This window comes from Dreissena polymorpha, chromosome 16 (genome assembly GCF_020536995.1).
Source record: "Dreissena polymorpha isolate Duluth1 chromosome 16, UMN_Dpol_1.0, whole genome shotgun sequence".
Lineage (NCBI taxonomy): Eukaryota > Metazoa > Mollusca > Bivalvia > Myida > Dreissenidae > Dreissena > Dreissena polymorpha.
In genome coordinates this window covers 25218096-25290184 of record NC_068370.1, presented here as the reverse complement: position 1 = coordinate 25290184, position 72089 = coordinate 25218096, and the positions used below count along the sequence as shown (strand labels likewise).

Sequence of the window (72089 nt, the reverse complement as noted above, 5' to 3'; positions counted from 1 at the left end):
CAATATCTTGCAAACTCATTGCCGGTATCTCTCTTGCACCATGATCCAAGTGTTTTTCCACTGTTGTCCAACTTCTCCATCCATGAAGGGTTAAACTTTGTTTTCCCACTAGGCATTTTAGCACTTATAGTGCATCTATGATAATTAAGTTTCAAGCAAAGCTACCCTGTTAAAGAAGTATAAGTAGATGCTGTTCATTTTGGTGTATCATCCAATAAGTGGTTAGAGGTCTTCTGTGTATCAATATAAAAATGGTAATATATTGTGCAATAAAAATGGTAATATAGTGTGCATGTTATATCCTTAAGCAGAAGACCAAATTTATTTAGTGATACACCAACATGTTGTACAAGATTAATACTAGTATATAAAGCAGTGTCAATGCTCTGCTACAGCTACATTGTGAAACCTTTAAATTGACAATAGGGTGCAGTTATAATAACTTAAGTTACATTCAAACTCACTGGTCATTGCACAGCAGATTATGCAACTGGAGATAGGACCTTATCACCTGACATCTTTTATGACATCATTGATTGGGCAATGAAACAGTTGCACTACACTGTTTATTCCAGTTTCAAATAATGGTTTTTTCATTACGGTATTGATTACTTCGCCGGAGTGTAATAATGCCGTTAAATAATTTTAATACTACGCTGTAACACCTTGAAGTTACCTCACTAACTATGGCATCATTAGACAAGAACTGTGTTTGTCAGAAACACAATGCCCACTATTGCGCCGCTTTGAAATAAAATTTCAATATATCATTTGGCAGGTTTAGAAAATATCTCCCTTTTAAAGCTTATTACCTCCCTTGGATTGTACTTTTTTACTTTTGACCTTGAAGGATGACCTTCACCTTTCACCACTCAAAATGTTTAGCTCCATGATATACACATGCATGCCAAATATAAAGTTGCTATCTTCAATATTGCACAAGTTATGGCCCATATTAAAGTTTGCTGACAGACACACAGACAGACAGACAGACAAACGGACTGACAGTACAACTGCTATATGCCACCCTACCGGGAGCATAAAAATGTATCGGGACATTTAGGCTCTGTGCATTTATTTTTAATTACTAAACATGATGTGCCTATGATATCAATAGAACATCATATCTGTTGTCATGTAATACAGAATTTATTACATTATATTTTTAAATGATGAAAACTCAGCAAAGCATCAGTTTTATCTTTTTCCAATAACTTGTGTAATAAATTCCATATTTCATAACCCCTCATACAATACATGGTATCTCTATATCTCTACATTCCAAACAGCAATATCATGTAAATATGCATAAGGTTTGGTCAAATTGTTGTCAATAGAGACAAAATAAAACTAGAATAAACAATGGGTGCCCTCAGCTCTTGCATCACTGGGAACTGTGTAAGGTATGTGAAGTCTGCAGTGTACAAATGCTAAGGAAGTAAACAAGGCACTATTGTTACTTAAAAAAAATTGTCAATATTTTCAAAAGTTACATAAGAAATAAATATTTATGCTTCCTGAAGAGGTGCTAGAAGACAGTCAGCATGGGTTAATTGTCAGGTCTCATCTAGATGAATGCACATTACCAGGGATACAGTCATGCCATTGATTCATTCATCCTGCAAGTTTACTAAATAAACTCTTAAAAAAAATAATTCTTAATTGAAAATGAAAAAGTAGGAATAGTAGGAAGATTTGGTAAAAAAATAGGAAAAAGTAGGATCCTGATGAAAAAGTAGGAAATAGTAGGAAAAAGTAGGAAAAAGTATGACCGCTTGACAGCCTGCATTTGCCTACGAGTACATTTCGTAAATTGTACTCTACTTACTCTCTTAAACAAATAAATTAATTAAAAAAAATAACCACAGAAAACCCGTAGTACATCAATTGAAGGTTTGGTACGTTAGGTGTCGTTGGTTTTCTGACACTCTTTGGATGCAGCAATTTGCCGTAAGGTTAAGTTTCTTGCAAATGAAGATTCTCTGAGATAAAAATCAAGGATGTTATAATTTATACATTTAAACAAAACTTAAGAAAGATTAATGCTACTATGAATATGAATTCATTAAATATAATTAAACAAAATCGTTTCTCTTTTTATATATTATTTAAATTCTAATTGAGCATATTAATGTGAGCACTGGTTTACTTTTTAAAACACTTAAACACAAACTCTTTAGTTAAATATGGTTTAAATTGAAACACAATCAAAAGCAAGTATTCACATAAATAATAGACAAATGGCTGACTTAACAAAAGTTTTTTCTATAAATTCATTATGAAAAAACAACTGTTTATTACATTTACATCATTAAAAATGCTGTTTACAAGGATCATTATATTTCATACATCATCTGAATCATATAAACAGGTCTTGGGTTTAAGTCTCCACCCCAACCCCTTCCCCCACCAAAAAAAACCACACACCAACACCACCAACAGCAAAACGCTTTGCCTTTGACAAGTAATGTAAACCTTGAACTTATTGCCAGAAGTTGTAGGTTTACTGTAATGTCTACGTCCTTTATGTAAAAGGTATTTAACAATAAATCAGTTTTATGTCATAAATAATGTTCTATTGTTCTTAACAGAAAAGACGAAAAATACGTAGTTAGAATGTCAGATCAAAAACAATACCTTTCGGTATAAAACTGGAAACGGCACACAGTGGAATGTTTTGTGATAACAGATTGTTGCAGTAGATATATCAATGATTGTTTTTAAAGGATATATTTTTTTTATAAAACTTGCAACTTCCTATCTTTATTTTGCATAACAAACATGTGATCATATTCATTTCAAGGACGAAAGTAATAACTATAAAATAAGTTGACGTGCTGAAGAAAGACCGATTTTTTTTTCTTTTACACTATTGCGGCGCGGCGAGAACAAGTCTAATTATGAAGTAGTAGATGGTCAGCTCTGTAGAAACATTGCTTATCGCCGATGTCCATGAACTTATAATTGGATTTCTTTCTTATGCTGCAGGCGAAAAAATACATCAACATGCTTGACGTCATTGTTAAAAGGTCAAACTTGCTGAAAGACATCTTTACCACGCACTGGCGGATTAATTTCTAAAGGCTACAACGCGGTCATTTAATGCACTACATGTTCTTTGAAATGAGATTCGTTGCTCCTTATATCAGCACGACCTGTTTTAAAATGAGTTTGAATTTAAGGACATTAGTTTATATTTAATTAAATGCCCATCCGAGCACTAAAACCAGCACCATCTATTTGCTATTAATCAACCACGATATAGGTTAACGTATTCATAATATGAAACAAATTAAACGCTGAAGATAGTTTACAAGTGTAGAGATCTTCCTACGCAAATGATAATATCTGATGCAAACACTTCATTTACGTTTTGTTCATTAATTACTTGACTTCTTCTTAAAACGATAATGATGGAAATTGGATAGCTTGAAATAATGTTTCAGTCCCCAGTAAACAAAACTGATTATTATAACTTCCTTGACGACGACTTTTAAGTACTTTGTTGAGGATGCACATTAAATGTGAGATATTGACCATAATTACAATTGTAAGATATCGTGTCTATAACCTCGTTATGTTTTAAGGATTTGCCACTTGGCTATTAAATCATTGAATGTTGAAGAAAAATTTCACAATTTGTTATTTTTTCTTATGATAAAAATCATTTAGTGATTCTAAAATTTAATTTCAGCGCTGATAATATTTAATTGATGGCATAAGGGCTTACTTTTAATTGGTTCTTTCCTGGGAATGGTTGAACATTAATACTTTAACGCAAAAAAACAACAATGATATTCTTCAATTGATGGCATTATGGCTTCTTTTTAATCGGTTCTTTCCTGGGAGTGGTTTAACATTAATACATTAATACGCAAAAAACAACAATGTTCATTATTGCTTCTTAGAAATGTGCACGGAATAATGAATGATCATAGGTTTATTGTCGGTTAAACGGTTAATGGGAAACTAGTCAAGTTATAAAATACATTAATTACCATGACTAAATAATGTTTTTGCAGATACGAGTTGGCTTAAAAGAGTTTAAATTACCCAGCAATAATAACTGCTTAATGGCGCCCTGTAACATTTTTAACCAAAGGCTTTCTTGTATGATTTATTGATTACGCTCAATCCAAACAGCAGGACTTGTTGTCATCACATTAATAACAGTTCACGTTCGATTGTTTGACTTGTTGCTTCTCTTTTAATCTAACAATAAAACGAGGTCTTGAAATTTTGTAATTTATATAAGCCATGCTCTGTGAAAAGGGGGTTAAATGCATGTGCGTAAGGTGTCGTCCCAGATAAGCATTTGCACTGCACACAGGCAAATCAGGGACGACACATTCCGCCTTAACTTTATTTTTGCTAAGAAGAAACTATCTGTAAACTAAAAATACAACAAAAGCGGAAAGTGTTGATGATGGTGTAGTGTTTTTATATGAGTCCCGCTAAATGAAATAAAATCGATGATATTTATTAAAATTTATTTCTTCATAGCGCGCTTTCGATGGCATTCGTGTACTTCTCTCGGCTTCCATTAAAAACGTTAATTTGTTTGTTGAGAGAAACTGTAATATATAAATGAAAGCCACAGACATGCGTGGGAGTTGCATGAATTTCTATAGAGACATTGACGTGAATCCGCTGACTTTAAAGAAACCTTTCCTCTAAGATATGTATCTAGTGAAATATTAGAAGAAACGTCGAATTTAAATGATTCATTCGCATTCTACACGGCCGTTTATTACGAGCGCCACCGCGTGTTTGCGATGCATTAAAATAAATGAACCAATGCTACTTCCGAGGTGGCGCTTAAAGCCTGATGTTTTGAAAATTCATGGATAATTCTAAAGGGTTCGTAAGTTTATTTTTTTCAGCAGATTTGGCATTATTAAAACATTGAGCAGTATAGTGCAATTCAGCAAAGATTAGTTCATCCACATGTACAGAAACACACAAGTACAACCCATTTGCAAACGTGAGAACCTTTATGAGTTGTGTCATGGTGGCATTTGTGAAAGCATATCGATGTTTTTAGCTGTGTGACGAGCACATGCCCATCTAACGAAAAATCCAACGACATCAAATCATTGCTTTGAACATACACAAGTTTTTGCACGCACACAAACAATGGCCATTAGCCGGTTTAATAGAAAATTTTGTATTTTTTCCAAAAGAACTGGAGCCAATTCCAAGGAGGTGCCGTTAATGACAGAAGGTGGCGCAAATGCACAATTTTAGCTGTTTTAATTTTTATTACCGACCGAACGTTTTTTTGTATGTGGTATTCCATGTTTAATGTTCGATCTTTTTTCTTTTTTTCGATGATAGTGAAATATAATCGATCCAGTTTTAAGTTAACATAATTATGAAGTAACATGACCGTGTTGCAAAAAGATTTTCGATGATTTCGGTCATCGAATATGGTATAAAACTGGAAAGTAACACGGGTCAAATAAAAAATTGACTATCGAAGAAAGATATATGGAGACTGGAGAAGTGGAGACAATCGATTTAGTTAAGCCTAATTAAGAAGCATGCACCATTGCCTTTTAATTAATTAAGATCTTGGATTCAAGGACATATCGCATGTTTTAACAGAAGTAACATCGTTTGATTATTTCGTGAATTATCTTAATGTATAAACACATTTGTTGTAGAAGAATTATTTTGATAATGTTGAAGATTGTGTTATGGGATTATTTTAGTATTGCATATTTTGGGTTATTATCGTACAATATGTTTTTTCAGATTGTTGACATTTTACTTGAGTTGATTGCTTATATATTTACATCTTTTGTTTTATAGAATGTGTATATTTTCTATACAGATAAGGGTTTACGTATATATGTTGAAAAGTAAAAAAAATAGTATTATCTATTAGATCCGCAAGAGGCACATATGTTTGTGCATGTAGCAACTAGTACATGTTGAGCGCAATCGTTTGCTGGCATTAGCGTATCAATCTGGTAGACAGTTGGTCGCTACACAAGCACAAAACATCAATTTGCTTTCAAACACTCCACCATGGCTCAACTAATGAAGGTCCTCACGTGTCCAAAGAGGACCAAATGATTGTATGTTTTTTTTACATTTGTGGATAAATTTATCTTCGTTTATATGCACTAAATTGCCCGATTTTTTAAAATAATGCGAAATATGTTGAAACACATATAAAGTCTATTCACGCAGCAGAATTATCCTTGAACTTTTAAAACATCCGGTCCCTATCACCACCTCGGAAGAAGCATTGGCTCATTTTTTAGTAGATCGCCAAAAAGAGGTGGCGCCCTTGATTAACGGCCATGATTTTAAATAATCATTGCGTAGATTTTGTGTTAATATCACTCAACATGCACAATGCAATATAGCCATTATGAAAATATACGCGTGCTGATTGATAGAAGCTGATGATACATTTGTCAACAAGTGTGTCATCGGAAGAAATATTAAAACTGTTTTTATTACTGGTAATCGATTCACTTTATGTATATACATGTAAATTAATTATTCAATTGGGCAATGTTCTGTGAATAAGCGGTTTAATGCATGTGCGTAATGTGTCTAATCAGGCTTATCAAGGACGAAACTTTCCACCTAAACTTGATTTTCGCTAAGAAGAGACTTTTTTTAAACGAAATATATCATAAAAGCGGAAATTGCCGTCCATGATATGCCTGTGCGGATCGTTAAGGCTAATCAGCGACGGCACTCTGCGCATATGCATAAAACCCAATTTTAATAAAGCCCTTTATCAAAAGTGGCTTACACCAATTATTAGCGTTTTGTGTTTCTTTATTAAAACATGTTACAACATGCGTGCCGTGTGGCAGTCTATACATAAGCACATAGATAAAGCACATTAGTTTGCTCCATTCATTTGGTTTAAAATAATATGTTGTGCATAAAACAACGAATTGAATTGGAGCAGCGGCTGGCGGGGCTGAAAAGTATTTTTCAAGAAAATTACATCAATATTATTTTTGTTATTATCAATTGATATAAATTCCCGAGGATGGAAACATAAACAGCGTTGGTGAAATGTTCATCAAAATATTTTAAATAAACAAGAAAAGACGTTGTAGTTAGTGTAGTTGAAATTATGTTATAGCACATATTGCGTCTGTTATTAAGCGATATAACTGGGAACATTGTAGAAAAGATAACGAAGGGCTCTTACACAGAGCAACGCTTTGTAATCTGAGATATAAATCTGCAAGTGGGAAATTGGTCAATGTGCGTTGTTGACATTGTAACGAATGACGACAGACGTGTTACTGATGATTCGCTTTGAGCCTTGTCCATCTACTGAATTTCTAGTGATGTGTCACAATATAAATGTACAGTTTTGCGACTTTTGCTTCTGATACAACATTGGTTTATCTTCGTAATGGTTTTGTATATCAACCAGCAATATATATGTATTAAAGGGACCTTTTCACGTTTTGGTAAATTAACAAACTTGAAAAAAATTGTTTCAGATTCGCAAACTTTCCTTGAAGTTATGATATTTTGAGGAAACAGTAATGTTGAACATTTACCATGCTCTAAAATATCCATTATGCGCATCTTTTTACGATTTAAAAACCAGGAAATTATAAAGCGTTGCAACGCGAAACGATTGAATAATTTGGAGAATTCTATTGTTGTCGTTGTATTTTTTGATACTATGAGGATTGCTTATATGAATTAAAAAATACATCGCTAATGGTATGAGAGCGGATGGCCTAGTGGATAAAGCGGTGGACTTTTGCTCCATGGCTCCAGGGGTCACTGGTTAGAGCCCCGTTGATGGTTACTTTTCTCTTTCTTTGATTGAATTCTTGTTTTTTACTGGAAATTTTTAGACCCAATGTTTTCATTTATCAATATAAAGCATTTAATGACAAACTTCAATACATGCCAAAATCTGTGAAAAGGCCCCTTTAAATAATTGATCATTCATTCCGTAAATCACCGAATCTGACTGGCAGAGCTCTTAGCCTTAAAGATCTGTTCCGTTAGTTTTCAAACATACTGGCTTTCTCATGAGAGATAATACTTTCATGTATTCCGTACGCACAGATTCACACCCTATTGAGTTGGTTGTATTGGTGTTTATGCGTTTATTATTGTTTTTGTAAATATCGAACGTGGGTCTTCGACATGCATGTACAGTCATCATAAATACGTTCATGCTGGTGATGAGCCTCTGTTACAAATTGGCCTGTTAAAATAAATTGAATGTTTTGGACACGAATTAAATGAACCTCATTTTTTCCGAACCAGTTTTAGACAATACATACCTCTTCTTTGTAACGTTTTTTGTTAGGATATGGCGATTAATGTCACTGTTTTAAAAAGTGAAGAGATTTCTTAGGGTTATTTATCTATATTTTAAATAAAAAAATACTTATATTGGTGGTTTGAAAACAAACACATTCAAACAGTATACTCAATTTTATTTTCAGATAATACATGTTATAATGTCAGGTTACAAACTGTTTTATTTAGAACTGTCTGACGTTTGAGAGTTCTCATATCTCGGTGATATAGCCAAGGTACATGTTTTCTAATAAAGCGGATGTAGTTTAATATCCATTCAGTAATGTAAACCTTTCAAAATACCTAAAATGGCGTTTTTTAAACCAAAACAAAAATGAGGTAATCAATAAGAATATATCTGAGTGTGGCCTTGTTTTAATGATCTAATGCTGAACAAAATGGTTCTTTGTAAGGTAAATTCATTACACGACTGTTTGTTGGCTCCGCACGGTGTGATACATCGTAATAATATAATTGAGGACGAGGAAGTACATCGAGTCCAATATATATTGAATGACCCTGTATAGAACGGGGTCAGTAAGAATATCAACATTTACAATGGAACGCTTTTATGAAAATAATTTCCAAATGGTATTTTGCATTGTTCGCATCATGAACCTTTGAAAGTGTGAATACATATTGGTTACATCCAACATGACATGTATTTGTATATTGCTATCAATTCACATAATTGTAATAATAAGTACAGTTTGTTGTTTTTGACTAATTTGATACAAAACTACTTTGCTAAAAAACTAAATTAATTGTAAAATATTACCTTCGACTTACGCATTAACTACGCAATCAGTGATTTTCTTTATTTGATACGGAAAATCATTCCAAAGATAGACTTAGTAAGAAAATAAAGCCTTAAACAATCCGTTTGATTAATAACAAATTAAAACATTTTTTAAATTCAAAATTGAGTGTTCATGATTCAGTGTTTTAAATATTCAAATATAGTCGCTAAAAATTGTTCACATATAGATTGACAGATGTGTTGCGATGTCTTATTTATACACATCCGTGATGGTCGGAATGTTGTCGATGTAGGAATAATCAGTGTAATCATGTTCATTAAGGGCAAACACTGTTTTGTTCCATTTACTTATATGCATATTAAAGCAAAGCGTATATTCAATACACAAAAATGAACAGGAAAAAAGAATAATTTAATTTCAATTTTCTTATTTAATGACTCAAAACCGTTAATTTCCTTGCGTCATCACGAGTGTAGTCTACTTCAGAACAAGTTGTGTTGACGAGTATTCATTCGAGCTATCTTATGTACGCTGATAACATTAACTATGCATATGATATTTAATGTTCAAAGGATAACACTTTAACCTGTTCATGTGGTCAATGTTTAAGAATAGAATTACTATGAGTGTCAAATTTGCTCCAATGCATAGGAATATACAGGGCAAGCATGGAAAATATTCTTTGACCCAACCAGTTTTCGTTTGTTGGCGCGCAAAAAGTGGTTATCAAATAATAATAATATGTATAATATACTATTATATTTCATTGAATGATAACAATCACAAATCATAATATGACATACAGTGTTTAATATTCTATATGATGATTATGTTACTTGTCAAAATGCAAAAATCATGTATTCAAAATTTGGACATTTACTCACAATTTCATAGTCATAGTAGTAGAGAAATTTTCATACAGCACATTTTTGACAACATAGATGAATGTCATGTAAAGTATAATCACACATTTGATTCACAAAATTCAATAGATCTGTCTTTCCGATCACTTATATACATATGAAGGAAAAATATAACAAAACATGACCGCTAATTGACCTCATTCAAATACATTCCATCGCATCACTTTTTCCCAGAAAATGTCAGAGGTACACGATCATTTTATACTCGTAACAAACCACAAGGAGTTTTTTCTGAGGCGATGTAAGGCACAACAACTGCGGATATTATCGGTTATCGTTCAAAAGTTCAATAGGCCAAAGTGATTACTATTCATATGTTATATCGTACATGTACTCTTATTCATTTATGTTGTTTATCATATTATATTTCTTTCTTTTAAGGAATTTTTGTATGACAAAAAGGTAAACTGTGTAAGTTTGAATCATATAATCCAATACAGAAAAAAAACATATATAAATAGAATGACTAATCTAGGAACAAAATAAAATTAAAGTGATATAATGGGCATTTTTTTCACTGCAAAAAAAAACACAAAAATAAACAACGATTGCAATAGACACCTGTATGCCCATAATATCACTTTAATCGATCTTTTTTAATTGCATTGCCTTTTGAAATTACTTTTCTATGAAAAGTTTATTTCGTTTTTGTTAGAGTAGGCTAAATTGAAATATGATTAAATTATAATTGCACTTTAAGCAGCTCTATCGATATATCACTAACTCAGGCGAACATGTTTTTATAGTTGATGACGAATTAAAGTGTTCAACTCTATGAAATGAATAATGAAAACAATATTATATCACATTTGTTTTATTCGTAAGGGCCCTCGCCGGACTTCCCGTAAAGATCCATGCTTTTTTATGAAAGGACTCTAGTCAGTCGAATTGACACTTACCCATTGAACTTCCCGTAGTTAAGTTAAAGGAACAAGACATGTTCTTGCTAAAGTCTTTTGTCAAGAAGGAAATATAATTCATTAATTTTGCATTGTATAACTCTGAAGACATCGTTAAGTGGTATAGATGTTTTCGATAGATCCCTTTACCACTTAGAAACGTATTTTGACGCATTTGTAGTAACTTAGAAAGTTAAATTTAATTAAATACTTTTCTAACTATATTCAAGTTTTAAAGGCTTCATTTCCAACAATAAAATATTGAGAAGAAGCAAAAAGCATACAACCTTAACAGACTGCGAGTTACTCGCAGGCTGTTCTGGTTGTATGCTGTTTGCAAATAGCCATTTTTATTTTGCTTCTGAGAGTGAAAGAATTAATGGGATATATACGAGTTTAATGTCTATTGTTATTGCACGTTAGTTGAACAATTTAATTGAAAGGTTCGAATATAAACGGAAAAGATCACATAAAATATAAGTTTACAACATTGTTTCTTTTCAGGGTTTCTACGTTATCAGATACCAATTGTGGGTTTAAGTGATGTGGAAGGCTGTATGATTTTCGTCATTCAATACAGGAATGTATTGCCTTTCTCGGAAGTGACGAACGTTTTCTTGAAGGTTATGACAGTTAATGAAAACCACAGACAGTAAAAAAAACCACGTCAAAACATAATTTTTATAAATAACTACTGTTAGCAGACAAGCGTGGTCGTTAATCCCTTCACTTAATAAAATAACATTTTTTTATTAAACCGTGTGAAAAAGCCAATTTATAATAAAATGCAAAACGAAGCCATCTGATAAATAATGGACTAATAACTTACCACGTCATTCGGTCTAAAAGAATAATGTACCGCTTTCTAAACATGTGTATTTGTAGGACGATTGAACTTTATCGATACGTGAAAAAGAATGGAAAAGCGTGTAATTGTGTGGTTGCGAAGCGCGCAACACCTAACACCTAACGCAACACCTAACAATCCTTTTATCTTATATATGTCCTTAGTATCGGGGGCTACCGCCTCCAAACTCCCGCTTTGTCGAAAGTTGTAAACAACTGCACACCGGTAAAGTTCAATCTAGCCGTATTTGTTTAAGTGCCATTCATCGATCATTTCAATTAAATTTTATCCATTCCTAATGTAAACTTCCTACCATTGAACAGATCAAATTACCATATAACAGTTTAATGCCAACTTAATTGCAACCCATTCCTTTTTGTAAATGCGATTATAACAGATTTTAACGCATTCGTTTTTACAGTAAATCTAGAATAAGCGTTAGGTTTTGACGTTCTAAACATACGTGTATTGGTTAGCATTTTCCGTTCGAAGCTAATGCTTTTAGATTTATTCCTTTTTTGTTTGCGTTTGTAAGTTTCTGTTTATCACATGTGTAATGATTGAGTCATTTTGGTATATTTTCCATAACATTTATATCTTGCAGATTCATGGTGTTGATGTTTTAAGACGCGCGGACAATAACACATATGTATTTGTACTTAATTGCGGATTTAAGTTATAATAGTATCTCAAGTTTAATTTCGTCCAACCAAATAAATATCACCAAAATACATGAAATCAGGAGCTAAGGTTCTTATTAACGTGATATATTGCATAATCAATTGGGGCATTTACTAATTAAGTAATTAAAAAAAAGAAATCACTAACGCTCTAATTGCTGTTAATTAAACCAACGAATGTATATGTAATAGATTGGTATGAGATGCTTTTTGGTTTAAAATAGAATAAATATTAGAAAAAAACACACAACCTTTATTTCATTGTTAAGCATGTTCGTCTTTCTATTCATATTTGTAAATGTTAATGCAATCAATAGCAATAATATCAGAGGGTTTAAACTTATAATTATATTTTATATCATATAATGTTATTAACAATAATGCCATTCAGTATATTAATATAATAGTAAACTCGCCATTTGTACATGATAACATGTTATGTCACATTCCCTGCTATACGACAAGATGCTGATGGCGTATTTTCATTCTATGATGTGAAGATGAACTTTAACACTCGTTGTAATTTAATGCGTCCTTAACTTTGAACGATATCAATGGACATTTCACTTCTTCATATTGAGATGGCTTATGTGTAAATACGTAATATAAATCACGCACTAACGGCGCTATTCTGTCCAATTATGTGGAGGCTTTAATTTTCTATGACATCGCTTCTACAAGAGAAAAACATCATAGTGAAAGGTCGTTGTATTTAAATAAATATGTTTGGAATGTCAAGCATCTTTATAACTCTTTTCTTACAATTTTGTTTTATCTTGATGCAACTTTCGTTGTGTGTTATTCCATTTCGTGAGCAATGAAAAACAAAGTAAATGTGACAACAACAAAAATACAATCATGTCACTTGATGAAAACCATTGATTTTAAGAGGAAATATAAATGATATTTTCAAAGTATAAGAAATAACGTATATATATATCTGTCTTATATAAATGTTGTGGTAAAATACCTAAAGACAAGGGACAAAATTGCCACAAAACCAGGCTTTCAATAATACAAAAAAGTCTGAAAAAAGGGAGACAAGTTCAACTCAAAATGTGCATTGCTACTGATTGTTCATCACAGTTGCCCCCCTTATTTCAAAATCAATCTATTTTTGTCGTGTCGACCTTGACCTTGGAGATATGTATGTAATTCTTTCGCACGACACACCGTCCAATGATGGTGAACAAATGTGTCAAATGATTTTAAAATCGTACAATGAATGACATAGTTATGGCCCGGACAAGCTCATTTATGGCCATTTTTGACCTTTGAACTCAAAGTGTGACCTTGACCTTGGAGATATCGACGTAATTCTTTCGCGCGACACACCGTCCAATTATGGTGAACAAATGTACCAAATGATTTATAAAATCTGACAATGAACGACATAGTTATGGCCCTGACAAGCTTGTTCCGCCCGCCCGCCAGCCAGCCCGCTAGCCCGCCCGCCAGCCCGCCTTCATTCGCCAATCAAAAAACCAGTTTTTTCCTTCGGAAAACCTGGTTAAAAACGAGCATATTGTCGTAGGATTCAAAGTGATTTTCAAGATTCGTGTCCTTAAATATTCATGTCGACACATTTTTTATCTGCCACATTATGATAATTGTTTTCTTTGCGACAGATAGCGCGTGGTATTAACCCCGATCCCTTATATGGTCACACTTGCTTACCCTAGAGCATGTTATTATAAAGTACACCTTTTTTTTTTGAGTCCAAACGGATTGTACGTTTTGTATGCTTTCAAATTGTACCATAACACATACATAAACGTAGACAAAGTCCAATTCTGATTTCTTTACGTTTTATATCTGCTTATTAACACAACACAACGTTTTCAAAATGTTTGTCGAATACAAGATACATGCGAAGCCCGCAACGGGCCCAGCCCGCAAAAGTAAGCAATAATGCACCTTCAATGTTCCACTGCTCTAGTAAGACTGTTTTTTAATATAGGTATAAACAACGAAAGCTTTGATAATTGTATGCAATTCTGATTGGCCGTGTAAAATCACTTGAATCTGCAACATAAATAACGAATGCAACGGACACATAACGAATACATACGGAATAGACCGAATATTGACACATAAGGAAAGCAAATATTCGTTCCCGATGCTTATTGACAGTTTATAACCCGAGGCTATGGAAACGTTGATCCAGGCGGCCGCCTATCAAAGACTGCATGAAATCTGGTACAAATTTCATATCATATCATATCATATTAATCTAACAATGCTCTAAATGTGCGTTTAATGTGCGTTATGTTACATAACCTTCCCCCTTAATTCGATTTTTTTAATATTTTATGATTTTAAAAATTCTTTAAACTTTTTACTATTAAATTACTAATTAAATGAAAACATCATTAATATAAACACACAAATGATGGAAAATATGCGGATAACAATAAGACTTTTTTTACAAGCGTCTCTGCTGAAATAAATAACATTCGCAATTGTTATACAATGTAAATGTCAATCGAAATGTTTTGGAGCACATCATATGTTGATCTTTGGTCATCTGTACATCTGATGTCATCCATGTTGTCTTGAAGTTGTAGCTCGCGGCGAATACGATGTTTCATTAAAGTCACTGCCGCCGTCATGAAGATTAGCCGATTGTAGACTCGTCCGTGGGGATGGGCATGCGTTTGTTGATTAAGATCTGCTTAACGATGTTTATATTGCATCGTCGATTTTCTTTCCTGTTTCAATCATCGTTGTTGTTGTTTGCGTTGTTGTTTGTACGTTTGGTGTTGATTCCAGCGTCTTAATTTCTTTCTGGGCATTTAGATCATCTATTGGTCATAATGCTCACAAGGCATCAACTATAGTAGTTTATCCCTTTGGTGGCTTAGTGTTTCAAAGTATGGTTGACTTCGGATGCGTTATCTACGTACGTCATAAAGATGAGCGACATGCACCCACTCTATAGTGTTTAACATCATAAGTATTTTGTCCAGTGTTGCGTCACTTGTTGTCCTTCGAAATCTTCTGTCGTCGGGTCTTCTTTTAGCAATAGAAACATGTGTTCACTTTGAGAGTAAAACACAGTGGTGTCCAATGCTATCCACATTGTATGGTCTTCAATTCGTTGTGAAAGGCGTTGTTTCGCAATGTCGCTATTCGTTGGCGTGGTTTTGAAAACTCGATATTTCCTTTGGGTTGTTGTGATACAAGCATCAGTTGTTCAAAATCATTGCAAACATTATAAATATCCCCTTTCGTTATTATTTAATATCGTCATGACAACTTACTAGAACTTCTCAGTAAATACACTTTATATTACATCAGAACACCTAATGCTGACGTGTACAATATTGTGTAAAACACATGCCCAAATGTAGCAAAGTAATTTGATATACGATAGACAAATACGGGTGGTGGTCTGTTATTTACATGAAATCATACAACAGCAGAGTTATGTCTTATTAAGACATTGAAGCAATGAGTAATTAATTTGGTGTGTTATTCTGGTCTATGTTGACGTTATTTAAAATCACCATCTGTATTGGTCATATGATATCAATCTGAAGCATGTAGCCGATAATTAATTAATTAGATATAATTAGAAGGTACACTGCCCTATCTATCTGCTCTTTGGGTATTTCGTGTTCAATTAATTCTTTATTGTGGGTTCTCGGTGTATAGACATTTTACGCACGTGCAACCAGTAAATTTTTGACAGGTATACACTACTGTACTGCCCTAAGGAATTGCAGTATGCCAAAAGTACCTGTACATCTTGATTTCATAAACCTCATCTTTATCACTATAGTTTTGCCGTTGGCTTTATTGACAGGTTGGACCTGGGCACTTGTAAAATTGCGCAAATATGACAAGGCAGACCTATATATATATATATATACATTAATAAAATAAGAACCGTTATCGGAAAAGCCTAAAAGAAGGTCTTGTTCTCTAAATGAACTATTCATCTTAATCTTATACAATAGTATCTTCCACCATGCGTAAATGGTAGGCTCCAATAAACCTCTATGTACCCTATAGAGTTTATTCTATAACAGAAATTTAATGCGCACATATCGTTAGATTTTTAACTGCGCTACATGCGACAGAAACACATTAAATTCTGACTTAACATTACTCAAGACCTTCAATATTACCGACCTTACATACCTTTGCAATAAACACAATCAGGTATATACATATTTACTTTTTTTGTCTGCCCTATTCATATTCGCGATTAACATTACTGTCCTTATCTATGTGTTTAATTTCCTAATTGCATGAACCCATATAAATTTAGTCAAGTTTACTGATTTTGTGTTCGTCTCTAAATTCTCATTTATGTGTGGGTCCCTAGTTCATATCGTACATGAAATGACGTAAAATTCGGTTACTTTCTAATTTATATGCCCACCTTCTTACTTCCTATATTATAATACAAAAATATTACAATTCTTCGAAAAATCCTTAATAATGTATAATGGTAAAACTAAAATATTTTCTTTTAAATACTCAATTCATTGACATTTAAGACAAATTTACCGATTAATGCAGAATTGTATTGATTTTATACTTGCAAAATTTCTTCGTACATAATTTATTAATATTATTAAGATTTTTAACATCTAACTTCGTAAAATTCTTTACAACAATTCTTAAAAATGTCGTTGTCATGACGTCTTTTACTTTCTATTTATAACTTTATATAACTTTTGAAAAATCCCCCTAGTTTTCCACAATTTATGAATACACTGACCATTTTCCATGTCGCGTTGTGGTTTTTGTTGTCGTCTGTGGTAGTATTTCGCGTTGGATCCTGTGTGGTTTTTATGTTGGCTCGTGATGTCCGTATAGTAGATTTTTTTACTTCTCAGTTCGATCCTGGCACGTGCACCAAAACAAGTATGTGTACCATAACACATACACAAACGTCGACAATTCTTATTTCTTTTCGTTTTATTTCTGCTTGTTAACACAACGTTTTCAAAATGTTTGTCAAATACAAGATACATGATTTTTTTGTGAATGCATGATTTGAAATAATTATGATGGTTTGTACACAATAGTGTCCAAATTTGTATTACATTACATGGTCATCAGATAAGCGTTAGCCCATAAATTAGGTAGCACATATCATAATTACATAAATACATCATCAAAAGAGAGCATTGAGTCTGTTGAACAAAGTAATTGTTTCATCCACCAGAAAAAAAGTGATCACTCTCTCTTTCTCTCACCAAGAACAATAACACTTATTAAAACACTAAATGGGTCGCATTCATATTCCGTAGCGCAACCGCACAATTGGCATGTTGCAGGCAACCTTTCCGACATGTTTAAGCGTCCGATCGTCACGGACGAATGATTTTATCGTAAGCTTGTTCACAATGTTTGCAAACGATCACATGTAAAATATATACATGTATTTATAACTGAGATATTCAAGTTGAAAAGTGTTGTAATAAAAAATTCTCAAAGTGTAGGCCATTGTGGAAGAGTTACGAAACATCCCTTAAAGTTGTATTTACAACTGCGTGGCTTCAAGGATAAAGAGATGTGTTCACGTTGTAACAGCCAAGGGAGGATACACAAGAAAATAGCCACTCGAAGGTTTTTAATTCGTGACTTTTCACAATGTTATTATTTTACGTTTGGAATGATATTTTGACATTTTGAACTTTTATAATTTTTTGTCATTTATTACAAATAAATTGACAGAAATGGATAATTATTTGTTGAATCATTCTTGGTCCAAATTTCAACAAATGCCGTTCAAAAATAAGGGAGCTATAATGATTGGAATACGTGTTGCGTTAGAAAAGTCTCTAAGTGTATATGTGGATGTTTTGCTTTAAAAGCAATATTTTAATTTTATTAAACTATCTATTAAAATTGCTTCACAAAATCAAGACACCATAAAATTGATCTACTTGATATGAGGGTATTGACATATTATCGGAGTTGTTTAAGTCTCTCCGATTTCGTTTTTCAATATCAAACTCATCTTTCCAGATATTGAACTATTTGGATACTGTCACGAAACTGACCAACTAACTTAACTGAGTCCCGCTGTTTAGAAGGAATACGTTGCTGATAACAAGCTGAGCGCAAGCGTACATGTAAGTACATTCACATGAACGCAATGGAACACATTTAATCCGTATGTAGAGAGGATATTTGTTGGATTTGGTTGAATATTGATTTTAATTCACGACTGATAATAGAAAATTACATTTTTACGAGTAGCGCAGAAAATATATTTTTTCTCTGATCACGAGAGAATTAAAATCGATATACCACAAAATCCAACAAAGTATCTTTTTATTTTATGCTTACAGATGATTTTTGTATTATGGCATTCCGGAAAATATAAATACCCGGAAAGGAAGTTAATCCGTATGTTATTTTTATAAACATTCAATGCAGAGTAGTCGCCCTATAAGGGTCACTAGGGAAACCAAATATATGTATATAATAGTTCTGGTAACACAATGGCAAGGAAAATTATCGATAATTTTCAATATTATTTTTGTTTGAAACAGTGAAATATCAGGGTTTTTTTCACTGATATTTCTCTATAAACCATCTGTTTGCATACAATTTATATTTTATTATTAACATTTACATTATTGTTTTTAATATTTTAAAACGTGCAAATATCAAAAATTAATGAAATAATAACAAATAAGAATAGTACGTTTAATACGGTGAAAGAATTGATTTCTCATATCAGCTATGTCTTATTATTAGGCAAAAAGCACTAGTCTGTTTAAAAAAAAAATCCCCAAACAGTTTAGTTGGTTATTATTCCTATTAGAAGCAAACTATCAAAAGATTCGTCATTGACCGCAACTGATGAGTATCGTATTATTGAGGTTGCACGCGGGTCGGCAGCTAAATTTATATACGCCTCACAATCTGTTACGCAGCAGGTTTCACCACATCTTAATATATCTTTCACGTAGTATTATATGTTAACATTTTTGGCATTGACACTATTGTTATCGGGTAAAAAGGTTAACAATGGTTGTTTGTTTTTATCCCCACGCCTTTCGGAGAAAAAGTGGGGATTATGTGGTTATCTCCGCCGTCTGTCCGTCCGTCTGTCCGTCCTTCCGTCCTGGCCACTATCTCCTCCTACACCATTAGCACTAGAACCTTGAAACTTACAGACATGGTGCTATGAGTATATGTGCGACGGTGACGGCGACGGAATTTTGATCTGACCCCTGGGTCAAAAGTTATGGATTATGGGGTGGGGCCGGGTCAGAGATTTTCCTGCGACCGCGGTTCGAAAAAGGCTCATAACTACTGTGTTCCTTCAGATATTGCATAAATATTTACTATGCATGTGTATCTAGACAAAACCTTTCTATGCGCATACAATTATTTACCCATGTGACCTTGACCTTGAACTTGAGGTCAGCGTTCAGGTTTCAAAATCTGCGAAAGGCTCATAACTACAGTGTCCCTTCAGATATTGCTTTCATATTTGGTATGAATGTGTATCTAGACAACACGTTTCCATGCGCATATTGTTTTTACTTCTGTGACCTTGACCTTGAACTTGAGGTCAGCGTTCAGGTTTCGAAATATGCGACCGCGAATCGAAAAAGGCTCATACCTACTGTGTCCCTTCAGATATTGCTTTCATATTTGGTATGCATATGTATCTGGACAACACCTTACGATGCGCATAAAATGTTTGACCCCTGTGACCTTGACCTTGGACTTGAGGTCAGCGTTCAGGTTTCGAAATATGCGACCGCGAATCGAAAAAGGCTCATACCTACTGTGTCCCTTTAGATATTGCTTTCATATTTGGTACGCATGTGTATCTAGACAACACCTTTACATGCGTAATTTTTTTTGAACCCTGTGACCTTGACCTTGAACTTGAGGTCAGCGTTCAGGTTTCGAAATCTGCGACCGCAAATCGCAAAAGGCTCATACCTACTGTGTCCCTTCAAATATTGCTTGCATATTTGGTACGCATGTGTATCTGGAAAAACCTTTCCATGCGCATGAATTCGAACTTGGGGTCCGCGTTCTTGTTTCGAAATCTGCGAACGCGATTCAAAAAAAAGCTCAAAACGTCTGTGCCCCTTCAGATTTTGCTTTCGTATTTGGTACGCATGTGTATCTGGACAAGACCTTTCAATGTGTATACATTTTTTGACTCCTGTGACTTTGAGCTTAGGGTCCGCGTTTAGATTTCGAAACCATTATGTGGTTATCTCCGCCGGTCGTCCGTCTGTCCGTCCGTCCTGGCTTCTATCTCCTCTTACACGATTAGCACTAGGACCTTGAAACTTACACAAATGGTAGTTATGAGCATATGTGCGACAATGCACTATTTGGAATTTGATCTGGGTCAGAAGTAATGTGGGTTGGGTTGGAGCCGGTTCAGAGATTTTCACTCATTTTTTAAAAGTTATTTTACATTTTATTCTTCATTTCTACACCGATTTAATTAATATTGATATTGAACATATCTTATGACAACATGGTCAATCTCAATTACCATCTCTGGGTCGCCCCTTGGTCAAACATGCGGCGTGGGGATACGCGTCGGTCTCTGCCGCGCCATTTCTAGTTATACATTGTTATAAATGCTATACAGTTTCCAAATCAATTGTATGTCTTAAATGAATGTCAACGATTTCAGAATGGAAAGTTGTCAATGACGGACATCCAGCACTTTGTTCAATAGTCGTCACATTACACACACATACATTGGAAAAACATTAAAAACGTCAATAATGTTGACCTGTTGGTACCTTTGGAATGATGTGTTTGGTGTCATCATATACACACATTAAAACACAGTATATACGATATGCTGTTGATACTTTCTAAAAAAGGGAGACGAGCAAGTCTAGCAAAACGACAAGAATGAGGCACCGGATTGTTGCTCTGTCAAATATTTTATTGAAATTGGTATGTTTAACCATTCAGCGATCATGTTTTTGGTCATTCATTGACCTCATATTACAGTAAAAATGCGGTATAAAATACACAGAACACTTAAATATAAACAGATGCGCACATCTATAGATTTCCCGTTCTCGTTTCAGTTGTTATGCTAAAATACGTTTTGGGGCATTATTGATTGTTCTAACGACCTAGATCAGGATTGACTCTACTCATATTGAATGAATGCTAGGCTCATTTGTAGGGCTGAGTAGCATACTCAGATCAACTTTTCATTTTATTAAGAAATAAAAAAATGCGGATATGTGATATCGCCCTATATTACCAAGCTAGGTTAGCATTGCGATTACTAATACAGAATTAATGCTAAGCTAATTTGTTGTGTTATCGATTCTAAGCAAGATAACTGTTTGCCATCAATAAAGAAGGTGCGTCAATAAGAAAAAAACAATAAGACGATTCGGAGTGATGCGCTTGAGTGCTAAGTGCGTGAGTGCAGTAAATGCAGTGCTGATGTTGATTGCTTAACATTGAACCGTCTTCACGGACCCAAAAAAAACAGTAGTGAAATAATTTTAGTTGTGAAAATTAGGTAATAAACCGGTAACATGACTCGCCGAACCTCATGCTTTGCGTAGAATTATTTACATACAAACACTTGTCATTTTTGACGATGCTGTTTCAGCATCGTCTAATGTATGATACCATCAAAACAATCTTCACAATGGCGACCTATGTAAAAGACCGAGCCAGTCCGATTGAGATAATGCTCGGGTCGTAGAAATACCGAAATCCCCGTAATTACCAAAATCCCCCGAATTCCCCGGAAATCCACCGAAATCCCCAGAAATCTCCCTTAATATTGATTATTTCTCAAAATACTGCGGATATTAATATAGAATATTGCAAAAACACTGAAATAGTTTGATCGTGAAAAACTAAAATGTAAACATTATTATTGGGATTCCCAGTATGAATTCATAGTGCATATTTGCACAAGCACGATCAGGTACCGAAATCCCCGCTGTAAAGACCTTCAAGTGTCAAAAAAGCATCTGGGGCTTTTTTATATTATAAAGCAGCGGTATAGTCAAAAACTTAACAACAATATCCCACTTCTGTTGAAAAATATTGACTTGTAGCGGGGATTTCGGTAATTCTACATTCGACTAGCAGAGTTGTCGTTCGTGTTTCAACATTCAACAATGGCCGCCCCCATGAGAGTCTCGTGTCAAAACTTTCTTACATCATAAATTGGCTTGTTTCGCTATTTAGAAGCTGTCATTTAGGATATATGAATTATTTATTCACTTAATCTCCGCTTATGACAACAATAGATGGAATTCGAAGGATGTATACTCGATGTGAATGAAGGACTTTCTGGATCGTAACAGCTTGACACGGCAAAACTTGCATACTGGTATTTTTAGTTATCAATTTAAGTCACATTTTGCTTTATAAATTGTATTCGAGCATTTTGCGACTTATTGAATGACTGTGATACCCGATATCAACATTTTATCGGGGAGTTGCAGATCACCAAGCTATCCTGAAATTCAACATTGATTTCAAACTCTTTACTGGTTTGTACTCTTTCTATGTTAGTACTTTTTATCATTTTAAAGTTAAATGAACTGTGTCACAGTAAAAGAGACATTAAGGCGATCGTGGCCAGTTTGGATCTAGATCAGCCTGCAGTCGCTTGAAAGCTGTTTGCTTAAAAGCGGTTTTCTGACAATAACAAATAATTTAATTGGATACTATTTGGACTGCGCTTTTCCTGTGACTTGGCTCAAATAATAGAATTGTCATTAATCAAATTATTTATTTCGAACATTAATCACTTTTTTTTCTTGTCCCTCGGGAGCAATGACTCCAGCACTTTCCTGTTGAGAATTAAATACTGCTAATGACGATGCTAGGGGGCGTGAGAGATGTTGCACCTTCCAGTATCGCTCGATTGTTCATGGTCGGCTCGGGTACTACGTACATGTATCCCGGGTACTCTTAAGTATACTTACATGTATCCCGGGTACGGTAAATATACTAAAATGTACCCGGGAACTTTAACCCTAAATCAGTCGTTGTCGACTATTTTTTGTATTAATCATATATACACATTTATGTCAATTTTCTGTAGAATGGCTTCTATATTATCGGAACACATACTCAAAAAGCACGTTGATGCAGTGTTGTTTTAAGAGATGTTTGTTTAAGATAATCGGTTGCGCGTTTTACGACATCAGATTTTGGGCGCGAATACAACTCTGGTACAGTCTAATATGGACCGAGTACAATTACGTATATTTACCGTCCCTGGGGTACATGTAAGTATACTTAAGAGTACCCGGGGTACATGTAAGTATACTTGCGATTATCCGGGGTACATGTAAGTAGTACCAGAGCCGACGATGACCAATCAAGCTCCATTATCTCTCATGAACCGACTAAAACAAAACGAGTCGGCAAATTTAATTTTTGGTTTGGTTGCTCTCGAGGGATCGAAAAATTTCATAATCTTCCTAAAAGCCCTACGGGTTTGATCCCCAGAAGCGACATTGAAAACTAGCCATCTTTGTTATCTAAAAGGCTGCTAAATCTGAACTACAATGATAATGTGAATTTTCTCTCACGTGATGTTCATCAGTTATATTATATAAAAACTCACAGCAGTAGTAAACAACTGGACAATAACTAATGAACGCATCTTTCATTTGTCTTTGACAATTTGATTTTGACATGGCCTAGATTTAAATATGTGACTTGACTTTACCAGCACTCTTGTAACAGAGCTAAAGTTTAAATGTACCATTGTAAATCACCTAAATCCAGATTTGCTATTATAGACGTGTGGAAAGTTTTAAGGGTGTGACAAGAAAACAGAAATTGGTCATTACCCAGAGGCAACAACTGATCTATGACTGTTTTAAAACAAGAAAAATCAGTGCCTGATTTAGATTTCCTTACATAGTTCAATAAAAACTAATTTCAGAAGCCTGGTAACAGTTTTACGGTAATGTTACCAATGTGTCAGACCAGGGCCATGATTTTGAAATCTAGGACATGCATGGTCATTTCTTCATGAAATCAGGACAAAAAAAATGTATTGTAAGTCCTGAATTGACCTGGCTATAATTCTCCGATTATTATAAGCTCAATCAGTATATTTATATAATTATTTATGCTTTGTGTATTGTAAACATGTACACAATCATGCAGTTACATGATAGCAACAAAATAATATCAAATCTACCCATACTATAAAGGTCATTGACAAAGCGTATGGTAAAAATGTGAACACATTTAGTGTAATCGTCCTCTCGTCCGTCAGTCCGTCCGTCCGAAAACTTTAACATTGCCCATAACGTTTGCAATATTGAAGATAGAAACTTGATATTTGGCATGCATGTGTATCTCATGGAGCTGCACATTTTGAGTGGTGAAATGTTAAGGTCAAGGTCATCCTTCAAGGTCAAAGGTCGTAGGTTAAATTTTGCAATATTGAAGATAGAAACGTGATATTTGGCAATCATGCATATCTCATGGAGCTGCACATTTTGAATGGTGAAAGGTCAGGATCCTTCAAGGTCAAGGTCAAATTTTGCAATATTGAAGATAGCAACTCTATATTTGTCATGCATGCGTATCTCATGGAGCTACACATTTTGAGTGGTACAAGGTCAAGGTCATCCTTCAAGGTATTATTCAAGTTGAAGGTCAGGTTTAAAATAATTGGTAAAAAAAACCCTGACAGTTAAGGAAAGTATTTTACTTATGTATGTTTACCTGAACTACTTTTGTGCAAGGAAACTGTTGTTGTTTTTGACAAAGGTAAAGAACTCTTTATGAGACTTTGGCTTGCCTCTTAATAACTTTGAAATACTTCCCTAGTGCAATAATGGAGAACGGAGTATGTTAGTTACGCATTTGTATGCATGGATTGGTCTTTAATTGATAATCAAATGATGTAATAATAAAATACGTAATTTCTCGACACCTTAGAGAACTCTGTAGACTTCTAAAATAATGCTCGCTTCAACCAATTTCGAAGATTGCGTTTGCGAACGATTTGGCAAGTTGCAGTGAATAAATACTTTGTATGTCAGAACGATTAGCTATATTCTACACCATTTGCATGATGTATTCGTTTTATGTGTATGTAAAAATTATTTGTATGTGCATTAAAAAAAGGGAAATGTTAACAAACAATCCTTGTATGGCCGTCGGGTAATGTGATGTTTCCAAAGATCATATACCATGTAACTTGGTTGATTTATACAAATATGCACGTGTTACTCAATGTTTTCCATAGTTTGTAAATGTATCTTGTGATTCCTTTGTGTTGCTGATTGTTTACAACAGTTAAAATTTTAGTTTTGATTATTTATGTCTGACCCCGCTTGGCGTTTGAAAAAAAACTTTTTATGAGTTTTTTTTATCTTAGTTTCACTTCTTTATATTGTAACTAAACAACTAAAACAATCTCAGTCAGCTCTATGTCCAACTCACTGTAACGCAGCTCAACGTGTTGTGACTGACCGGGATGTTTGCTTTACGTTGCGTATACACCATTAAATATGTGTAAACTGAGTCTTATATCAGTATTATAGTAACCAGATTATTATGATTCGGATGTTATGTTAGTGTGTCAAATACATTTCACCAACGCACATCCGTTTGATAGTTTTACATTTCTAAGGAAATGCTATATTTCGGGTATTTTTAGTTAAAATGGGCGTCCCTGTGTGGACTTTCATATAAACAGAAGTTTAGGCTAGAGCCAGGTTTGTTGTGAAACGTTTTGCTGAATAGTTTCAGCTTTCTGTTGTTGTTCGTATCATCCCGCAGCTTTGATTTCATGAATATATATATATATATATATATATATATATATATATATATATATATATATATATATATATATATATATATATATATATATATATATATATATATATATATATATATATATATATATATATATATATATTACTGTAGATCGACACAGAACTATTAAGTGCTAAACTGGTAACGGCTTGTGTCACAACTGTGGCATCTCTCTTCCCTTTTTTTCTTTATTGATAAGTTATATCTCCTGTTATTGTGTTTTATTCCCCGTAAAGATATAAGTGAAGATATCCTGTAATTGACTAAATGCATGGTATATCTGACTGTGTGCCTGAATATATTTTAGATAAAAACGGTTTCGGTACGTGTTTTTAATACATATCAAGCGTGTTAAGAATATATTTGAAACTAATTAGATATACTTTATATGTAAATACGGACATTCTTTCGAGAGCGTCAACTTTAACCTTTTCTGAATATTAACAACGAATTACCACACATTTCATACGTTTTAAGTGTGTAAACTGAATGATGATGGCACATATTTAAAACCTGCGCCATTAAAGATACTTCGAAAACATGATGTGAATCCGTTTAGATTCGAAAACCATTTTGAAATAATATTTAAACACCTTTCATGATTACTTACACCAGACATGAAACCCGAACGTTCTAAACAGAAGACTAATTTTAAGCACGTCTGCTTAAAAACTTATAAACAATACAGCATAACTTGACAATTTGTATAATTCCCTTTGTTTAAATTCTGAACTTTTTTATTGTTTTGGCAGTACGATTAAAAACTAAGTAAATATTTACCATTCCGCCTTTTAACTTTTGCAGATCTTTAAAATCTCTTTTGTTCGTAAAAATGATTAACAGCGAATCATAACTGACTGAGTAATCTATTTTTCAACCGAACATGTTTACTTATTTAAAGTTCGTATATAATTACATATTCAACTTTAAAGCATGAAGAAATACTTGATCCTTATGTTCGTTACTTTTTGTTTTTATTTCCAGCAAAAAGATTCAAAATAGAGGAATTCGTTTACATTTTAAACGAGATTTGGCAACCACACTTGAATGTATCAATACAATTAGGCATACCATCGACTTATTATTAGCTGACCCAGAGATGTTAGATTTTGATATGAAATTATATGCTTGTATGCGAAATTTAACGTATGCATACCCATGACCAATGGACATTTACTTCAGGAGATTATTTCGGTAGCGAGTGAACTATCTATACAAGCGACTGCGTTTAACAATAGTTGTTACACTAACAATAATATAATAGAGGAAAAGTTATACAAATAAAGAATATATATGAAACTATTTCAATGGAGTCTAACAAGTTTTTGTCTGACGATGACACGGATATTGCAATTAACAATGCTTTACAAAATGGCCGAAAAGATGATAGTCAGATAAATGCCGAGGAAGACATTCCAGCATTGCCTAACAATTCCGCAGGAGACTTACTCTACCGAGTGAATGAAATACCACCTACTGGGATTCTTCTTTCAGTGGCGCTTCAAGTATTTTTCAGTATTAATTTATTCACATGCATTTTGATAGTATAATGTTTATTTCTTTGTTTTACTATTCTACAACGAAAGTGCGTGTAAAGAAAAAACATTTCAAATATGACATTTTACATATTTGTCTTAACAATTGTTATATACGATGTTATGCTATATGCTTTAATATTTATAGTTTAAGTTAATGTCATGTTTTATTATATCTCTAAACAATTCTGCACTTTTATCATAAAAACTATTAAATAAAAATAACGAATAAATGACGTAAAGTAAGTTTGAATATACAATATGAATTTAAAAAAATATCTTTAGGATTAAGGTGAGGCAAATCCGACGAACATCTGATCAATTTGATGCGTCTTGATATACGCCTTATTGAAACTGGATCAAATTTTTGCAAAAAGGCTTTAAAATAGTAAAATAAACATGTCGATCACTTTCCCATAAATATATGCGATCTTTTTTCTCGAAAGAAGGATGTAAACAACTCATGTATCACAACGTTATTTATATGCTTTCCGATGGTTTATAGAGAAAATATCAGTTAATTAAAACTGATAATGTAGCTTCAAACAGTGAAAATAAACAGTGAAAATTATCGATATTTTTTTACGGTGAAATGACGTCATTTTTTAACGAAATGACGTCATTATTCCAGAGAAATTATCCATATTAACTCTTTTAGAATGTAAATAAACGTACAAAAAGCATAAAATAAAAAGCACATATGCAGATCTACCACCGACATGATCTTTACTGTACGCCAACTCCAAGAAAAGTGCAGAGAACAGGGTATGCCTCTTTACTTGGTCTTCATCGACCTCATTAAAGCTTTCGACTTGGTAAGCAGACCCGGACTGTTCCGCCTTTTGGAGAAGATAGGTTGCCCTCCCAAGCTGCGCAGCATGGTGGTATCCTTTCACGAAGACATGAAAGGAACTGTCGTCTTTGACGGGTCATCCTCAGAGCCATTCCTCATCAACAGCGGTGTCAAGCAGGGTTGCGTGCTTGCACCTACCTTGTTTGGCATCTTCTCCTCGATGCTGCTGAAGTATGCTTTTGACTCGTCCACTGATGGCATCTACATTCACACCAGGTCTGACGGGAAACTCTTCAACCTCGCTCGCTTACGGGCCAGAACAAAAGTGACCGAAGTCCTCGTCAGAGAGATGCTGTTTGCGGACGATGCTGCCCTGGTTACGCATACAGAAGAGGCTCTTCAAAGACTCATAGACCTCTTCGCTACAGCATGTTCAGAATTTGGGCTTACTGTCAGCATGAAAAAGACTAATATCATGGGCCAGGATGCCAGCAACGTACCCTGCATTAAGATCGGGGACTATACCCTGGAGGTGGTTGAGGACTTCACCTACCTTGGTTCCACCATCAGCGTAAACCTGTCCATCGATACCGAGCTAAGCAAGCGCATCGCAAAGGCTTCAGCTACCATTGCCAGACTGACAAAGAGAGTCTGGAAAAATAAGCTTCTGACAGAGAAGACCAAGACCAGGGTATACCAGGCCTGTGTCATCAGCACTCTGCTGTACAGTAGCGAAACATGGACGACCCTCATGCGACATGAACGCCGCCTCAACACGTTTCACATGCGTTGCCTAAAGCGCTTGTTGGAGATAAAGTGGCAGGATCGTATCCCATACAATGACATACTGGAACGTGCTGGGATCCCAAGCATGTATGCCCTACTAGCTCAACGTCGCCTCCGCTGGCTTGGTCACGTGCGCCGAATGGAGGATGGACGCCTACCAAAGGACGTCTTGTACGGCCAGCTTGCAACTGGCACGCGACCCGTAGGTCGCTCAGCTCTCAGGTACAAAGATGCCTGCAAGCGGGACCTCAAAGCCTGCTACATTACAGCAGAAACCTGGGAGACCCTTGCCGAGGATCGCACCGCTTGGCGACAGTCTTTACACAGAGGTATCGAGGCAGCTGAGGAAAGCAGATCCGGACATGCAACTCAGAAGAGAAGCATGCGAAAAGCCGCCACCCCCCCCCCCCCCCGACTGCAAGCCCCTTTGTGTGCGTATTGTGCAACAAGGACTGCCACGCCCACACCGGCTTGCTAAGTCACAGCAGGCGTTGCCCCAAGAAGTGACAAACAGAGCGCATAAGCATAGTATTTCGAGACTCAGCTTTGATAACCACAACCAACCATTCGTTAAATAAATTCACTCACATTTTAATATTTGGAAAAAAATTTGATTTTTAAAATACCAAGGATATTTTTTTTAATGCTCTTGCCCTGTAGGTCATTAATAATACAAATTGGTGATACTGCACTAGAAATAGTTAAAAGCTATAAATATTTAGGTACCTTTTTTGCAAAGTCCGGCAGTTTCCTTACAACCAGAAAACATCTTGCGCAGCAGGCTAGAAAAGCTCTTCACTTATTGTATACACGTATTTACAATTTAAATTTACCTATTGACTTAATATTTAAACTGTTTGATAATACTATTATACCAATTGTAACATACTCCTTATAACTTTGGGGATATGAAGAGTGTACATTGCTAAAATAAATCCACTTTTAATTCCTTAGAAAAGTACTTAATCTCAGAAAAAGTATATGTTGTACGCTGAATCAGGCCGGTACCTCATTGAAATCACTATTAAGAGCAGAATAATTGGATATTGGAATAGACTTATTACGGGAAACCAAAGTAAAATAGCGTTTAGGATTTACCATTATATGCTTTATCTACCAGATTTTGAGTCAAAATGGATAAATAAAATTAAATCTACACTCGTTGACACTGGGAGAAATGATATTTGGCTACATCAAAATGAAATAAGGGACACAACTGTTAAATATAAAATAAAGGATATCCTTTTAGTACAAAATCTCCAAAGCTGGCATACATCTCTAAATAATTCTAGTAAGGGTATAAACTACTCACTTATAAAAGACAATATGAATCTTGAAAGCTATTTGCTAAAACTAAGTAATAAAGAATAAATAAGTATGATAAGATTTAGAACTGGCAACCATTACTTTCCAATAGAAACCGGTAGATGTGAAGGTAGTGATATTTCAGACAGAAACTGCATACTATGTTATCTTAATGACGTAGGAGATGAATTCCATTTTTTGCTGAAATGCCCATTATTTGAGTCAGATAGGAAAAAATATATTAAGAAATATTACTTCTGCAGACCAAATATGTTAAAATATAAAGAGTTACTATTACGTTCCTCAACTATTGTATTTAAAAAACACTTCCAAATTCATGCAAATACTAATCGATACAGTTTCTAGATAATTCAATTATTTTTATATTCAAGCACTTCAATAACTACAATTATTTATACACATTATATGTATCATCCATGCATATTATAAAAGTTGAGTTGTGTACGCATAGTTAATTTTATTTTCTAACGCAAAAAATGTCACATTGTGCTGTATAACATGATCATCGTTTAAAATCCAAGGGCACTACAACAATCCAATAGTTAAAAGTGCTGAATTAAACTACTATGATACTATTGTTGATTTAATCTCTGCTCTTAAATTTATGCGCATGAATAACATGTATTTGTTTTAACAGTGCATTCTAGTTATAGTGTAACAAACATATTAAGAACTAAATGTACTTATTTTCTTTACTTAGTGTGCATACAGTCGTCGTTCGTTGTAATCTAGTTGCAATCTCGATGTTGTAATATGTTGTACCATGTTCAATTAACTTTGATGTACAGACACAATAACGCCCGTTTTTGTTAGAACCCTAGCTAGACTGTTATAAATTATCAAATACATGATACTATGAAACTTACCCTATGTGCCTTTGATTAATCCTTAAAGATGTATCCGTTCAAAATCACTAGATTATTCCACTTGCTCTATGAATTCCCAACGTTAAATCAGCGTGAATCGCACATGTCAACAAAACTTTCACGTCTGTTACACTGACCCGATTAATCATTTCCCCATGCGCTTTTCAATAACCTATAGTTTGTTTCAATATTTGAGGCTACGATACATATGAAATGTATTACACCCAGGTAAAAGTCCAATAACTAGTCATATAATCAACTGGACACCCACCCCCTCTCCAATTCCTTAAATATTTATTACCTAAAAATGTATGTTAGTTATTGTTCGAAGTAGATCTTACCTAACCCTGTCATGTGAAAATTATGTTTAAATGACTATATGTTTCCGTATGTGATGCAATTGTAACTTGAGTTGAATAAAGTTATGTTCTTTTCTGTTCAAATAGAATCACACACAGTTTTAGTGAAAGTATCTATTTCAAATATTGTATCCTTAAAATCTTCCAGAAATTAGACATTCTAGAGTGCATTGTAATTTTCTTTGAATGATTGTCCATATATAATTGCTCGGCAAGACACGAATTTTCTAAGCCTAGCCTGATATATGAGCACACAACAAGACAAGAAAAAATTATCGGCAAAAGTGGTAGGTTTCGTTGTAACAATTCCATGCCCCATGTGTGTCCTTTAAAAACAATATACTCAAGTATGACAAAAATCTTCAAGTGACATCCATGTTATACATTGTTATAAGATATAACGGTAAGAAGTTGAAGTTTTCACCGAAAAAAATGTGTTATTGTTGGTTAAAAATATGTATTTCTATTTTCGTTTTCAGAATATTCTTATTGGCCTCGGGGGTTGCCTTACAACTTCATATTTTATCTCTGACGTCATATGCGCTCCTCAGGATCATCCAATCAGATCTCAGCTCTTCTGCACGACGTTGTTTATGTCTGGCCTCTGCACAACATTCATGCCGTTACTTGGAATCAGGTTTTTTTTTTCTTCAAATATACATTACTGTCTCAGTAAATGTCCATGCCCCTAATGGAGGTAGTATATAGTTTCTGCATTGTCTTGTACTACTTAAATCCGTCAGTAATTTCTCACTTGTAAGATTAGGTTCTCTTATTAAGCCATTATTAATCAGACTAAGAACGAGTTTTCTGAAAACTCGTATTTGCATTAAATCGGAAAAAGTTAAAATATCAAGAAATACCAACAACTTCTCTGGAGTTCTTCTCTCTTGAATTGTTACCCTTTGTGCACTGTAATAACATGATTACGAGACCATATTTGAAAAATATCAACTTGCGATTTAATAAGTAGACCACATGTAGGGGATGCGCACTGCACAAGAATCCTACCGTGTGATGACGTTTTTGACATGTATACCCTTAATTGTGTACTTTAATTTGTTCAGAAAATTACATTACACACAAACAACTCGTGCGAGTCAACATTTTGAACACCACAATGATGTAATGTAACAACATTTATATCATACCGTTTTGTTTTATAGATCACGAATGCAACTAAATTCGTCGTCAACCGAGTTGTTGAGTAGAGTCGTTTTAATGAGCGTAGGTTAAATATTGTGTGTTTCACAGACATGCATATTTACACAAAATGATATGAACCTGTTATCTGATTAACATTATATTATGACACTAGATCAGCAATATAAGGCTTAATCAAATATACAAATATAATATTCTTGCTCAGTTATTAATAACGCGTGTATGTGGAACGAGTTTCCATTTTTCCTTAACAGGCTACTAAACGTATAGCTGATCATCATGTAATGTTTATTTTTGGGATGAAAGTAAAATTCAACCAGCAAATTCGTCGGTAATTCAAAACAATGCATATTTTTGTAATACATTTTAAGGTTGTGAATGACTAATGACTTGTTTTTTTTTTCAAAACAGCTTCGAAATACATGAAATTATGTATTGTGTTTGTTCTTTTCATATGCGTTCTCATGTGCAAAGACACAATGAGCACAACCTGAACGCAAAAATACCATTGCATGTTCACTTCTAATTGTTTAGTGTCGGATCTCGTTTAACACAATGTAAAAAACACAATTGTTAGACGCAGTGTAATTCTTGATAGGCATGCATAGGGAGGCAGGATTAATTAAATGCCTTTACGCATGTTGCAGGCTTCCAGTCTTTCAGTCTGTGTGTTCGACATTCTTGGTGCCACTTATTGGCATGCGGTCTGACGATCGATGGAATTGCAAACTTCTTAAAGGTTCGTTTTGTAGTTCTTTCATTTTTTTTGTATATTAACAATACATCTGCTTCTGAGTAAGTTATACGATTTAAATATAAGAATGTTACGATACATATTCATATTTATTTTGTCAACTTTACTTATCCTGTACACATTAAAATTATATCGATTTTGTCATCAAACATCGTTCTCAAAAACATTTTAAGCAAACAAGTAATAAATATTGTACACGAGATGCTTGTTACACAGGTGTTTTATTGAACATGTTTGTCTCAGACTTGTCACCAAGCCTTCAACTTCATAGATATTTCATCTTTGCATGTGCGAATGACTTTTATGTTATGACTTTAAAAGTTCTGTCCAACTATACTTGCATCCATACAGTTTGTTACGAACATAGTATCGTATTTATAATCGTGGTATGTACATTGTGTGGTTTATATTTTTTTACAAAAAAAATATTCTTATCAGCTTATTTTGAAATCTGATATGAAGCTTTGCACACAAATGCGAACAATGGCCAACGGACACGCGGTATAATTCTGAATTTGGTGTATTTCGTGAAGCAGAAGAGGCATTGATAGAACTTAACCAAACGTCGAATACGTCCTTAATCCAGCGCATACCTTTCGACGCAAATGACGAGAAGGAAATGTTCGTGAGAGTGCGAGAGGTAAGATATCAGAAACAGAAAACATTTTGTTAATGTTCTGAAGGCTAAAAAGTACATTTTCTCGATCATCAAACTAAAGCGATTTTCACAGATTAACAATTACGAATATAATTCAAATAAAACAAAACAACAGCAACGAATGGCTAAAATACTTAGTCGAACGTAAGTAATTTAGAGTTTTTTTGTAAACCATTATACTTCTTTCACCAAGTCACTGACTTCGCATTTCAATATATTTTCATCAGGATATTTTCATCATTAGTTAAAACGTCATGCCTTCTTTTGATTTTGCATGTTTTACTCGCCGTCTACGATTTCAATTTCAGAAACAAAATAATGTACATTTTTTCAATGTACGTTAAAACATACTAAATAAGTTAGCTATGTATTTTTTAACAAATCAATGTTCAATATAAAGATTTGTCTATTAGAGTACATGTACAAGTTGTCTTCATTTGGTTTATCGAAAACAAATATAGGTAATGAGATCATTATTTCACAGATGATGGGATGTCTTCTACTCGCATCCCTCCTAGAGGTGGCGGTAGGGGCTACTGGACTTGTTGGGAAAGCTTTAAGATTTATTGGACCCTTGTCGGTTTCCGTAGTGGTGTCTCTAATTGGTCTCTCTTTGTACAAAATACCACTGGAGTACGCACAATCCCATTGGCCATTAACAATAATGTAAGTTTGTGATATTTTTTTTTAAAAACAATGCCTATATAATATTGATAGACAACGCATTTCAATCAAACGCCGTTGTTTTTTATTTCGATGTTAGCAATATCTAATTCCCTAACATTATCTTGTATACGGCAGTTATATAAACACAACACTCCTTGTTAAGTGTGTAAACAAATGAAGTACGTAGGCTACTAACAAAAACAATAGCATTTTACGACGGAAAGCGATTAATAATTACTTATCAATTATCAATACAAAAAGAAGCAGTAGTAGCAAAAATAGTAGTTATAGTAAGAGAAGTAGTAGAAGTAGCAGTAGTAGCAGAAGTACTAATAGTAGCAATAGTAGTAATAGAAATAGTAGTAGTAGAAGTATTAGTAGCAGTAGCCGTAGTAGCAGTAGCAGTAGTAGTAATGGTGGTAGTAGTAGTAGTAGTAGTAGTAGTAGTAGTAGTAGTAGTAGTAGTAGTAGTAGTAGTAGTAGTAGTAGTAGTAGTAGTAGTAGTAGTAGTAGTAGTAGTAGTAGTAGTAGTAGTAGTCGTAGTAGTAGTAGTAGTAGTAGTAGTAGTAGTAGTAGTAGTAGTAGTAGTAGTAGTAGTAGTAGTAGTAGTAGTAGTAGTAGTAGTAGTAGTAGTAGTAGTAGTAGTAGCAGTAGCAGTAGTAGTAGTAGTAGTAATAGTACCAGTAGTAGTAGTAATAGTAGTAGAAGTAGTAGTAGTAGAAGTAGTAGTAGTAGTAGTAGTAGTAATAGTAGTAGTAGTAGTAATAGTAATAGTAGTAGTAGTATTAGTAGTAGTAGTAGTAGTAGTAGTAGAAGTAGAAGTAGTAGTAGTAGTAGTTGTAGTAGTAGTAGTAGAAGTAGTAGTAGTAGTAGAAGTAGTAGTAGTAGTAGTAGTAGTAGTAGTAGTAGTAGTAGTAGTAGTAGTAGTAGAAGTAGTAGTAGTAGTAGTAGTAGTAGTAGTAGTAGTAGTAGTAGTAGTAGTAGTAGTAGTAGTAGTAGTAGTAGTAGTGTAGTAGTAGTAGTAGTAGTAGTAGTAGTAGTAGTAGTAGTAGTAGTAGTAGTAGTAGTAGTAGTAGTAGTAGTAGTAGTAGTAGTAGTAGTAGTAGTAGTAGTAGTAGTAGTAGTAGTAGTAGAAGTTGTAGTAGACTTGGGCGGGAAAATTGAGCAGTGATGTTCGGCTGATCGCAGCTCCTGTGTCAATTGCCTTTTATTGTAGGAAATATTTACAGAACATAGTGAAATTCGGTATAAGGCAGTATGTAATTGTGTCAATAATACATGGAATAAACTACTGACCTCATGAAGGTGACATCAATTGTGGTTTTAGTGAATTTGTGGAATCGTCTGGGTCATCAAACTGGATTTTGTAGTGCATTTGTAGTGCATTGAGAGGACCCCGGTCATATTGAAACTATTGGACCTATTCAACAAACAAAATAACTATTCGGATTAACATTTTACCTGTAGACAGTGAACCGTTTAATAAAAGCAATACTGGCTGTGTAACCTTCTACACTGATTGGATTTTAAATTACTACAATCTGCAAAATAGTGACAATATAACAATACCCATTAACTATGAGTAGTAACGGTAAACTTAAACAAACGAAACTTAATTTTAAAGGAAAAAGGCCGAGACTAAATCAGCTAACAAAAAAAACCCCGCTGACTCAAGTAATAGTACTAATACGAGCATAGACGACATGTCCAATATAAATACGCTGCTCGAATACATGACTGAGGGGTAAGCGGAATTGAGGGAAGATTTCAAAAGTATGCTGAAGCGGAAAGGGAAAGAAGATATTAGTTAGAAAACAGTTTCCACAATAATGAACAAAATCGAACTTACAATGATTAAAACAATCGAAACTGAAGTCAAAAAAAGGACAAAACATTCAATGAAAAATTAACAGATTTGGAATTTGAAAATGAACAGTTGAAGCAAAAGATGTCCGATCTCGAGTTAAATATCACCAAGTCAATTACTGAGCAACAAATACAAATTTAGAAACATTATAAAACTAGCGGAAGTCCTTAAACTTTCAAACTACAAAGAACAATACTCGAGAAAGAACAGTGTTAAACTCATGAACATCAAGGAAACATCCGATGAATCTGAAACCAATCTCATTCAAACAGTTTCAAACAATTGAAGACAACAGCTGACGTTGACCTGAAACACGAGGACATTATTGCCATACATCGCATTCCATCCAAGAAGGGGACAACCAGGGCAATACTCATTAAACTAAAAAACAACAATGCAAAGTCAGCAATCATGAGGAAACGTACTCCAATCAAAACGAAAGGGTACAAGCTTGTGGACAAAACGAAACCAAGGACTAATAAGCAGGTTATTTCTTCATCCCGATATCAAAAACGCCTGGTGGTTTAATGGTGCGGCTAACCACCTCGGAGCAAAGAATCAAGTTCGACATATTTGACAATATAAATGACACAATCACTGACTCCCGAAACAGGAGGAGGAAGTTTTAGACGGCAGTCATTGTTTAAAATGGTTTGGAATGATGACATTATGTTCGCAGAAGAGTATCCTACAAACTTTGGACATTTTACTTGTCTAACTTTTAATCAGTATGTAATGTTTTTCTTATCCAACTGTATACCATACTGTCATTGTTTCGCTCCTTTACTTAAAAAAAACTTATTTACCGATCTATAGTTTAGCAGAACTAACTTGACTGCTCCATACAATTTGTAACATATTTCTTCACAAACCCAATATAGAAAATACAAACATTGTTTTTGTTCCTAATAAAAAATAATATTTTATTGTATATCTCGTAACAATCTTTGACCGTTCGATACGATTTGCATCGTTTCTCATTTTATTTTTTTTAAAACTAATATAGACAGACGCTCAGTCTTTTACGTAAAAGCTTGTATTTTACGTGTCTCATATTCTATCGCATGTTCGTCAAAAAGTCATTTGTTGTTAAAACTATTGCCGACTTTAACCTTTAACATTGACGTATATATCTAATTGAAATGTAAATCATGCAAACTGACTAGAAATTCATGGCACACGGCGTTTTTTTTGCACAACCTTTTTCTCAATACATTATATTCTTTAGGTGTTAATCCCTATTGTTAGAAACTAAATGACTTGCTAATCAACAACAACAACAGCAACATTTATTTCAGCAATAAAGCTTATACAAGCTCTAAGCCTACACATATACATTTTATATATACAAGTAATACATGTCATGGCAGATGTGGATTAAGTGTTAAAATGAACTCATGGTAATAGTGAAAAAAAAATATATATTCGTTTGAAAAAAATATATTCAACATTGACAACAATGTAATGTTAAGAAGTACAGCATTCATTCACTAAAAATTATGTTAGTATCCAGCAACAAGTTATAGAAATAATTAAAAATCAAATTATTTCAATACGAGAATTATGGTTATAGTTATTTATAAACAATAACAATTTCTGAAAGTTGATATAATATCATAAATTATTAAAAGCTAAGCCATTAAAAAAATAATTCAAAATGAAACAAAGTTGAGTGGAAACAAATTAGCATTGTTTATAATGCTATTAAATTTTATAGGGAATGAGGATTGAATTTGAGTTAAGGTATGTTGAGCGTGAAATAAAAGATGGAATAATGTTAAAGGGTTGTTACGTTCTAAAAGACTAATTACGTATCTAGTAGGCGTCATAAATTTGAAGCTTCGTATATAAACTTTGCTAGACTTATAAGTATAGTTTTATTTTCACTGGACATCAGACTTTGAAATTGTTGGCCATCTGCAGTACTGTAACTTTAAAAAGTTTTCTTCTTAGGTGCGTATATATAGGGCAAACTAGTAAGAAATGGTACTCAGTTTCAACAGTATTCATATTACATAATTTGCACTTACGGTTTTCCTTTTTAATATTATTGTATCGCCCCCTTTCTATTTCTAGGTTATGCGATGATAAACGGAATCTGCTAAGGGCAATTTTATATTTTGGTTCATGAATTTTGTCTTAATATCTTTCTAACGATTAACTTTGTTTGAATAAACAGTACGTAGAGAGACGGGTAGAGCTGTTAATATCGGCGAGCCATGTTTGAGTATAAGTGTCTAATATTCGTTGTTTGCATTGTATAAATTGAGATTCGGTTATAGATAGATAGATAGATAGATAGATAGATAGATAGATAGATAGATAGATAGATAGATAGATAGATAGATAGATAGATAGATAGATAGATAGATAGATAGATAGAGATAGATAGATAGATAGATAGATAGATAGATAGATAGATAGATAGATGGATAGATGATAGATAGATAGATAGATAGATAGATAGATAGATAGATAGATAGATAGATAGATAGATAGATGATAGATAGATAGATAGATAGATAGATAGATAGATAGATAGATAGATAGATAGATAGATAGATAGATAGATAGATAGATAGATAGATAGATAGATAGATAGATAGATAGATAGATAGATCGATAGATAGATCGATAGCTAGATAGATAGATAGATAGATAGATAGATAGATAGATAGATAGATAGATAGATAGATAGATCGATAGATAGATAGATAGATAGATAGATAGATAGATAGATCGATAGCTAGATAGATAGATAGATAGATAGATAGATAGATAGATAGATAGTGTTGTAATGAGTTTGGTGACGTTGCGAATAAAATTTGGTCACCAGCATACAAAATAAGAAATAATTTCAATTCGTCTATAGTGAATAAACCATCTAAATCTGTTTTTATGTTCTCCTATATGTCATTAACGAACATCATGAAGAGCAGTGATGAACTGCAATCACTTTGTTTCACTCCTTGGCGTATCGAGAATGGGTCGGACAAGTTATGATTGAATTTAATTACTGATTTAACGAAACTATACATCGCTTTTAGAGCGCTTATCATTTTTGAACTCACATTTTCCGATATCATTTTTTGACAAAGTAGCGTGTGATTGATTTAATCATAGCACTGTTGATAGTCGATAAAAATGGTGTATAATTTTTGACCTCAGTTTATTATTTTTGATATAATTGCGTTTAGTATAAATATACAATCTGTTGTGCTTTTGCCCTTTTGATAACCAAACTGGCTGTTAATGATTGTTGGGCGTTTGTTTGTATAGTTTGTTAAACGATTGAGTAGCAATTGTGAGTATATTTTTGCTAGGATATTATTCAAGGTTATACACTCGTACACTCATATACTGTATACTACCTAAATTTCCCCGTGGCTCCCGTGGATGACTCGTCAGTTGAGTTACTGTTAAATCATGGCTGTTTTAAACGATTTTTACTTAACATGCTTGTAGTTCCACTTATTATAAGGTACCAAACGTCTAAAACATTAAAACACATACTCTATTATGAATTCTTTTTACGCTAGAAAACATTATATATCGCTTGTTAAAAATTATTTTGTCAAATCGTGATATTTTATACTTGTTTATCTGCAATCATTATGTATCCGTGCATGTTTACTCAACGAATTACGAAATGGAACACCTCCTCAATTACCACAATTTGCAATTACGGTAAAAATATTTGGCGGGAAATTATAATAGCCTGCTCTGTTCAATTAGTTTTACTTTTTTTCTCACTTCAATGCTAGAGTGCTTGTTCGATATTTGTGGATTTCTTCTCTGTTTAATTTGTGTTTAATTTATCTGAATAATTTTCTCAATAAATATTTAAATTATATAGCCTCTATTGTTCCGATGTTAACAAAAAGCTGACTTTCACTAAAAAGCTAGAATAAATGTTTGATATAACAGCGTTACATTATTGATCTATAAAATAATATTAGTGATATTTTACGTTTTGTTAAAACTAAGCACTTTTTAAACAAATCAATTTATGCTCACAGTGTATGATATATTCATAGTGTACAATAATATTGTAGTGAACCAATACTTGTATTGTGTTTTTTTTCAACTCTTCTGTAATTGATATAGTACAAATACGTATAAACAATCTATGTTTAAATCCTTAGGTATGATCTTTTGTTAAAACATATAATTTACATATTACAGTGTGACCTTTATTAGGAATATACATAAACCTCAAACATTTTTTGTGTTTTTTTATCAATCTTACATACCGAAAAGTAACGTCTTATACTTAAAGTAACTTAATAAATCAAAGTTATAAAATACATACTCCAGTGAAATCATTATTATTACTCATATCAATTTGTTTAAACTTTCGTTTTGAGAACATTAGATACCAATAATTGATTCCTATATTTAGGGCAATTTACCTAGCATAAACACATTTGCTTGTTTTTGTGTTTTTACATGTTGTAATTTTTTTTTTCTATGTCTCTATTGGGGATAAGTCGTTTATTGTGTTTTTTTTTCTCACTTTTGTGATTATTTCTTTTTACTTCTTCATGTCTATGGAATATTCATCTTTTTGCATCCCTATTTTTTGCTTTCTATTTTTGTTGGTATGTATGGACATCTATAAGAGAAACCAACTGGACATGTTTTAAATAGAAACTTACTGAACAAGCACACACAAAATATCATTTACATCACCCTCCATCTCTTTAATTGATTAAATAATGCACTCTGAATGTAAAAGGGCTAAATAATAAAGACAAACACATAAAAGTCTTCAAATGGTGAGACGAAAAAAATAAATAGTATATGCCTATTTCAAGAAAGTCACTTGACACATACTTGAGCACAAACCTTAAATGATGAATGGGACGGAGATATCTATTTCAGTGGACAACATACTAATAAACAAGGCATTGCCTTTCTGATAAAAAAATAATATAGGGATCACAGTCAATAACTTTAACGAAATAATAATTGGCAGACAAGCGAGTAAAGATATCAAAATACACGAAACACAATTAATATTAATCAACGTTTACGGCCCCAATATTGATGATTCAACATTTTACGAAACATTACAATCGTTTATAATTAGTAACCAAGATAAAAACATTATAGTCGGTGGTGATCTCAATACTGTCCTTAACCCATTAATAGATAAAAAGAAGGGAAACCTTCATACTCATCCTAAAAATAGAAACATTTTAAACAACATAATTGAAAACTACAATATGATAGACATCTGGCGTACAGTGTATCCAAACGGAAGCAAATTCACCTGGCACTTAAACACGAAACCAACAATATTCTGTAGATTAGACTATTTTGTAATATCTGAGTCACTTTGCAACATTATTGAGACATGTAGCATAAAACCAGGATTTATGCCTGACCACTCTCTAGTTGAACTTAAACTACACAATCTACAACCTAAAAGAGGCACAGGATACTTTAAAATTATTAACAGCATCTTATTAGATACACAATATCAAACACAAATAAAACAGGAAATATTCAACACAGTTTAAAATAATAAAGATGCAAACCCAAACACATTATAGGAAGTAATAAAAGGAAAGATACGTAACACAACAATAAGATACACGACATTCAAACAAAAAGAACAACACAAACTTGAAACTTAAACTACCAAAATCTATTGAAACACTTAAAAAGCAATTGCATGAAACAAACACAAACGATACCAAAGCTATTGAAAATGAAATAACATATAAAAAAAACAAGTATTAGAAGGAATTTATAATACACATCTCAATGGAATAATATTAAGAGCACGTGCACAGCATGTTGAACACAATAAAACAATACAAAATACTTCGAAAACATAGAAAAACGTACAAGTGAACAAAAAACTGTACACAATGTAAATGGCGAAGATATAACAAAATGAACTCAAATACTAGAAGAACAACGTTTATTTTTCGAAACCCTCTATAAACGAAAACATGTTGAAAATAACACCCTTTTTAAAAATACACATCATGCTTTAAATCAAGAGGAAAAACTACTGTGCGACGGATTACTAAATAAATATGAATGTGGATTAGCACGAATAGAAATGCAAAATAACAAAAGTCCAGGAATTGATGACATCACAATATAATTTTAAAAAATATTATGAAATGATATTAAAACGCATTTAATTCATTCACTAAACTATTCATTTAACATCAAAAACTTAACTACGCTACAAAAACAAGGTATAATATCACTCATTCCAAAACATGGAAAAACTTAGAATCCTTATCAAACTGGCGTCCGATTAGTTTACTGAACAACGATTATAAAATTGCAACTAAAAGTATATCAAACAGAATTTAAAAAAAATATTACCATCAGTCATTTCAAGATCTCAACCTGGTTTCATTAAATGACATTGGTGAAAACGTACGTTTGATACAAGAATTCATAAATTATTTCAACCAATCAAACAATGCTGGCCTCATTTTCTTCGCAGACTTCGACAAAGCTTTCGATTCACTAGACCATTCGTTTATGTTCTCTTGCTTAGAAAATATGAACTTCGGTGAAAGTCTAATTAAATGGGTCAAACTTTTTTATACCAATATTAACAGTTTAATTATAAACAGTTTTTTTCTCAAACAGTTTTAACATCCAACGAGGGGTAAGACAAGGATGCCCACTTTCATCCTCGCTATTTATAATATGCATCGAGTATCTATCACACTATATCCAATTAAATAAACATATAAAGGGAATATCGCTAGAACCTGATGAAGAAATTTAACAGACCCTATTTGCTGACGATGCAACTTATTTCTTAAATGACAGTAGTGACTCATTCAATAATCTTATAGAATCGCTAACCCTTTATGGAATGGCATCGGGCCTTAAACTAAATACAAGTAAATGCACTATGCTACGAGTAGGTAAATTTAAACAAAGAAATATTCGTCTTAAAAAAGAAATGAAATTCAACTGGACATCAAATGAAGCAACAACGTTAGGAATAACCTTTACAAACAATGAAAATGAAACAATTCTAAAAAAACATATTGCCTTAATTACAAAAATGTTAAAATTGTTTAAAACCATGGCAGCATCGTAAACTAACACTAATCGGAAAAAAACACCGTATTAAAAACGTTTGCACATCCTTAATTAATCTATACACTAACAGTTCTCCAAAACCCACCAAATGATATTATTGAAGATATTAAATCAGAAATATTTAATTTCATATGGGACGGTAAACCTGACAAGATTAAGCGAACTCAATTAATTCAATCAGTAGAATATGGAGGTATCAGACTTACGGATATAGATTCATTCCTGAATTCAATCAAATGCAGTTGGGTTAAAAGATATTTAGATAATACCATTACGAGTAAATGGAAATTATTCTACCAGAAAATTCTTAAAACATATGGTGACTCTTTACCTTTTGAATGTAATATCGACAATAATATCTTTGATGAAATTGCAACCAAAAACATATTTCTATCGAATGTTCTATCAGCATGGTGTAAAGTTACTCATAATTTAGAAACCAAAATAAGGAGTAAAATCATTCTATAGAACAATAAAGACATAACTACTAACAATTACACGTTTTTCTACAAACATTGGTTCGAACGAAACATACAATATGTAGAAAAATTGCACGACTACAGAATAAACGACTTCTATTCTTTTGATTATTTCTACATTTTCGGAATACCAACAAGTATTTTCCTGATGTACTTCACATTGATGAAAAGCATACCCATACATATTAAAGCTGTTACCAATATAAACGACACACCATGTACTAAAGAACATTCGTAGCAAAAATTATTGCAAAACAAAACAAAACGAACAAAATATTTTACACACTTCAAATTAAAAACCCTGCTGAAATCTCTAAAGCTCAAACTAAATGGCAAAACCTTCTTGGAAATAAAGAATTTATTTGGAAACAAATATTTGTCATGCCATATCAATCAACTACTGATAGCACACTGAGAAACTTTCAATATAACTACATCCAGAGAATCATAGCTACAAATAAATATCTTTAAGTGCAACCTATCCAACACAAATCGATGTGATATGTTCAGTGAACATATTGAAACAATAGAACACCTTTTCTGTGAGTGTAAACATATTCAATCTCTATGGAATCAGTTGACAACCTTTCTAGAAAAACAACAATTAAATGTTAAACTATCTCTCTTAGACATCAGTTTAGGGGTAAATACCTTCAACATACAAGAGGTTAATAACGCAGTGAATCACATAATTATATTAATTAAAATATTTTATATTCAGCATGAAATACAGAAAACAAATACCTACAATTAACTGTTTTATCAATTATTTATAACTGAAGAATCCAAATTGAAACAGAAATAGCCCTAAACAATGATACACTTAATATACTTGAACAAAAATGGAAACACATTAAACTTTCATACACAAGTCCAGTATGGTCTCTACCCTCTTTATGCAACTCATCCTTTTTCACAACTATTCTATTGCTTTTTCTTTTCTAAAGACCCTTCTTTTTTTAATCTAAAGGAAATCACAAAGTCAATAAAGTTTATATATTAGCATATCTTGTATAACATGTCTGATCATTATTGCTGCTACATGGTATCACTTTGTTTTATGATCATATACATGTAAACATTGTATGTCTTATATTGAATTAAAAAAAAAGTAGTAGTATCAGTGGTAGTAGTAGTAGTAGTAATAGTAGTAGTAGTAGTAGTAGTAGTAGTAGTAGTAGTAGTAGTAGTAGTAGTAGTAGTAGAAGTAGTAGTAGTAGCAGTAGCAGTAGCAGTAGTAGTAGTAGTAGTAGTAGTAGTAGTAGTAGTAGTAGTAGTAGTAGTAGTAGTAGTAGTAGTAGTAGTAGTAGTAGTAGTAGTAGTAGTAGTAGTAGTAGTCGAAGTAGTAGTAGTAGTAGCAGTAGAAGAAGTAGTAGTTTAATAGGTAAAATACATGATTTTCTATTTTTGTAAGTGAACAATCAATAGTTTCACTGCTGTATAGTTGAAAATAGTTTCAAGTGATGCCCTCTGGATGCTCTCAATTGTTGAACATCAGCTAAACTTTCCCTAAATATTATTAAGACAAAATGTTATAAAACGTATTTTTCCACTTGTTTTCAGGAGCATCTCTCTCATTGTCGTGTTCATGCTCTACTTCGATCGGGTACACATCCCGATACCTAGCCTGGACTGTAAGCCTACTGGCGCCAAGAATCGAACACGGACAGTTTCTCGTTTACCTCTCTTCCAGATGTTCCCGGTTATTACTTGTTTTCAAAGAAATAATCCAATTAACGACAACATTAGCATTTCCAGTAGTGTTATGTTACTACGTTTCCCACTTACCTTATTAACACACGGCTTCATGTATGCACAAAAGTTATACTTAAATGGCATCACTTCTTCTTACACATAGATTGGATGCTATACCATCATACATCAAGTAATACTTGCAAATTACCTTTTGTTACAATATGACTTTGATAACAAGTATACATTTATTTAAACAAAAAATTACATTGTAAAACAGATAATTGTTATATTCTAACGTTTTCCACTATCTATTTTGCATGCAGCTATACGCATGTTAAAAACGGTATAGTTAAAATGCATTACTTTATCTAAAGGGTAGTTAAGATACTGTACAATCACACTGTACCATTAATACTAGTTTACTACTGTTTTGATGGAGTAAGAATTTTTTTTAACCTCAATAGTCAATTGTTTCATAATTATTACATATTGTTAACACAGATTATGTTAAGCATAATTATCACCTGGGGTGTATGTGCAATCCTGACACGTGTTGGCTATTTCTCGGAGGACCCGATGGAGATGTCGTACAGAGCAAGGACAGATATCAGGACTAACATAATCTTTTCAACTCCTTGGTTCTACTTTCCCTATCCAGGTAAACATGGTTTACAAGATTAAATTACACATTGACTGATTGATTGAGCGTCGTTCTGCAAAAGCTAAGTATATTGCATATGCGCATGATTACAGCCAATATCAGCCTTTGTAGTCCGTACAGGCTAATCAGGGAAGACACTGTTCGCATAAACTGGATTATTGTAAAGAAGATACCTCCAAAAGGAAAATGCCATAAAAGCAGGAATGAGTCATCCCTGATTAGCATGTCTGGACTGCACAGGATCATGTGGCATTACAATGTACGCACATGAATTAAGCTCAGTGTTTGTCAGAACGAGCCATTATTGTTCGAGCATGATGCTACATTTGGACTCAAATCGTACATCAAATCATTTCTGTCTTCAGTTGTCAAAACACCTATATACTGTTTGATTCCAATAATGTCGCTTTAATGGAATTACCATTTTTATTCATTTGCTTCTTAATATTAAATCACCTAAACTTGTTTTATTAGTAGCACAGCCCCATTAATATTTTTATTTAGTACTGCCCTTGGAATTTGTTCACGTCATTATGGATTTTTGTGACGTCATACGACCGACTTTCCCAGTTGTAATCTACATGCATAGGTCATTGGGTTTATAACGTTCCATTTTATTTATATTTTCTCTCTGATAGGCGTTTCTTGTTTGATTTAATTATTTTTAATTTGTTAAGCAGTCACATAAACAACCAAGCTATGTAATATGGAATTTTTACACCCATTATTGCTGCTTCTTCCTGTATTTGCGCGATGATTATCTGAGATATTAACTATATGATTCTATATTCTCAAATCTTTTCTGTAAAGAAGGAATGTAGTTGACAATTGTTAATAATTTTATTTGATCGTTCGTCAAAAAGTTGTAATTCTGTTACTCTTGTATCTTCAATGCAATTGAGTAATTAAATAGTAATTAAATTGAATGCGTTTTAATTCCCTTTTATTATTGTTTAATTTGAGTTACAATGCTATGACGTTAAATTTTATTTACACTTAAATGTATTATGAATATTGCTGGGCCAAGTGTGAGGTTGAGCGCTCTATAACCAGGTTTAAACCCCCAATGCTTTGCATTGACCGTTCCAAGGCGGTGACTCCAGCTTTATTCATATTTTGTGTTTATGTTGGTTTGTATTGTGCTGTATTGTGCTGTTTTGTACTGTTTGGGCAATCGGTCACTTGCCTTAAATAAAGGACCAACTAATTGTTTTTAATGAAAATTAAATACTGCTCCAGCAGCTGGAGTTTCACTTCTTTATATTGCTGATATTCCAACACAAATAATAACACGAGAAAGTTTGTAAAAGCAATTTCCTGAAGAAAATAATTCAGAGCTTTATAAAGAGAATGCAAAATAAAGGTGAATAATAAAGTTGAAAATATAACTGTAAAATTAAGCATGTATTAAGTTCTTGAAAATATACATAAATTACAACGTTAAGCAAACCGAAGACCATACATTGAATAAGATAAGTTTCACCATCTTAAAACGGTTATCGCAGAACAATTTAAAGTATTTGCCTTATTTATCTAAATTAGCATTTATATTAAGATACTATGTTTTAAATCTCTAATATTGGACAGAGATTAAAAGTTTATCGTGCAAGCATCTTTGGACTTGTCATTTTGATCACGAAATCGTCGGACTTTTCTGTAGTTTATGCCGCATCATATTTAACAGAAACAACAATGTATAATGTGAAGGCATTGTCCCTTTGCAGGCCAATTCGGAAAGCCGCTGTTCAATACGACAATATTCATAGGTTTTCTTGCCACGGTCGTTTCCTCTATATTCGAGAGCATCGGTGACTACCATGCGGTCGCACAGCTTTCTTTGGTCCCTCCGCCCCCTAAAAGTGCCGTGAACAGGGGAATTCTCATTGAAGGTATTGGCAGTGTCATTTCCGGCGCACTTGGTGCCGGGCACGCCACTACCTCTTCTACAGCGAATTTAGCCTTGATTGGAATCACTAAGGTACGAACTTGTGGCAAAATGTTGTTAATTATTGCGAATAAAATGTTAAACATGTTGGCAAATGTAAACAGATAATCCTGCTATAACATCATATCCAAATTATTTCGAAATCAAACGTATTAAAGCCCCATACACCACAAAAACAACGAATATTTGGTAAATATATTTTTTTAAATAAAGTTTTCACATAAACAAGCAGTGTTCCTTATAGCAACAGTACATTTATCAACGCTAGATGAGGTCTGGGCACATACACTCAACGAGATACAAAATGCTCTTTTGTATTTGTTGTAACAATAAATTCCACGTGACTTTTCCGCAATAATATCCGAACATTAACGAGCAAACGCGAGACTGACTTCGGGTAGCGTCGGACGCACGAATTAGTTCTTATGAACAATCATCATGGCATTAATAAGTGGAGCTCAAACGAGGCTGTCCTGCCCTTTGCGAGTCAGAACAAAACAAAGAGTGCACAAATGAAAGTATGTATGTGGTAATACATAACTGTGTTATGGGTCTTTTATTTTTCTCTTTAATATGGAGAGCACCTGCCATTAGTTTATATTTTGTACGCGCGTTAGCTCGTAAATATTCGGATATCGTTGCGGGAAAATCGCATGGCATTTATTGTCACAAAAACAATAACACGAACATTTTGTATCTCTGTCAATCTATGCTATCATTCCACATCAAACGTTGAATGTCTGTTATTGCTATACGGGGTTACTTTATGTTACGAACTATTGTAAGAAATATTCGTTCATTTTGAGTGCTTATTGTGCTTTAAATATGTTCGTAGTAGTGTTTTTTACGTTTGACCTGTTCAGTATAACTACGTAACTATATTAAAACAGTTATTTGTTTGCATTGATAATAAATATAAGCATCGTTTTATCATCGTTTGCAATTGAATGACATTGATTCATTGTCGCACATAAATATATTTAGGTGTTTACTTTGTATAATAACAGTGATTGTGTTTCATTAAGCCCCATGGAGGAAAACAATTGGCCATTTGATTATTGTTGCTCTTATTGAGTGACCGATGGCCCCCGAGCAGTTCATGTTTATTTATGCACGTTAGAAGAAACGTTTGAATAAGAAACAAGCAAATGTATATGAATTTTAAGAACGAATCAACATCATGTTTGACTCGTTAAAAGCAACTTTTAAAATGAATATATGCATAATTAAAACATCTTACAACACCTTAAACTTCAGAGGAATGTCGAATTATAACTATTCGTATTAAAATCCAAAGCACAAAGACTGGATATAATTGTTGGGGGCATAAACTTCATTTCTAACAATTGTAACCATGTAAACCATTTTGACCAGAAACAAGTTAAGAAAATCGAAGTGCCTGAGTAATATTTTGCATTGAATTTAGAGATATATTCCAATCCCGCATCTCATTCACACGACATTCATAATATATTTTGCCTGCTCGAATACATTTAGAGTCAAGATTTGTTACACGGTTTAAAATGGTTTCGCGTGAATGAAAGCTTAACTTCTCCTTTGTTTTTGGCCTGTAACTTGGAATGTAGAATAACAATTACGCATTGATGTAGTCCAATTAATGCACTGGATACTCGTGTTTGATGAGAGTCTTATTGTTCAGGTAGCCAGTAGATCTTGCCTGGTGGCCACAGGGGTTATTTCCATGGGCTTGTCCGTGATTGGAAAGTTAGGGGCTGTGCTGTCAACAATGCCGGACCCTGCATTGGGAGGAGCCATGTTCGTTTCATTTGGTATCATGGTGAGAATACAGACTTGTTCTGATAATAATGGGCTTATGCATGAGCGTTTATTGTCATCCCATATTAGCTTATTATCCGTCTGTTAAGGCTAATCAGAGACGACACTTTTCGCCTGAATAGATGTTTTCGTTTAAAGGAAAATATGGAAAGTGCCTAATAAGCCTGCGCGGATTGAACAGGCTCATACGGGACGACCCTTTACGCACATGCACTAACCCCAGATAACTCAGTGCGAGGCTCGTTAGTTTCATGGTATATTGCACAATCAACTCACACTTAGTATTTGATGTTATTCAGATCAGAGGCAAACTAAGCGAAATAAAAGTACGTGTTCAAGAGCACCCGATATGATACCAGTTTGTGTATTTAATGTACTCATCAAATGCCTACTCTTTCGAAAAGGGATAATGTTATAAATGTTTATTGCAATTAATGAAAACAAAACACCATTAAGATGCATTAATAAAAGGCGGCAATGAGTGTACTCGGTTAACACTCATTGGTTATATATTGTTCTTTTTAACTTTATTTTAAATCAGTTAGATATTCTTTATTTTATATTTATTTCTGAAATATTGTTTATAAATGCATAATATTAACAATATGTTAATGTAAACTATGTTATTCAACTAGTCTAATTCCCTTTTAAAAAGAGTTTCCTTTTATATATTTTTCACACCATCACATGCTAATCGATAATGGCATATCTAATAAATTGATATCAAACTTCCTATGAGCAAAATACTATATATTATTATCGTATTTGTTCGAGATTAGATAACTATATTTTACATTTTAACATACGGATATGTTCACCATTCTATATAGGACGAAGTTTTAGGTCTTTTAGCGAGGTTCTTGCTGTAAAGGACTCACGAACGAGATACTTTCCCAATATGAGTTGACACTCGCTGACTTCAGCCTGACACTGGCCTATATAAATGCATATATAAAAGTACCGTTATTATAGAAACAGTATATGAATCGGGTTAAAATGGATAAAACAATTGTCAACGGATACACGGTAAACTCCTCTTTAAATTTATAAAAAACGTGCACAAAAGAAGAGCCGAGCCTGAATTTTGAACACAACTCAAGCATGCGATGATTAAGATATTTACAGTTCGATGTTGTCGATCACAACTAATACTTGTTTAACAACTTTCTTCAGGTGGCGATTGGTTGTTTTTCATTACGATCAGTCGATATGAGGTCATATAGAAATATGGCCGTGTTCGGGATCTCCCTGTACGTTGGCCTCGTAATTCCAGATTGGCTAGACCGAAATCCTAAGGGTTTTGACATAGGTTTGACTTTTCATTCATTTAAATGTTGATTTTATGGTGTTTTGTTCTTGTGTTGTTACACACAAATCTAAAATCGTTTTGTAAAACTATTAATTCTAATTATATTAATGAACATCAATACCGCTGCATACGGAATTTAATACAATAGTTTCAAATAATTTACTTAGTTAATGATTTTATTTCAAAGATTCGTGTTTGTTAATATTATTTAAAATTCATCATATTAAAATTACCAGGAAGTGAAACAGCTAATCAGATTGTGAAGGGAATTCTTGGATCGCCAATGTTCCTGGGTGGATTTGTTTCGATTATTTTAGATAACACAGTCAAAGGTAACACTTTCGATAGTAAATTCTAAAGATTGTTTGAACTGCAACTAAATACTTTAATTACTTCTCGTCACAGTATGCGTCTTTGAAATAACCGCAAAAAGTCTATTATTGTATTACTTGTTTGTTTCCTTTACAAATTCATATATAAAACCATCAAAATAGTATTATTGCGTACTTATACACAGAATGTTTCCGAGACCGGAAGTGTGTCTTATTCGTTTTTTACATCACACACTACACGACGCTCTCATGTGAAACGCTTACCCAAATCGATCCCCAGCATACTTAAGACATCAGCATGGTTAACCCGTAACTTAAATTTATTGTTTTCTAGGAAGCGAGGAGGAAAGAGGAATGCATAGCAGAAGAAAGACATACGTAGATTTCCACAATGCCAAGGTCACGGTCACTCAGTCCGAGGTGTACGACTTACCGGGCGTAGACAAATTAGCCGAAAAATTCAGCTGGATATATCGCCTGCCATTTATACAAAATCAACGCTGAACTTGTTTGATGTTTGATACTAAGCTTATAATTTCTAACACATATATAGGTATTTTATATTTAGAAATATCCCAATAAACGTAGAACTCATCAACTCAAATGATTGTAACTATTCTGAAGACTAAATGCAATTCATTTATTACTCTTTAGAAAATTTTATTCAAACTGTATATCTGTAATTACTCAAGATACTTAAAAAGAATACAACAATTCATGTGGGTGCATTTCGTGTTTTAAAAGATATCAACATTAAACGTTGAGTGTACTAGTTTGATTAATATTTAAATGCACGTGTTTGTTGCCTTTTTTCACAACCTTTGAACAATTATATATATTTTCCAAACCATGTTTTATTCATGCATATTCAACAACACATGTTTATGGTTTAAATCAAAGCAACGCTTTATCACTAGTGTGCACGGTCAGATTTAATTTGCCTTTCTATGCGTGCGTTTCACTCCGTGATTTTGATTGATATTGGCACATTGTTGCAATTAACAAATTTATGACTATTAATATCGTGACTTAAATATCAACGAAGCAATTGATAATGCAATGAGCGCACCCGAACTGTACAATAGTATAATAGACGCATGCCAAAACAGGAACATTTTGATTATTTTGCTTTGATTGCGCTTATTTTAAAAGAAACAACACATACTCATGAAAGAATACGTTGTATTGTATTGATTCCTGCATATATAGGTCACAGTATTTGATATTTGTGAAACAATAAATGACCTCAGATTTATAAAAAAAATAATAACATAACAACAGTGGATTATAAATCATTCATTTAGAAAAATACACCTAAACATGTAAAATGTGTGTGCTTAAAATCCATGCCCATCACCATACATCCCATGTGCACCAGCCATTCCAAAGCAATGACCACCAGCGCCACCCAGGCTATTCATTCCAGGACGTCCCATCATGCCTGCGTACCCAAAATCATGCCCTCCTGACACCGAGCCACCGAAGTGACCATGCAAATCCATACCTCCTTTTCCAGGCATTGACCCAAATCTCCCGAAACCAATTGCTACCCTTTGCCCTACTCCAGAACCCCCAGAAAAGAGACTTTCTCCTTCCCCATTACCCCCACCATTCATTTCTCCGCCATTACCCGACATTCCTCCGCTTCCACCTAAATCTAAACCATCGTGAGGTCCCATTCTGCCGAGCAAACTTCCACTGCCGGGAATGGAACCTAATCCACCGAAACCTCCCATTCCTGCGCCTAATCCAACACCAGGACCACTATGTTGCCCCATTCCTCCAACATATCCGGTTCCAACCATGGCTCCTACGCTTCCCGAAATTGAACCAGGTCCACCAATTCCCGATACTCCCCCACTTAGTCCACCACCTAAGCCTATACCAAAACTACTATATGGCCAAATGCCTCCAAAGGCCCCGGGCAAAACCATGCCTCTTAAACCTCTAGGCATTAAACCATGTCCATCAAAGCCCGCAATTGCCCAACCTAGCCCACCACCTGAACCTGGACCAGAACCACCAAATGACTCTATTCCTCCAACGGACGCTGCTCCTCCAATGCCGGACATTCAGCCGGGACCTTTGAAGCCAACCATTCTTCCACTAAGTCCATCACTGATACCTTGCCTAGAACCGCTATATGATCCAATTCCTCCAACGGAGCCTTCTCCTCCAAATGAGTCGAGTCCATAAAAGCCACTCATTCCTCTTCCAACTCTTCCATCAACACTAGAGCCACCTCCAAAACCGGATTCTGCTCCATACCCACCAAAAGGTCCACGGTCAAAATTGGGGCTGCTTCTGTCTCTGTTGTCAAATACAACTCCTATTACACCGTCATTTCGGTCGATGGTCATAGAACTTGAACCGTTTCTAGATTTGTTTATATCGTCAAAACCTCCTCCCATTCTGCCGTCATTGCGGTCGATATTCAGAGTGCTGGATCCGCTTCTAAATGTGTTCCTATTGTCCGAACCTCCTCCCATTCTGCCGTCATTGCGGTCGATATTTAGAGTGCTGGACCCGCTTCTAAATGTGTTCCTATCGTCAAAACCTCCACCCATTCCGCCATCATTTTGGTCCATGTTCATAGTGCCTACTGTGTAAAAAGGTCCACCAAATCGATTCGAGTCGATTCTTTCGCTATCCAAATTCAACACGTCCACGACACCTGATTCGGAAGAAGGTGCCCTTTTCAAAGATCCAGAAATCACTCCATCATTCCGATGTATTTCGCTTGGTTTATATTCACTAAAACAAAATTTACACCATTTTAAAACAATTGGAATGTACATCAAAGAAACGGGCAAAGTTAATCCCATCTTTTGATCAGCCTTCAAGTCAAATGGACAAGGCTATATACATATAATTCAATTCCAGCAACCGTTCGGACATAATTCTCTTCGAAATCTAATTAGCCGATATATAATAAAACAGCTTTGCTATTTCAATCGGAATGATCTTTAAATTAGACATGTGTTTGCGTTAATTAAAAATTCTACTTGGTCCATGGGACTCATTGCTTAAAAACTTATTTTGTCCCACACATATATACTCTAGTCCCAATATTAAAATCAAATTATAGACATCTTTTCTTGAATGTCATGTATTTGAACGCCTCCTAGCTATTCTCATCAATTTTACCATCCTCAAATCGAAAGTCACTCTAAAAATAAACGGATAAGTTAATATAAACGTGTATGTTTTGTACATGTTTATTGTGGCTGCATTGTTGGATTTATTTATATTTACATTTTACAATTCGGGCGTTTTAACCCGCGCAATACACGAATTTTTATGTGAAAATATAATAATAAAAAAAAAAGTATATTTCACACACCTGCTTCCGTCTCGACTGGTGCCTTGTCCTTCCACATGACCCACGAGGAATCCACAAAGTAGAAGAGCAAATAGAATTGACATCTGCAAGACCGACATAACTTTAAAAAGGCATGGTACGTGTGTGTAAAATACTTAAAAGTTTGACTTTAATAACATTTGAATATTATAACAATAATTGTGCACACCTTAGTGCAAATGTTTTAACCCGAAATAACCCCTGTGAGGAATTACATTGCTTTAACTGTTATACGAAACCTCTCAAACACGAAATGTTTCATAAAAAGTATATTGACACATACTTTTTTTCGAAAGCCTTTTCAGGGTTACAATATTCTCATAACTTTTCAGTGTTGATGTTTTTTAAAATATTCGCTTCTAAAATCAGAAATTTTTTGTTGTCAAACTTACATAATCAATTGTAAATAGAATGTTGTACGAAAATTAACATGAAAGATAAATTTTGCAAAGTATTGAATCTCTTTGAATTTACGATACATAAATGGCAAGAAAACACTTAGTAGTTATAAGTAACACATTACCTTTTGCTTCGTGGAGAGCGCAAGAGAGATGGAGATAATCTGTCTGAATTCTCTTCAATAAGAAGAGAAACTTTGCCTTCTTAGAAATAGAACGTTATTGCACAGCGTTATGTCAATTTGGAATGAGTGATCGAGAAATATTGTAAGATCTATGATATTAACGTCATCCATTTTAATAAACGTTTTTTTTTTCTAAAATGCTTATCGTAGAACAACTTATCTGCGTCACATGCATAAACGAAGAAATGAATAAGCCGGCAATATCAGAAGTATTTAAACAAATATGTTTAATGTAATGATGGTTTTAGGATTTGTTTATCATATACAATGTTTTTCTAATAGAATTTAAGTTAGCCCATTTATGCCTAGCGTCTAGAAAAAATGCCTTGGCACACAGAGTAGACTCAGATGAGACGCCGCATGATGTGCAGGACGACGTCAATAAAAAGGATTGTTGTGGGTTTGGTTGTAGTTACGACAATTGTGGTCTAATGATTAGATAACGATGACGGTAAGTTTGTTGTTTTTGATGGTGACCATGATAATGCTGCTGCTGCTGCACCTTATTATATGATTAAAAGGATTGTTGCTGTTGTGGTTTAAGTAATATTATACATTTTCTGCAAACATCAGAATTATCAAAATGTGGTTGTACAGAAAAATGCCACGTTCCGATTTGCCAATAGTATTTTCATTGCAGCGCACTCTGGTGTTGACCAAAACTAAAACTCATTTAGATGCTGAAAACATCAATTAAGATAGGCTCACACCAAACTGCAATATAATCTGCCAACAAAATGTGTTCTGTTTTTGTTTACGCGGAAGAATATAGAAAGCATAATATTCAAGTACTTTAAATTGCATTCGTTTTCTTTCATGTCAAATGCAACTAAGACTGCTTACTGAGGCGAAAATTGAAAGAATTTATTTGGTTTTTTAGTCTTTATATAATTTTAAAATATTCAATTATCAATATGAAATTTTTGTTGTAATAGCTATCAGTATATGTGGTTAAACACTTTTGGTACACATTACCGCGAAAAATCGTCGTGCCTCAATTTCCTAGCAGAGGTATTATTCGATGCAATTTGTATTCCCATATATCATTACATAATAATTAATTGGATTTAAAATTGTCTTTTTATAAATGCATTTCGATTTATTTCTCGTCGTATTACATTAAAACATCTACTTTGTAATTTTAAAGCCCACCGATAAAACATGTTAAAAATTGGTTGTAAGTATAACTGTGTAAATAAGACACCTACATATACTTTGGTTTATAACCACTATAAACAAACTGTGCACATAGCCAATATGTTCTTGTTGATACAACGAATGTACTTTGAACAAAACAAAATCGCTGATTAAAATTCTATTTAAATGTATAAGAACACCTTCGGAAAGAAGTCCTTTCCTAACCAAAGTGACATAGTTTGCCACATACAGAAATTATATATGGCTTGAAACAGTAAGATCACTCTACTTTAACCAAGTTTCTTGCATGGGAATACTATTTGAGCCTATAAGACACATGTACGAGAATATTCACCAAGAAGTTAATTTATGAAAATGTATGTGTCCATTGTTCGTTTTATCTTTGAAAATTCAAGTCACTTGACTCATTTGATAGGGTTGAACTCGATAATTGTCGACTTAATGTGTTCAAATTTAATATAATAAGTATATACCGTTGCTCGTGTGTATTGTTTACAATTGTTTTTGAAATTATGCACATATTAAAAAATATCCATGTACAGGCAATGGGTTTGTAACATGAAAACGTTTATAAGGAAGGAATGTAACAGATTTATGGATATCCACTTTCAGTGTATTTGAAGTAATACAACATACACAGAGGTATGCCAAGGAAAGCTCTGAAACTTTCAACACATAAAGCTTTCAAATATACTACTCATAATAACTGTGTACTACACATGGCATAATCCAACGCAGGCTATGCGAGACTTAAAGCGTTGCTATGTTTCGAATGTACACTATTTACCTTAATACTTGTTATATTATTAAAAACTGTTTTGCTGCAGAATTTGCAGGAAGGAAAGGATACGTGAATAACTATTATAAAGCAAAATTGAAGTCATACAAACGATGATGGTTTAAGTAAATGGCGCAAAGATTTAGCTTAAATAATTTAGTAAGTTAGTACTGAGAGATATTTTTAAACACACGTTATTTGGTTAATCGGTAGTTAAAGATATTACTCCTGGACTCGTTCTACGAATAAACAGTACTATTAGATCTTTATGACGCGCAATAATTCTCTTAAGGTACAATACCGTACGAAGCATAAAACGCAACAATTACCGAATTCGTGAAAACGAAAAGAATGAAACATTTAATAAGAAAAAAAATCACAATACATAAGTATAGCTTTCCTTCAAGCTCATTGAATTACATGAGGATATCACTTAATGCAAATTTACAGCAGTATTTATAAATGAGTATAAACAATATAGAGTTTCCGGTTCACAGTTAATCATTCTTATTATTAGATTTTGATGTGCGAAGGTTTCGTTGATAGTTCAACTACAAAGCCCTTGCATATCTAACTAATTTACTCTGTATGTGTGTTAATTTATTGTTACCAATACGTCGACACAGCTTCTAACGGAAGTAACAGAATTGGTCCTCACATATATAATGAGTTTATGAAAAACACTGTTTGGTAACTAGCTTTTGGATCGGAATTATTTTATAATTTCAGTTTAAGGGAATGTAAAATTAAAAATCAAAACGAAATGAGTATTTGACGCACATCCATTATGTCATTCTTCAATTATTATAAAAAGATGATATTGACATAATCTTTTTGAAGAGAAAAAAAAAAAAAAAAAAAGTACGACCAAAAATAGGAACTTAATTTAAACTCAATGAAATATTATATGTTCAAGGCGTTTTAAGCAAGCCTTAGCACAATCGTTACACTCCGGAAGGCACATTTTTAACCCAGTCACCATGAAATTTGCTCAAAGAAAATTTTCTTCTTAGAAATTATCTAAAGAACTTGAAAATGGTTCTGGATCGTTGACAAAATATGACCGCCGGGATTGAGGGGCATTTGTTCTTATATAGCTTTTGCAATATATTGTTAACACACTAGAATCCACGTGTGTTGCCCAATAAGCAGGGAAGTTGTTAAAAAAATATGAATTCAAATGATGTCCTAGTTCAAAAAATGTTTAAGGTCCTTTAAGAATACATAGAGAATACTAGGTTAGCGTTGAATACAGAGAAGTCTATGTTGCGAGGCTTAGAACGCCGGAAGCGCGAGCCTTGGCGAGCGCTTTCGGTGTTCAAGCCGAGCAACATAAATTTCTCTGTATTCAACGCTAACCTAGTATTCTATTTATCCCATTTTTTTCAACGTGACATTTAAAATAAATATATCTAATAACCTTAACAATAATTTTAATTCATTTTTAAAAGTGCTCAAAATCTAACGAATGCAAGCATGCGTAGTGATATACAATGTATTTGTTCTGGTACGCAAAATAGTCTTTAAAAAAATCACACAAAAACTGTACAACGAGAAAAAACATCAGCATATGCCTCGATTCGATTTTACGCAGCATGCACATTTTAATACATTACGACCGCGAAAGGAGGATTTTATTCATTTTATTTTTGAAAGAAAATGATCAAAATCAAATATGGCGGCGATTGCTCCTGACAAAATGATGTCGATGCCAACATACATGTACATGTAGATTTACGCACAGAATCGTTCTAAACATAAATTATCAAAAAATCTACTCGCCTTATTTGTTCATGGACGCTGCAGATTTTGATAGCGTCATGATCTAGCCTTCACATCCTTTAGTTTGGGATCCAAACACAAGATAATCCGTAAAATATATTAAGCTTTTAAACACTTGTTGCAAACGGGTTATTCTTACTGAATAGACTTTCTTTGATAAAATCACAAAGACAAAGTTTATTCATCAAAGAAAATACCCTTACGTTCACTTACTTCCAAAAGCAAAACAATTCGAATAGACTACTAAACCAAAATACACACCCATCCGTATGCTCTACACACACAAATTCACATCAAGATAGGCACGCTTATTCTGAAATGATTTTACACGAATAAGCTTGATCTACATGTAGATCTAAATCCTTCGTCTCACCGGTTCCATCCGAGGTAAGTAGTCCATAGAATATGCACTTTTTCATGATTACATCCACGATGCATAAACACAAAAAAATTCGAGTCTTCAATGTTTTATTCCCAGACATCGCATACATGTTTCGTGCACACCTAAAGATGACATCACACAAATGACGCAATAAGTATGTCATTTTATGAGTCTATAATGACGCAATCAATGAGCTGATTCATTTTACGAATGGCGAAAAATTATGTCCCGCGACTAGAACTACAGGTTGTAGGTTGTATTTATAATTTTAAAGCCAAAGTTTTCTCGACTCTTGAGATTTCGTTCGAAAAATCATTCAGTGGTTGAATAAAATGTAGTCCGTGCACGCGACAGGTATATCCCACAGTGTTGGAGACAGGCTAGTAGATCTATATTCCATAAGGTGTTATACCGTCAATGTCGCGGTGAAAATGGGATAAAAGCATTAATCTTGAAGGACAGTTCCTGCCGGATGTGCAATACAAGCGGCGACGTATCGTGTAAAGAATGAATGATGATAAGGGACGAGCAAGCGTGCTTGGTTTGTGTTTGATATGCTGCACATCAATAGAAATTTTGGCATCCTTCTTTGCAGCAGCAGGGGTACGCAGGTGACGAACCGCCGTCTAACAGTAATGGTCTGACAACAGATAAAAAAACAAAGAAAATAAAGATTTGTTGAGATATGAGAGCAATAAGACAGTTGTTGTTTGTATAAATCGTGATATAAATGTACGTAGAACTAAATGGTTATTTTAATGACTACTTATACAGAACGTTCATGAATAGAAATGCGGTTATAGTTGCTGTTTATAGTTTTGGTATAAGGAGTATTTAAATTGCGCTGCATAAAACATATCGACGACATTATTTTCCGTTAAGATAAGAACATGTATTTTGAACATATATAACTATTTTTATATGTGGTGTTTACATTTAGGATGGAGACTCGCTAGTCTATTTTTTTTGTCAAGTGAAGATTTATTTTAAATTTCATAAAACGATATTTATTGTTATAATGTTGAAATATGCAGAGATTTTAACAGTTGTGTTGGTAAAAATAATGATAATATTGTGCGTGAATAAATGTATCATTGATATCGATTTTGGCCCAGATTGTATTCCTAGCTGGGCCACATTAGATCAAATACACACTTATCCTGTTATTATTAAGTAGCTAGGTCTTTGTAGGACAACCGATTTGAGTAATGACCGGCAGGAAACTCAAATCAGTATGGTTCGGCTGTCCTGTAATGACCGGCAGGAAACTCAAATCAATATGCTTCGGCTGTCCAGTAATGACCGGCAGGAAACTCAAATCAGTATGCTTCGGCTGTACTGTAATGACCGGCAGGAAACTCAAATCAGTATGCTTCGGCTGTCCAGTAATGACCGGCAGGAAACTCAAATCAGTATGCTTCGGCTGTCCTGTAATTGATTACCTGTTTACGGCTGATTGTTATTTTTCACAAATATCTCAATTTTATATTGATAGTGTGAAGTAATAGAGCGCAGACGCCAAATTAAAAAATTGCTTTGTGTTGAAAAAAAGACTTAATAAAACTAGCCATGCAGAAATGAAATACAAATGGCATGAGCAATAAAGACATCACTTTCAACTCCGTTTCCGGCAGCCTGTGAGTTTGGTTCGTGATCACCGTACCGGTAAGGAGGGGTTTCTTTTCGGAACCTCGGCATCCCCTCCCCCCACAAGACAAGACAACACCATAATTAAAATCATGAACTAACAAGTAAAAATAGCGGACAATTTTAGCTTTACATCAAAATCCGTCTCAAATGTCGTGAGTCTAATAAGTTCATTTGATAGGAATATTAGAACACACTCCGGCTCCACAAATAATAATCAAAAACACGCTAAGACAAGGGGGCCATTTCGCTCGGATGTAAATATTAATTTAATCAAGTTCAAATATATTGTGTACAGCATTAATGGCTCAAACAGAGATTATGTTTTTAATATGGCACGTGATTTAACAAAGCAGAGCGCCTGTTTTTTATTGTGCTATCATCAAGATGAGGTTTGCTTTTACACAATTGGAAAATGGATGGTTTTCAAAATAATGTAAAACAGCACGAGGTTGTTAAATATATCTTTCTCAGGGACCACAATCTAACAAGATTAATATATGACAAGATAGAGTAAGGTATAAACATATGCTTAACAAAAAGAAACGTTTACAATAATAAAAAAAAATGCTTGAGATTGAACATTTAATTAATCCGAAGCCTTAATGTTCTTGGAAACATTTTCAATCCCGATCATGTAAACATTAACAATATATTTTTGTAGGTAGCCATTAAAATATACTAATTTATTTATTTTAAACATAAATGATTTAGATCGCTTGATCATTCTTCATGCGTAATATTTGTAGATGATTCAAAACTGCACCGGAATATTTAACATAAATGTTTTGTTCAAGAAAACGTTTGAAAAAAATTGATCAGTACCGATTTAGAATGTCGCCTTATTCCAAACGGATTCAGACTTGTAAATGTGATAAATAATACAATAAAACTATGCACGATTAAGGCAAAACAATATCCCGAGAGAGAGCGGATAAGACAACTACAGATAAACATTCTTGCTCATCGGTGACGCTACAAAGACCACGTTGGCATCGGTTATGCTGTACAGACATCTATGGCATAGGTGACGCTACGAAACCACTGTGGCATCGTCGACGCCACCTGCCCAAACTCCACACTTTCGATCGGATGGAAAACGTATCTCCTGAACCCCCGTTAGCAGCATTCAGAAGAGTCTGCACCCTGGAAGACATATTGGTACATAACCGAATGTTTTTCCGGGTTCCAAACAGGAGCGGACATTGTGGGGCACAGAGGTGCGCAATCTGTCTGTACATGATGGAAGCCAAAATGTTCAGCGATACCATTGGCAAAACCTACAATGTGCGGAACGAGGTCACCTGCAAATCCACCAATGTAGTCTACGCAGTGCATTGCGAACGCTAAAGACCTTTGTATACGTAGGGAAACGGGAGATACCATATACCAACGACATCTCCTTAACCTGTCCTGGATACGGACTCGACACAATGACCCGGTTGCCGAGCACTTTTACACAAACGGCCACAGCGTCGCGGACTTCCGGGTCATGGGGCTAGAAAAATTAAATGGATCCGACGAGTACCGGAAGACCATTTAAGAACTTTGGAAGCGCAAACTGAGGACGTTCAAGCCATATAGACTGCACACAAAAGACTAATAAAATTGGCGCGCAATGTAACGTTTAACAATATAACGTCACTATTTATATTTATATTTATTATTTATTTATTCGACATTAAGGGACTATTATTACACAAAAGAAGACTACAATATGTTTCATAACACCATCGTTTATTTGTGAAGTTACATATACTCCTGGAGCGACTGTTTCAACTCAAGTTCTGGAATTGTTGTTCGGCGAAACTTAAAACTTTTTTAAATGCTTTCAACAAAATGAAGTTGGTATTGTCAAAATATGAACTAGATTTATTGAAATAACTGTTCAAGTACCGACTAAGTTTTAATGTGAAAATATATAATAAAGAAAAGTTTGTTTTCAAGTTTGCTTAACTCAAGTTTAAAAGTGTACGTATTTATTTTGGTTACACAAAAACATGTTTAATGAATCAAAAACGCGAGAAAGCCTTGGGCGATCTGTTCCAAAATAGTTTGCGTTAGGTTAAGTATGTAAGATTGCCATGTGAATATAATGATTACTGGTTGCTTTCATTCCGTACAGGTGCATTAACGACGGATTTACCTTGGATAGAGCTGGAAATAATCCGCAAATAATCACAAAGCATGGTATGTAAAGAGATCGAACGTAAATGCTTCCATCTGAATTCTGTGTCATTTAAATTTCAATTGTCAAAACAATCTCAGTTTCTTCATTAACACGTGGTTTTATCAAAGTTTTACATATGCAAATCGAGAACTAATTGTATGTATGTTCAACTAACGTATACAGAGCGAAATTCATTTATTGGTTCTGATTTTAGTCTCAGTAGTCGTCAGACTGACTGACGATCAATGCTGTCGAACTACTTATGATAATCGATGAATTCGACAAACATGGGAAAATTCCACTCCAGGGATTGTTCCAGAATGATGCGCAGGGTTACGATCTGATCCGCGTACGATCTTTGCTTTCCGCCAGCCGGCTTGTTGGTTACTAAGATACGGGTCTACTGCGTCATTCCATCAGTTCAGCAGGATGCGATTAAAAACCTTTTGTTAAAGGATATCAGCGTTATCCTCGTTCCACTGTGTTGTAATGCATTCTTCTTCCCATATACTTTGCTTCACTTGCAATGCTCTCGTTGACACATGATTTCGTTTCTTTTTTTTCTTCTCTACTGATATCCGCTTCTTGTGAATGTATTACGTATTGTCCAGTACGTTTTTCATGTTGAGATCACTGCTTCTTTCACTCTCTGCCACTCCTCTTCTATCGTGTTCTCTTCAAGCAGCTCCACCTTGAACCCTGAACGTGTTTGAGAGAGTGACCTTGCAACTGTTATTGCGTCCAGGTATCTTTCAGCGTAGCAGTGGCTTTGCCGGGACCTTCCTTACAAACTCTTCTTCATCCCCAGTCTCAATCGAGCGACAAGTAGATGATCCGAATCAACGTCTGCTCATAGCTTTACGTTCTAAAGAGACAAACAAAACTTCCTCATAATTGCTTTGGGTCGATCTGGTTTTCCGTCGACAGTCTGGTAACATCCGAGTGTCCTTGTGAATTCTTCTGTGGTGGATAACTTCTCCTCCGATGACCAGGTTTGACTCACGGGATAGAAAATATTTCACTGTTGTCGTTCATCTCGCCTAGCATTTGCTTCCCCACGAGTTGAGCTCCTCATATCCTCAGTTGTCACTGACGAAGTCAGCGTTCAAGGCATCCATTGAATTGTTGTTGGTCTGTCATTTGTAAATGTTGACAGTCTGCTGAAAAAATATATTCTTGTCCTCTCTACTGCCGTTCGTCGGGGCGTAGCACAAGATTATGACCACTATGATTCTCTTGTTGTTGTTTTTTTTGTATGTAAAGATCCTATCATGATCCGTAGTCCGTGCGCCTTCAACCTGATGAGCCCTCTCTGTGCCGACTTGGAAAGCGTCAGGGCTATTTTACGGGGTTTGAGAAGCATTATCGTTATCATGCCGCGTGAACAACGGTTACTCACCGGAATTCAGCCGCTTCTGCCCAGAACCAGTTCATCTTGATCCACTTTTTCTAATGATGTTGAGGTTGAACATCCTCGTCGATGCGGCCACTTTTGCTGTATTTACGGTCCCGAACCTGGCTCGGACGTTCCATGTTCCGATGGTGGTTGTGGTCCTTATGATGGTCTACGTCCTGGCGGCTTCCAGTCGACCTTGGCTTTTACCGCACGGTTACTTTTACGGTCCCCCCTAGCTGTAGGTTCTTTTTCTCCAAGGTTCACGAAGTCTGTTATTGTGCTGTTTTGCGTGAAACCAAACTGTTAATAAACCTTTTGCTGGCCATCGTGTCATCGGAAATTTTTTAAATGCATATCATTGAATAACCGAAAATGCTATTAAAATAAATGAGAAATACATTAAATTGTGTAATGTTTGTGTTTGTTATTTTCATATCGCACTAGGACTTTAAAGCGGTTTAATAGGAGCACCAAATCTCACACTTGGTATAGAATTATTTACTTAACATTTAAGTGCCCATTAAAAAATAACATAGAGAATAGCAATATAGAATAACGATACAAGATACATCTCAATTTAATAATTATTAAACTGACTGCTCAATGTTATATAAAGACCGGAGCACAAGTATCGAAAATTTCTGATGCACGATGAAATGAAACTAAAACGAGTATTAAATACCTTTCGAATTTATTTAAAACTAAAGAGATATACCATCATATTCTTTACATTCAGACTTCGAAGACGAATAAGACTTTTTGGTCACTCCTGTGTTGATTTTCAAAAAAAAGTACGTTCTGCACCACATTACATTTTTGTTTTCATGCTCATCTCATATGCAAATCTGTATTGTAATTAAGAACAACATTAATTTAGATGTCAAATAGCAAATGAAATAAACATATACAAGCATATATTTTGTCAGTATATATATTGTTTTACTTGTTTTCAATATTCGTATACCTTAATAGCAAAAACATGGTTAACCCATGCATTTCAAGTGTTCATTGTATTTATATTTTTGCTTCTATTGCCGACGATGTACAATGTACACGTCTGAATTAAGACTTCGCACATTTTAAGCAATGGATGCCTTGATACATGCTAGAATATAAATACCGTAGGGGAATAGAGAATATTCCATACTTAGGAGGGTCATGTCTAAAAGCGGCATTAATTTTTATACTGATTTTTAACAACACATCATACGTAAAGGTTACGTCCAGAAAATCAAGTGCGTATCAATATTGATTAACAAAATACAGTTTAAAACATATCTCGAGTATTGGCCAACACAGTACCGAAAAACGCGCATTAACATTTTTGGGTCAGCGTGAATCGTATATTAAAACGATTCGATGGCCCAAGACAAATCAAGTTTATGGAATTTTAAAACTATGCATGATTAATATTCCGAGAGAGAGAGAGAGAGAGAGAGAGAGAGAGAGAGAGAGAGAGAGAGAGAAAGAAAGATAGGGAGAGGGAGGGAGGGGGCAGGGGAGGGGGGGAGAGGGAGGGATAGGAAAGAGGGAAGGGAAAGTCCCTCTCTCTTCCCTCTCTCGTCTATCTCTCTCCTCTCTCTCTCTCTCTCTCTCTCTCTCGCTCTCTCTCTCTCTCTCTCTTTCTTTCTTTCTTTCTTTCTTTACTTTCTTTCTTTCTTTTCTTTCTTTCTTGCTTTCTTTCTTTCTTCTGTCTTCCCCTCTTGGAGACTGTCGTACAGAGCAAGGACGGATATAAGGACAAACATAATCTTTTCAACTCCTTGGTTCTACTTTCCTTATCCAGGTAAACATGGTTTCTAGTGATTTTGAAGATTCGCGTACACGTCGAAGGATACATTTAACGTCGTTATGGAAAAACTGGGTTTAATGCATATTCGTTAAGTGTCATCATAGATAAGCTTGTTTGCACAGGCTTATTATAGACGAAACTTTCCGCCTAAATTTTCGTTTATTAGAGACCTCGTTTTAACGGAATAATCTATGAGATCGGAAAAAGTCTCCTTTTATTAGCCTGTCCGGATAGCACAGGCTAATCTGTGATGAAACTTTACGCATATTCATTGAGACTTGTTGTTTCCAAAACGAGGATCAGTTGTTCGAATTGATGCTTCCTGATACTCAAGCACAAATAATATCGCGAGAATCTTTGTACAAACATTGATTAAAATTAGTGTTACTGTCTTTAAACGGTCAACGCAGAACAATTCTTGTACTTGTTATATTCATCCAAACTTACATGAAAAATGTGTTCGGAAAATTGCATGTGGATGACCTTTGTACTGTTAAGTATGTCAAATGAATACTACATGTCGCAGTGGTGTATGGAAGATGGTGTCCGCTAAGCGATACGGCGGTCACGGGTTCGATCCCCAATGTGGGAGCGTTCTTTAGATTTCTCCCATAGACACCAAGTACTGATTCTAGTCCCAGAGAGTAAGTCGAGAGCATTTAAAATAAGCCTAAGGCTTTCTTTGCAATGGAGATAACATGAATAGGTTTAAACTAAATGAATACTTCGTACCATTTTTTTAGCATTTTGACATTGTGTTATTGTTTTAGCAGCCATGGTGTAAATGTATTGGGTATTTAATTATTTGAATACAACATAGAACAACTTTCAAAAATGATGAATTAATCATTTTATACGACTTATAAACTATCTGTACTAGTCGAAAACTTTTTCCCCAACATGGAGGGCCAGGCCCTTTCCTCAAATAAAGAAAAAAAGCTCTGTAATCATCTACTTGTCGCCGTCGACATCTGAATATTCCCCATTTCACTGTTTTTGTTGCGATATTCACTCGAATCTGCACACGTGTTCGGTATAATTGGGAATGTTCACTTACCAAGTCCCAAAACTTTTGCCGGCAATTCATCAACATTATGCCCCTCTTTGTTTTAAGATACTTATGTTATGTAAATATGCAAAATCTTCATACAACCTTTTGTACTACAGGTAATCAATGGAATCTTCATAAATGTGTTCAGGTATTTATGTTTTAAATCAGCTACCAAGTCCCATTCGCTTAAAATGACGTCAAATAGACTAACTACTTTGAATCTTCGTTCCTTTGTGCAAACATGTATCTTTCGTATCTTGTATTGTTGAATATTTATACATGTTAAGACTGTTTTACAGATTGGCTGATACTAGTAAAACCGCATTCAGCGTATTGTTTATTGAATTAATTTACGACTTTTATGAACCGAAAGCTTCATAGCTATAATTCACAAATTATAACGTAAAGAAAGTATATCGCTGACAATGGTTCACTCGGATCGCCATGTTTAATGTAGAGATTACATGTATTAATATAGAAGGGATACAAGTCAGACTTTAATTTTACGATATGCTTGAGAGAGTTATATACCTTGCCATGGTTGAATCTGTAGAGTTGTTGTGTCACATGTTCATTTATCAAATTCGATTAGCTGATTGATAGCCGTTTGAACATTTGTTTCAACCATTCGCAAGTTCTAACAACGCTTTCTAGTGTGTAACGCTTGGACAAATATATGAAAGAAGGTATTTGTCGACCATATTTTTAATTCAAAAATAGTTATCTGAAGCAAATCTTGAAATATAAAACAGATATTAATCGGCCATGCCAATTGTGAATATAGCTAATTTAGGGGATATGCAGTACACACAATCTAAAGATATTGCTTTAATATTAATAAAATAATATCATGTAACAACTTGAATTTTGAGACTTATTGGGTAAGCATGTGTCATTAATTGAATGTTGTGTGTTTAAGAGACATAACTCTTTGCTACCCTATTTTGTTTTTGTATTGCTTTCTTTCCATAAATGGTGTCCCTTACATATCATTTAAGTTGTAATAGGTATGTCGGTATATCTCAATAACATCACGTGCTGTGAATAAGAACCACGAAGACCGCAACTCCAGATTTCATGATTTTTACCCAAATGAAAGAGCATGCTGTAATTGTGTTTAAGGTAAGTTTATAATATATGAGGTATATATGATCCGTGCCATGTAAAAAGGGGGTTTAATGCATGTGCGTAAAATGTCATCCCAGATCATCATGTGCAGTCCGCAGGGACGACATTTTCCGCTTTTATGATATTCTTCGTTTCATTAAAGTCTCTTCTTAGCAAAATCTATATATAGATGAAACTTCATAAAGAAGACGCTTGCGTTTGTTGAGTAACGGCAAATGCTTTCACAAAAAGAGGCATGTGGGGTATTTCAGGCAGGAAAGTGACAGTTCTAGTTAAGGCTAATGGGCTGTACCTGTTTGAAAGCATATTGTTTGAATTATCTTAAATTGCATGCCATTGATAATACTAAGAGAAATCAAATACAATATCTTGGTTATATGTGCCATGCTGAAAACCACTATTGGCTCGGTAGATAACTGTTATAATTAAAATGTATGTTAATATGATCTAACGAACAGTTACAGATCAATTATAAACCAATATGATCGTACATTCCTCAATGAATGTTAACATCTAACAAAATCTGGCTTTCATGAGATAACAACCATTTTGCATTACTTGGTATAACTATTTTGTCTTAAATGATATTTAAATGAAATGATTAACATACAATGAAGTGTGTGACGTACGTGCTAAATGGGATCGAAACATACAACAACAAGTATGTCAAACACGCTCAGATCCTTATCTAGATAAAAGCGACCTTCAAAGGATTAGCATCGAAAGCTTTGCATGCAATAGCGTCTTTATTTACTCTGATACCATGGTTTTGTTCCTGCATATATCACATTTAGATATTGGTATCAGAATAAGCATACGCCGAACGTATTGTTCCAGGATGCTGTAAAATATATCCTTTCACCAGGCAACGAAACCAGCCTGCACATTACGCACTGTTGAAACATATCTAAACATACAGAGAACAAATTCATGTACCCCTGCTGGAAACATTTTCATTCTCATTTTCATACATGATATTTAATGAATTTCGAAAACAACAAAGAGTATTGCACAAATTCAGTCAACTCAGAGCACACAAAAATGAAAGCAAAATAAACATAAACACGAATAAAACTATGATCAACGCCATGGAACGGTTTAAAGTTTCAAAACTAGGAACCACTTACCCCCACGTTTTGATAAAACTATTAATGAACCATTTACTGGCAAATAACGATTAACCTTTTAGCATCACAGTACAAACCAAATGGTAATAGTGGTGTCATAAATTGCAGGTACTTTTAACCGCAATGATGTTTGTCAAACAAATGAAAATAACATAAAACATATATTAATCAAATGAGTCGTGTTCTGAGAAAACTGGGCTTAATGCAAGTGCGTAATGTGTCGTCCCAGATTAGCCTGTGCAGTCCGCACAGGCTAATCAGGGACGACTCTTTCCGCCTAAATTGGATTTTTGCTCAGCAGAGACTTCATTTAAACGAAAAATATCATAAAAGCGGAAAGTGTCGTCCCTGATTAGCCTGTGCGGACTGCACAGGCTAATCTGGGACGACACTTTACGCACATGGATGTGACCAAATGTTTTCATAACTTAAAGCACTTAACTATACGTGTTTACTAAACTATAATTTTAAATATATGTTAAAGGTGAATGAAATTGTGTATCAAGCTCCACCCAGCACATATGTTTCATAACACGTGATATCTTTTGTATCTAAGTATAACGACTTTAGTGAAAACATGTGTAGCCATTATGAGTAGTAGATCCATCGAAGAACATCGGCGCTTTAAATATAATCTTTCACATTAAAATGAAATGAAATATTTTATAGCTTGTGAGCTATAAAGGATACCATCATTTAACATAATAATAGTGTGGCAATACCAGTGGCATACAGGTTCATTATCAAAACAAGTAAGAGCTAATGATGGGCGTAATGATGGAGATTAAGGTATATAATTTACGTTTCAACTAAACGCATGTTATGTACCACCTAGTTATATGTTAATTAATAAGGTTAATAACGCACATTAGTGTCATGCCGTGAATTAACACGTGTTATTTCATGTGGTATTACAATAAGCTGATATTGTTTCGTAATGTTTCTGACGCACGCAAGGGCGTCGTCGTACCATAACACGATTTATTCTAGTGCTATTAAAACAGTTGATGCGATGGGTAAAAATTCACAGCGTTTTATGATCGTTTGAGCGTTTCAAAATTCAATATAGGGAAATCTGTACGTACTCAAGACTTTTAAAATACGTATTTACTTTTGAAATTAGTGTTTAAATAGTCAGCTACAAAAATATATAAAATTGTTAAATTTAAGAGTTGCCTTTTAGATCATGTTTTTTAAAGTTATAAGCCTGACACGAACAGGTTTGTCAAGCTGGCAATAGACATATCTGGAAAAAAACCTATAAAAAAATGCTAAATTATATCATCGAGTTGGATCGCGAACATGACTTATACTGGCAATAGACATGACACCGTATCGACGAGATAGACGTTTCAAATACGCCATTTCCTAGCTAAAAACAATTTAACTGAGACTGTTTACTTTCGCATCGAAGTCTTTGATGTACGTAGATACAA

General features: G+C 34.1%; 2 protein-coding genes across 2 annotated transcripts; one reads left to right on the top strand and one right to left on the bottom strand.

Moving 5' to 3' along the window:
* The first annotated feature begins 37615 nt into the window (after nt 1-37615).
* LOC127862658 (solute carrier family 23 member 2-like) lies at nt 37616-53116 on the top strand. The gene is made up of 8 exons (XM_052401861.1): nt 37616-37719; nt 46123-46261; nt 46756-46912; nt 48640-48893; nt 50521-50658; nt 51831-51966; nt 52203-52298; nt 52633-53116. Exons 1-8 carry the CDS (start codon nt 37640-37642, stop codon nt 52800-52802), a joined length of 1170 nt encoding a protein of 389 aa, XP_052257821.1. The 5' UTR covers nt 37616-37639; the 3' UTR covers nt 52803-53116.
* A 519-nt stretch (nt 53117-53635) lies between these two features.
* Nucleotides 53636-54370, bottom strand: LOC127861720 (uncharacterized). The gene has a single exon (XM_052400407.1). It carries the CDS (start codon nt 54368-54370, stop codon nt 53636-53638), a length of 735 nt encoding a protein of 244 aa, XP_052256367.1.
* Between the last annotated feature and the right edge of the window lie 17719 nt (nt 54371-72089).

Bases quoted from the DNA above. Each gene is read 5' to 3' on its own strand.
- LOC127862658 (XM_052401861.1), top strand. From the start codon at position 37,640: ATGGTTTGGAATGATGACATTATGTTCGCAGAAGAGTATCCTACAAAC. The intron at 48,894-50,520 runs GTACGAACTTGT...CTTATTGTTCAG, and splicing joins CCTTGATTGGAATCACTAAG to GTAGCCAGTAGATCTTGCCT. The intron at 51,967-52,202 runs GTTTGACTTTTC...TAAAATTACCAG, and splicing joins TCCTAAGGGTTTTGACATAG to GAAGTGAAACAGCTAATCAG.
- LOC127861720 (XM_052400407.1), bottom strand. From the start codon at position 54,370: ATGTCCGGCATTGGAGGAGCAGCGTCCGTTGGAGGAATAGAGTCATTT.